Below are 72,089 nucleotides of genomic sequence, written 5' to 3' on the forward strand. Positions count from 1 at the left end.
CTCGTCACTCTCAAAACATACCAGACGTGGCCAAACACTTGCAATTCCAGAACACTGAATGCTGGCTCACAACTCCATGACTTTGAGTCAACTTTCCTTCTCCCCCATGTTGTCACCATTCAAAGTTCAAACCTCTAAGTTATTGATTCTCAAAAGTACGGACCCCAGACCAGCAGAATCAACATCATCTGGGAACCTCTTTGAAATAAAAATTCTCAGCAGCTAGCCCAGAATTACCTGAGTTAGGTTCTCTGGAAGTGGGACTCAGCAATCTGTGTCTTAACAAGCCTTCCAAGTAATTCTGAGCAAATATGGAAGTTCCAGGGAGTTAACACCCCAGGGGGTAAGCCTTGGTCCATTGAAAGACAGGAACCAGCGAGTGCAGTGAGTGCATACTCCCCTCCTCCACCTCTCAGGTGGATAATTTTGAGGCACGTTCTGCATTGCTCCTTAGAGGGTCCCCAGTGGGATCAAAGCTCAGCTGCCCACAGTAGTGATCAATTTCATGATATTTCTTGGACTGTTTTTCCCTCCTTCTCAATCCCCCACACCTGTCCTTTGGGATCATTTCCCAAAACAAGTCTCATGCAAATCCTTGTCTCAGGCTCTGCATTTGGAGGAACACAAGCTAAGAGAAAACCCATCTTTATGCATCATCCTCCTTCCTAAAACCCAGCCCACACCCTTCCTAACCACTAGCTCTTCCCCCACCACCATAGAAATGTGCCCAACTGTGTGGCATTAAAACCGTGGCATTAAAACCAAACCATAAAACCAATACACAATCGACTGCATGTTCCCCTTTTTTTTTTTTGGGGGGGTACACGGGCCTCTCACTGTTGTGGCCTCTCCTGTTGCAGAGCACAGGCTCCGGATGCGCAGTCTCAGCAGCCATGGCTCATGGGCCTAGCCGCTCCGCGGTGTGTGGGATCTTCCTGGACTGGGGCACGAACCCATGTCCCCTGCATCGGCAGGCGGACTCCCAACCACTGCGCCACCAGGGAAGCCCCATGTTCCCTTTTTAAATCGTTTTTTTTTTTTCTTTTTTGGCCACACTGCGAGGCCTGCAGGTTCCTAAATACCAGACCAGGGGTTGAACCCTGGTCCCTGTCAGTGAAAGCCCAGAGTCCCAACCGCTGGACTGCCAGGGAATTCCCCCTTTTGAAATCTTGAAAGCTGCTGAACTCCCAGATATCTCATGAAAATGAATAATGAAATGAATCAAAACTAATATGTAAGGTCTATTGAGCAAAGTGGTGGCTACCAGTGGGGAGAAGGAAGTGGGGAGAGGCAAAATAGGAGGACGGGATTAAGAGGTACAAACTACTGTGTATAAAATAGATAAGCTACAAGGACATATTATACAGCACAGGGAATAGAGCCAATATATTATAATAACTTTAGTTTTTCAAAGGTTTTTTATTTATTTAATTTATTTTTGGCTGCATTGGGTCTTAGTTGCGAGACGCAGGATCTTCATTGAGGCGTGCGGCATCTTTCATTGCAGCACGTGGGCTCTTCGTTGTGGTGTGGAGGTTCCTCTCTAGTTGTGGCCTGCATGCTCCAGGACACATGGGCTCAGCAGTTGTGGCGTGCGGGCTTAGTTGCCCTGCCGCCTGTAGGATCTTAGTTCCCCGACCAGGGATCAGACCTGTGTCCCCTGAATTGGAAGGCAGATTGTTTACCATTGGATCACCAGGGAAGTGCCTATAATAACTTTAAATGGAGTATAACCTGTAAAAATATTGAATAACAATGTTGTACACCTGAAACTGATATAGTGTTGTAAATCAATTATACTTCAAAAAATGTTTTAAACTAAGATGTAAGGTCTGAATGTTTGAATAACTTTTGTTTGAATAACTTTTATATTGCCTTGAAGCTCATTATCTGTCATTATAAACATAGGACAAATGTTTGGAATCTCACTTTATTGTTGACTTTGGTTTGCGAAATTGCCACTGCTCTTTAAACAGTTATAATATAGGACTGTTTAAGGACCAGGCACTACCAAACTTTGAAAATATGGAGACTTTTAGAATTTATGTAATTAAAAATGTGATTCTTTCCGTTTGGGGTTAGCCAGTTGGAGAGTTTAAATTGAAACGTGTCATGATTGAGGGTTTTTTTTTTCTCCCCCAAATGGTATTTAAGACAACAAACACCCTCCACCCCACCACTTCCTCCAGCTAACACCTGGTCTTTCTCCTCCCTTTCACGACAAAGTTCTTGAAAGTGTTATCTACACTCCTGGTCTCCATCCTCCTCACCCAACTTACTCTTCAACCCCGCACCTAAGATCTGGCTTCTGCTCCCAGCTCTCCCTTACATTTCACCCACAATGGTCACCAGTAGCCTCTTGGGTGCTTCTCAGACCTATATTCCTGAACTTATCGGAAGCATTAGGCAATGTGGACAACTATTTTAAGCTCTCTGGCTTAAACAGCCACCCTTGTAGACCTCCCCACTTCCCACTCCTCCTTGTATCTTCCTCCCTTTGTTAATAGTACCCTCCATCCATTACCCAGGTACCCAAGCCAGAGAGCTGATAGCCATCCTGTCTTTTCCCTCACCTCCTACCTGTAGTCACCAAGTCCTGTTCACCCTTCCCCCAAGGTAGACCTAGAATCCCATCCCTTCTCCAGCCAAGTCCGGGTCACCTTCCCTCTCACCTGGATCACTGTACAGTGTCCTGACACCTCTCCCTACATATCTACCCCTGCCCCCTGCAATCCATCCTCCCCACAGAAGCAGCCAGACCAATCTTTCCAGAATGGTCATTTCACCTCTGGTCGCTCCTCTGATCTGCCACTGCCCTCAGGACAAAGTCAGTGCAGATTCACCTCATATGTGACCCAGTGGATCACTTTCTCTTTCCTAGAACAATGTTTCCACTTGGCTATCAAAACACACTCCGGATTTTTCTTCCACCTCCCTGGCTCCTCCTTCGCATTCTTGTTTGCCGGATGCTTGCCTCTCCCCAATCACTTAATACTATTAAGTGTTTCAGGGCCCAGTCACTGGTCCTTTTCTTGCCTTGCTCTATACTCTCTCCCTTGGTGAACCCATCCAGCCTCATGGCTTTAAATATATCTATGCTGGTCATTTGTATCCCAACCCCAGACTTCGTCCCTGAAATCCAGACTCAAATATGCAACTCCCTAGCCAACTCGGATCTCACTAGACACTCAAGTTTGCTTCCAAAGCCGAGCTCCCGACCTTCATGCCTACACTGTGCCCTGGCCCAGTCTTTCTCTTCTCAGTTAAGGACAATTCTATCCTTCCAGTGCTAAGGCCAAAAGCCTTAGAGTGGTCCTTGACTCTAATTTTTCTCTCACATCACACTCTATCCTTTAGCAAGACCTGTTTATACTCAAAATATAGCCAGTGAAATGATATGAGGTCTGGGATTCACTTCCGAATAATACAGGAGGGGAGATGTGGATGGAGATATCATTGAAACAAGATTGTCTGTAGGTTGGGACTTCCCTGGTGGTCCAGTGGTTAGGACTCTGTGCTTCTACTGCAGGGGGCATGGGTTCAATCCCTGGTTGGGGAACTAAGATCCCGCGTGCCGGGTGGCCAATAAAAATTAAAATGGGCAGAAGACCTGAATAAACATTTAAAAAACTGTCTACAGGTTGATAATGGTTGAAGATGGGGGATGGTACGTGGAGGTTCATTGTATTATTCTACTTTTGTTCATGTTTGAAATTTTCCATAATAAGAAAATTGAATCATACCACTTCTCCCTACCTTTCACTGCTACCATTCTGATCCAAGGCGCCACATCTCTTGCCTGGACTGTTGTAGTAGCTTCTTAACTGAATTCCTGCTTCTGCTCTCACCTCCACTCCCCACCCTCTGCTTTTAATCCAATCTTCCCACGAACAGCCAGTGTGATACCGTTAAAATGAAAGTCCATCCATGTCCCTCTTCTGCTTGGAACTCCCCAGTGGCTCCCCATTTCAATCAGAGTAAAAGCCAAAGTCTTAGTAGTCTTCAAGATCCTACACAATTTGCCCCCTACCCTTGTACTCAAACCTCATCCCCTCCCACTCTCCCCCTTTGATCATTCCATTCCAGTCACACTGCTATTCCTCAATCCCACCAGGCATACTGCCGCCACAGGGCCTTTGCACTTGCTGTTCCTTCTCCCATTCTTCTTTAATTTTTTTTTATTTTTTTAAATTTTTGGCTGAGCCGGGTCTCAGTCACGGCACACGGGATCTTTCGTTGGGGCGTGTGGACTTCTTAGTTGCCGCATACAGACTCTTAGCTGCGGCATGCATGTGGAATTTAGTTCCCCGATCGGGGATCGAACCTGGGCCCCCTGCACTGGGAGAGTGGAGTCTTACCCACTGGACCACCAGGGAAGTCCCACTTTCTCTCATTCTTCCCTCTGACATACATACCGCTCACTCTTCGCCTCCTTCATGTCTTTGCTCAAATGTCTCCTTTTCAGACCTTCCCTAGGCGCCTTTCTTGAGACTGAACCCCTGAACATTGCCAATTCTCACCCCACCCCCACACACGTAGTCAGTACCTTTTAACCTCTTTCCCTGCTTTATTTTCCTGATTAGCGCTTATCACCGTCTTAATTATTATAATGTTACTTATTTATCCTGTTTATTATCTGTCTCCACCATTAGAGTGTTAGCTCTCTGCAGTCCGAGAATTTTGCCTATTCACTGCTGTATCCCCAGGACACCTGCCTGGCACATAGCGGGCACTCAACAAATGTTTGTTGAATGAATGAATGAATGGCATTCCGAGTTTCAATCCCTGCCCACCTGTCCAGGCACAGCTCTCCCCTCTCCCCTCCCTGCCCTCCATGCCAACGTGGATCTGACAGCCGAGTCCTGGCACATGGCAGGATGATTCACACTTCTCAGCCTTATCCTGTCTTGTGCCCTCTGTCTCGTGGCCGCATTCCCAGTCTTTTAAGACTCATCTCAAGCAGGTGTTCACTGACACCACAGGTGACCCCAAAGAAACTCTTCTGCCTGAATTTCCACCAAGTTTCTGTGCCCTCTTTTCTCCTAGTACACAGGACACTGGACTCTCTGTGTCTCCTCTGTCTCCCCCACTGCTCTGAGAGCCCCTGGGGCAGGAACCACGTCTTACATTGTCTTCTTCGCACAATGTCTGGCACCCAGCCAGCACTCAATAGATGTACAGTGAACGAATAACAATACTTGCATTTACTTAATGTTTTCTCTGCTAAATGTTCTCTTGCTTAATCCACACAACCTATGGGGTAGGTATTATTCTTAAACCCATTTTAAGGATTATTTCTGTGAGAGTCAGAGAGGTTAAGAGTCTGGCAAAGGGCAGACTGGAATTCCAGAGTTTGTTCTGCGGAACCCTAGAATTCCCACTGTTCAGTCCAACCTCCAGCGAGTGCCTGCTCTTACTGAGCCTGTTTTGGGTGACAAGGTTGTGGGGATGGGATTGGTGGATACCATCCAACTCCCATCTCCTGGGGGAGTTGCCTTTCCCAGGGCCATCCTCAAGCCAGTTTCAGTTTCCAAGTTGTAAAAGGGAAACTAAGAGGTGAGAAACGAAACCTACAGCAGAATGGGTGACTAAAAGCCCCACCTGTTAAGGTGGTTTCACCCAGTGTCCCTCGGTACCCCAGCTGCAGTGAATGGCCTCCAGGAAGAGGATCCCCTGGTCAGCCAGACACCCCTTGTTTCCTCTCCACTCTGGTCCTTTGTTCCACAGGGTGCTGGAGGTCAGCTGAGGAGGAGTCCCCTTAAAGAAGAGTGTGTGTGCCAGGAGCTGGGTAGGTGTGTGGGTATAGATCTAGCCACCAGTGGTACTCTCAAGACAGAGATGGCAGTGCCCCCGGAGCTCTTTGTCACCCCAGCTTCCAGGCTGAACTCCTTGGTGGCTCACTGCCTGCATCCCAGCCAGAAGTGGAAGAAAGAGGTGTTGGAGACTGTGCAGACCGTGGAGCAGTTCCTGAGGGAGCAGAGCTTCCAGGGGGAGCAAGGGCTGGACCAGGAATCGGGGGTGCTGAAGGTGGTCAAGGTGAGACTTGTTCCCTCCATCCCCAGGCCAGGGCTGGGCAAAATGCAGCTTGTGGGTCTACATCCCTGAGGATGCTGGGACCTGTTGCCTCATTATCTCTAGCCCATGCTACTGACATCTCAAGACACTCCATCCCAATGCACTGCTGCCTTGAGCAGAGCAAGTCCAGTAAGGAAGCTAATAATAATAGTGTACTTTTTAGGATGCACTAGCCTAACCCCTTAACATGTATTATGTCTAATTTGTGTACCCTGTGAGGTATGTACTATTCTTTTCCCATTTTACAGATGAGCAGAATGGAAACTCAGTGATTTAAGATCCATAATGACCAAATGCAATGCAAGGTCTCTGATTGGATCTTGGTGTGAATGGACCATCTGTAAAATATAATTTGGGAACAATTGGGGAAATTTCAATATGGCCAGAATATTAAATAATATATATATATAAGGGAATTTTTTTTTAATATTTATTTATTTTATTTATTTATTTTCTTGGCTGCGTCAGGTCTTAGTTGTGGCAATGCGGGATCTTTTGTTGCAGCGTGCGGGCTCGGGCTTCTCTCTAGCTGTGGCGTGCGGGTTTTCTCTCCCTAGTTGTGGCGCGTGGGTTCCAGGGTGTGTGGGCTTTGTAGTTTGCGGCACACGGGCTCTCTAGTTGAGGCGTGGGAGCTCAGTAGTTGTGGCACGTGGGCTTAGTTGCCCTGCAGCATGAGGGATCTTCGTTCCCTGACCAGGGATCGAACCCAAGTTCCCTGCATTGGAAGGTGGATTCTTTACCACCGGACCACCAGGGAAGTCCCAGGGAACTGTCTTTTTGAGGCATAATAGTTTTGTGGTTATGGGGGAAAATGTTCTCTTTTGTTGGACACAAATGCTAAAGTATTTAGAGACGATGGTACTTAGCGTTTGTAATTTACTTTAAAGTGGCTTAGTTGAAGCAAATATGGCAGAGTTTAGACTTGTTGAATCTGGGCGGATGTATAAGTGTTCATTGTATTCTCTTTCTATTTTTCTGTTTAAAATTTTTGATAATGGAAATTTTTTTTTAATGGAAGCTCAGAGAGGTGAGGTCACTTGCCCAAGGTCACACAGCTATTGGTGAAGCTGGGATTTCACCCAGGATCTATCTTACTCTGCTCCAGGCTGCCCTCACTGAGCTTTTTTCCCCCAAACCCTTCTTGCAGCTGCATCATGTCACCTCCTGTCCTAGCTAGGATAATAATGCAAGAGGGTCAAAACTAGAAAGGTGTGATGAGAAAAACAACTTTGAGGAAAAAATTTTGTTTTTCTGAGTGGCTACCTAGGCATTTTACAGTATGGTGACCCTACTAACACCAAAAGTTCAGAGTCTGGACTTTTAGATAGGTTTAGGGTATCCCCACAGGTTCCTGCTTTGCCTTCCCCGGTGGAACCTTTTAATATAACCACTGAGTGGGCTTCCCTGGTGGTCCAGTGGTTAAGACTCTGAGCTTCCACTGCAGCGGGCATGGGTTCGACCCCTGGTCAGGGAAGTGCTGCATGCCACACTGTGTGGCCAAAAAACATAAATAAATAAAATTTTTTAAAAATTTAGAGCTAAGTGGGTTTTAAATAAAATTTTTTAATGTAAATTGATACAGCCACTATGGAGAACAGTATGGAGGTTCCTTAAAAAACTACAGATAGAACTACCATACGACCCAGCAATCCCACTACTGGGCATATACCCTGAGAAAACCATAATTCAAAAAGAGTCATGTACCAAAATGTTCATTGCAGCTCTATTTACAATAGCCAAGACATGGAAGCAACCTAAGTGTCCATCAACAGATGAATGGATAAAGAAGATGTGGCACATATATACAATGGAATATTACTCAGCCATAAAAAGAAACGTAATTGAGTCATTTGTAGTGAGGTGGATGAACCTAGAGTCTGTCATACAGAGTGAAGTAAGTCAGAAAGAGAAAAACAAATACCATATGCTAACACATATATATGGAATCTAAGGGAAAAAAAAAAGAAGGTCATGAAGAACGTAGGGGTAAGACAGGAATAAAGACACAAACCTACTAGAGAATGGACTTGAGGATATGGGGAGGGGGAAGGGTAAGCTGTGACAAAGTGAGAGAGTGGCTTGGACGTATATACACTACCAAATGTAAAATAGCTAGTGGGAAGCAGCCGCATAGCACAGGGAGATCAGCTCGGGGCTTTGTGACCATCTAGAGGGGTGGGATAGGGAGGGTGGGAGTGAGACGCAAGAGAGAAGAGATATGGGAACATATGTATATGTGTAACTGATTCATTTTGTTATTAAGCAGAAACTAACACACGACTGTAAAGCAATAATACTCCAATAAAGATGTTAAAAAAAAATAACCACTTAGAGTTAAGCCTGTGAAAAGTTAGTAGCCTCTGCCCCAATCACCTTGTAAGGACTAGGTGCTTGCTACCCCGCTCTAGCTCCTGCTGGCTTGTGACCTGGGGTGGAAGACTGCCCTTCCCCCGGCTCACTGTGTCCCCTTGCTTTTGGGATCTGTAAGTAATAAATCATTTATTTTATTTTTTAAATTAATTTTTGTTGGAGCATAGCTGCTTTACAATGTTGTGCTGGTCTCTGCTGTACAGCAAAGAGAATCAGTTACACGTATACATATACCCCTCCTTTTTAGATTTCTTTCTCACTTAGGTCACCACAGAGCACTGAGTAGAGTTCCCTGTGCTATACAGTAGGTTCTCATTAGTTATCTATTTCTGAAAGTAATGAATCTTATGACGCTACTCCCTTTGTGTGGGTGTATTGAAACAGCACCTTTCCTCCAAATGACCCCGGGGGTTTCATTTCCCCACAGAGGGAGTTTGGGTGCTGAGGGAGCTACCTGCCCACCCTGTGTGGGCGGCTTGTGCCCCCGGCCAACGAGAAATGAACACTTTATTTGGGCTTTAAACCCTCCCCCAACCCCTGAAAATCTGGTAAGCTGTGCTGGTCCACAAGAGTGAATGCTTGTCCTTGGGTTTGAATAGGTTTGAACTGAAGCAAGTCATGAAGCCTGTTCTAGAACGCTCTTCCCTCTCTGCCTATATCTTACCACTGGAAAAGGTGGGAAGGGCAGCACAGGCACAGCCTTCAGCGGGATGGGCTCTGTGCCATTCCCAGCCCTCTCACATAGGGCAGAAACGCCCCGCCCCTGCCAATTCCTGAGTTAAAGCCCTCACCTCTAATGTGACTGTATGAGGAAATAGGGTCTGTAAGGAGGTAATTAAGGTTAAATAAAGTCATAATGGTGAAGCCCTAATCAGACTGGACTCGTGTCCTTATAAGAAGATAGAGACATCAGCGGCCTCTCTCTGTCCATGCACACACACAGGTAAGACCATGTGAGGACTCAGTGAGAAGGCAGCTGTCTGCAAGCCAGGAAGAGAGGCCTCAGAAGAAAGCAACTCTGCTGGCATCTTGATTTTAGACTGCAGAATTCCAGAACTGCGAGAAAGGAAATTTCTGTTGTTTAAGCCTCCGGTCTCTAGTATTCTATTATGGCAGCCCAAACAGACTAATGCACCATTTTATGTTGGCTTTTTTCCCCTATAACAGTAGACTAGCATCCTGGTCCCCAGGCCATTTTGGTGCAGTTAAATTCTTAAAGTAGCACTTACATCTCACCTCACACTGAAATAAATGCTTTTGTAGCACGTGAGTGGCACAGAGTGGAGCTTAAAAGATTTGGTGGGCCATCAGGCTCTCTCTAACCCACCCCTCGAACCTGCCTTATACCATCTTCTTTGCTTCCCAGTCTAAACCCTGTGTTCCAGTCTTTTCCCTGTCCCCCATTTATAGTGCCCACTCCTTCCTTGCCCAGTTGGAATTTTCTCTAGCTTCCATACCGACTGCCCAAACCCCATCTCTTCTTCAGGGTCATGCTAAGCCCTACATCTTTGGGGCCTCTTCTCAACCTTCCAGCCAACCTCTGCATCACTCTGGTACTTCCTGCCTTTGCAGAAATTTAACAGAAAGAGAGGAGGGGATTGGAGGCACTGTGCCTAAGATCTCAGGTGGATGAGATTCTTCCCTGCAAGCCAAGTGTCCGGCTGTAAACAATACCTTCAGGGCCTAAACAGTGAATAGAGGGATAGAAAGTGACTTGACTTTGGTGTATGTATGTGTTTATACCCATATATGTGAAGTCTGTGCTCTTGGAGTAGAGCCCCATTCATTTAGAGAAAAAAGAGCCTGCTCCAAATTCCCCATCTGGAACTAGCAATTTGTCCTTAATGAGGCACATGTATAACACAGGTTATAGATTAAGACTGACCTGAAGAGAGCACACTGACTTTCGTCTAAGCACGTCACACGTCAAAGACAGCTAGACGTGGAAGAAACCAAGAAATCAAGTGTAGGATTTCCCAAACTGCAGTCAGTTACTAGCCACATTAATAACTGTTTTAAACCTTATTCACATTGCATCAAAGGGATGCTTTGATACACTGCTGAGGTCTTCTCAGCAAAGCTCATGGGAATTTGGTATATGAGGATCCACAACAGCGATCCATTTCATGGGTGTCAATCTTTCTGGACAGTTTGGGTGGAAAGGACAATTCCTGAAGGTGCGATACCTTCGCCGCATGTACTAGCATTGGGCCTTGCTTGTGTGTGTGTCACCGACTTCAGCCTTGCTGTAGCAATAATAGCTAAGATACTGTAGAGCTGAGAGGCTATTTAAGTATTTATAGATATATACATAAGGTAAAAGCACCTAACTTTTTTCTACCTATTGCTTACTTTCCACAGCGGTGTACACACCACACTTTAGGAAACAGTGATGTTGTCCAATTTGTCTTCTCATTTGAAGATGAGAAATGAAGGTCTGGAGACCTTTCATTGCTCAAGGTCATTCGAGTGTTTAAGGGCAGGATGCTGGGGTTCCTGACTTCCAGGGAACCTAACTTTTCTCTGAAATTATACTGCCCCTTAATCTCTTAGCAGTACATAAAACAAATATTGGTGACCTCGTGACATGCCAGCCCTTGGGTGAAATGGAGATCTGTGACTGGCTCTCAAACTTTTAAGAAATGGGAGTCTAGGAAATAAAACCCAAAACAGTCATGCAAAGACTCATTGGGCTGGAAGGGGAGCCTGTGGTCGTCTAGCTCAGTGCTGGGCTGAACCCTGGATCGTCCAAGGAGGGTCTTGGAGACCTCTCTGGAGGCCAAGAGGTCAAGGCATAAGGGGAAATAAGGCAGGTTTGCTTCTGTGTCTTCATGTTATTTTCATGTAAGATAGCACTGAAAATTTCAAAAGTAACACTGGAAATGTGCTGTGCTTGTCCATTTTCATCGTATAGATAATGACATGAAGGCTGAAAGGGGGATCGTGTTTTGCTAGTTAATAACAGACAACATTCCTCATCCAGCATTCCTATAGCTTAGAAAAGCAATAGAGGCAAGTGTGTCCATGAACGTGGGTTTGTGGTCATGCAGATTTGAACTTGCATCCCAGCAGGGCTTGAATGGAGTTTTTCTCTCCAAATTAGGCAAATTGTTTCTCCAAGGCTCATGGAGTGGTCAGTGTTGTTATAGGGGAGTGAGGTAAAAGCATTTTCTTCACCATATGCTGCCCCAGACATGTTATCTGAAAGGAAGGAAAGAAGGAAAAATGGGAGGGATATATGGAGAAAGAGGGAGGAAACTAAGGTGGCAGAGAACATTCCTAAAAGTCCTCCATGATACTTCTGCTGTGCTTCCACACGCTCCTTGGGACCTTGCTTGCCAACAGAAATGTTGATTAAGCACTCTCGTTCTTATGTACGTTCTGCATTGGGAACACTTATAGTTAGATTTCAGGGCTCTGAACTCCCCAAACTGAGGAACTTGTCATTAAAAGGTCCTTTTAAAAAGCACAAGTGCCCCCAATTTAATGGCATTAGATTTTGGCAATGATTTCTTGAATATGACACCGAAGGCACAGGCAGCAAAAGGAAAATAGAGAAATTGACTTCAAGAAAATTTTTAAAAATCTGTGCATCCAGACCCTATCAACAGAGGAAAAGGGCAATTGCAGAATGAGAGGAGATGTTTGGAAATCACATATCTGATAAGGGATTAATATCTAGAGTGTACAGAGAACTCCTAAAACTCAACCACAAAGCAAACAACCTGGCTAAAAAATGGGCAAAGGACTTGATTAGACATTTCTGCTAAGAAGATACATAAATGGCCCATAAACACCTCAAAAGATGCTCAGCATCAGCGATCGTTAGGAAAATGCAAGTCAAGACTACAGTGAGACACCACCTTACACACATTAGGGTGGCTACTGTGAAAACAAAAAATAACAAGGGTTAATGAGGATGTAGGAAATTGGAGCCCTGTGCACTACTGGTGAGAATGTAAAATGGTACAGCCATTGTGCAAAATATTATGGTGGTTCCTCAAAATTAAAAGTAGGATTACCATATGGTCCAATTCCACTTCTGGGTATATACCCAACATAACTGAAAGCAGGTTTTGCAAGATACTTTGTATACCTATGTTCATAGCAGCATTGTTCACAATAACTAAAATGTGGAAGGAACCCAACTGCCCACTGACAGATGAATAGATAAGCAAAACGGGATGTATACACAACAGAATATTATTCAGCCTTAAAGAGGAAGTTCTGACACAGGCTACAACATGGATGAATCTTGAGGACATGATGCTAACCTACCAGTCACAGAAAGACAAATGCTGTCAATTCCACTTGTATGAGGCACCTAGAGTGGTCAAGTTCATACAGACAGAATGTCGAATGGTGGGTGCCAGGGGCTGGGGGTAGCGGTTGCTGGAGGGCAGAGAGTTCCAGTTTTTCCAGAAGAAAAGAGTTCTGGAGATTGGCTACCGCACAACGTGAATCGCCTGAACGTTTCTAAACTCTACACTCATAAGTGATACGATGATACAATTTTATGTGCATTTCACTACAAATAAAAACAAAACATGGACTTCCCTGGTGGCGTAGTGGTTAAGAACCCGCCTGCCAATGCAGGGGACACGGGTTCAAGCCCTGGTCCGGGAAGATCCCACATGTCGCGGAACAACTAAGCCCGTATGCCACAACTACTGAGCCTGCACTCTAGAGCCTGCGAGCCACAGCTACTGAAGCCCGTGTGCCACAACTACTGAAGTGCATGCACCTAGAGCCCGTGCTCCTCAACAAGAGAAGCCACCACTGTGAGAACCCCGCACACCGCAACGAGGAGTAGCCCCCGCTCGCCGCAACTGGAGAAAGCCTGCGCACAGCAACAAAGACCCAACGCAGCCAAAAATAAATTAAAAAATAAATTTTAAAATTAATTTAAAAAATTATTTAAAAAATTAAATATCAAACACAAGTGCCCCTCGGAGACACAGTAAATATTTTTGTCGTTCACAGTTTAGAGCTGCCTCATTGTCAGGGTGCTAGTCTTCAGTCAACTAGCTGAGAACTGGTACGGAGGGGATGGGAACTTCCATGAAAGAGCTTCTGAAGCTAAGTAGCCTGGTCCATTTCCTAATTTCTTTAGCGAATATCTGAGTGCTTGCTGGAGCCGGGCACTGTACTTGGTCCTCGAGATAGACAGCTGTGAAAAAATTATACAGAGATCCTTGCAATCTGGGAGTGAGAGGTGGGATAGGGAAGGACCCGCAAATAAAAGCATGGAAGTTTTTAGCATGTTACCAGATGATGTAGGTTACGGGAACAATAAAGCATCAAAGGGAAAGAGGGCTACCCTAATTTGAAGGGGACATGTGGACAGACCGGAGAGAGCAGCCCCTGTAGTTATGGAGAGAAAGAACATTCTAGGCAGAGAGAATAGCAAGTGCAGGAGGCTATGGGGAGGGAGCTGCTAGGAACAGCCAGGGACAGCTCACCAGTGTGTCTGGAAGGGCTTGAGGGAAGGGGAGGGACGGGGTGTGTGTGTGTGTGTGTGTGTGTGTCAGAGAGAGAGAGAGACAGAGAGACAGAGAGAGACAGAGACAGAGAGGAATGGGGAGGGGGAGAGGGGGAGAAGACTGCTTTTGTTCGAATCCAGATGGGAGCCTCTGAAGGGATTTGAGCTCCGAGCAACACGATCTGACTTGGGACTTACCAGGATCACCGTGACTGCTGTACCTAGAACGGATTGAATGGGAGGGGGCAAAGCAGAAAAACGCATTTGAAAGGGGTGCACAGAAGGGGAGAGCAGGGCTGGTGGGACCTGAGGGGAGAGGTTTTCTGTCCCTTGCGGGGTGCCGGGTAGGGTTTAGTCTGGGTGTGGCCGCCCCGCTCCCCGTCTGCAGCACTCTGCCCTCCTCACCTCCTGTAAACGGAGGCTAAGTACATCCTTGAGGCTCTCCCAGCGAGTTGATGGCCTGCCTGGGACAGTCCTGAGTCACAGCCCCTTGGCTGTCGCCAGCTCCAGGGATGCTCCTGTCCTGAGCATTAACCTCCCTCAGCGGGAGTCCTCATTCTCCAGGGAGGAAATGGATATCTCACTGCTGCGGGCTCTTAACTCCTGTAAAGCTGCAGGACAAATGACTTCCCTGAACATGCTTCATGCAGGGATGAGTGGGTAATCTCAGAGAAGGGAATAAAACTTCTCAAAACTCCGAACCAGGGGATTGCAGAGAAGCTCGCTGTCTTCTCTCTTGGGTGCCTGTGTGTGAATCGGGGAAGGAGAGGGCGGGCACCGACTTGGGTCTCGGTTCGCCGCCGCAGACCATCCTTCCAGGGCAAGTTTTTCTTAGTGTCACTCGATTTCCTGAAGTGGGAGAATGAATACCCAGTGTAGAAAAGGGGGAAGAAAAGCGTGTTAGTTAGCATGAAATATGGTCATCTGATGACTTGTCCATTATGTATTTGAGGAAGCGGAGATTCTGAAGACCTTCACCTACTCAAGGAGAGGAAATTGCCTCTGTCTAGACCAGGACCTCTTACTTTTGCCACTGGTGACATTTTGTGTCCGATAATTCTTCGCTGTGGGCTGTCCTGGGCATTGTGGGATACTCCTACAGTATCCCTGGCCTCCGCCCAGCGGACGCCAGCAGTCCTTCCCCAGCTGTGACAGCAGAAATGCCTCCTGAACTTGTCAATTGTCCCGGGGGCGGGGAGCTGGGGGGAGGGCGGCAGAGTTGCTCTGGGTTGAAAGCCCCTGACCCAGGCTCAGCAGGCACATGGGTGAAGTCAGGACTGTGTATGTCATGTCCTCTCTGGCTAACAATAATTGATGGAGTTAAAACTAATAGTGGCTTCTGCTTGGTCACTGGGACAGCAGAGCATTCACTGCTCTGTCTTGAGAGAACAATTTTCCTGTGTTTTAACTAATAAGGCCCTTGTGACGGCTGGATTCTGGGCACCCCAACTAATAAGCGTGCCGATAAGGCAAAGAAACCAAAACCAACGTCCTTCCTGATTGCCAGGGAGGGGGCATGTTTTCTTTCCCCTCCCTCTCCTGGATCCATGCAGTAATTAGCCAAAGTAAAATGAATTTTAGCTCATGCTTAATTGCCTTTACAGCGTACTCGCCAGCACGGATGCAGTAGTGCTAAACTAATTTTTAAAATAAATTTTTAAAAATTTATTTATTTTTAGTTTTGCCTGCCTTAGGTCTTTGTTACTGCGCGCGGGCTTTCTCTAGTTGCGGTGAGCAGGGGCTACTCTTCGTTGCGGTTCGCGGGCTTCTCATTGGGTGGTTCCTCTTGTTGCAGAGTACGGGCTTTAGGCGCGTGGGCTTCAGTAGTTGTGGCACTTGGGCTCAGTAGTTGTAACTCGCGGGCTCTAGAGTGCAGGCTCCGTAGTTGTGGCGCACGGGCTTAGTTGCTCCGTGGCATGTGGGATCTTCCCGGACCAGGGCTCGAACCCATGTCCCCTGCACTGGCAGATGGATTCTTAACCACTACCAGGGGAGTCCCTAAACCAGTTATTTTTTTAACTTTATGGCTTTAAATAATCCTTGGCTCTGAAATTCCCTGTACCCCTCAGCTAGGCAACCACAGGCCCCTCTGTCCTAAATCCTTTTCTTATACTTTTGTAGCTTTGTAAGCAAGGCCCCTCTTTAGGAAGACATAATCCCTTCTCTGTAGAAAACATGAAAGACCTGAACAAATCAAGATTTCTCCATGGAGAATTCAGCTAGTCCTGTGCTTAACTCCAAACAAGGAAATCCATCTCTCTAGCAAGCATGCCATTACCCGGACTAATGCCTGACTTGAATAACAAGCAAATTGTTGTGCTTTTAATTGTACCCTGCTGGGTCACAAAGCTTGTGAGAGAGGAATGTGCCCAGCTTCTGCAGGAGAAACAGGTCAGGCCTCTAATCCTCCTTTTCTGTCACCTTCCCCTCCCCCTTTCCAATTCTTTCTCTTCCCAGCAGAGCAGAGGGACAAAAAAGAGACAGCTAAATTATGTTTAAAATGGAAGAGTCTAAAAGAAGAAAAACGGTGGTCAGTACTGACTTGGGAGAGGATGCATTATCTATCCACAGCCTCTGCAGTGTGGCCCATTTGAGGACAATCAGTGTTCTCACCGGCTTGCTGGAGGGCGATATCTGAGAGCCTAAACCAGGCTTTCTCAGCCTCAGCACGACTGCTGGGTGGGGTTGGGTGCTTCTTTGCTGTGGGCCTGTCCTGTGATGGAAGGACATTTAGCCTCGCGTAAGCTGTGACCATCCAAAGTGTCCCAAGACACTTTCAAATGTCTCCTGGGTGCAAAATTGCCCCTGGTGGAGAACCACGACCCCAAGCCCTTCCATATTGGGATGTACTTGCTCTCTCTCTCAATCTCTGCCCCCCCGCCCAGTACACAAAACCCAAGAAAATCATGGTTCCTGTGTTAAAACTGGGGAGATCAACGTGCTCTTCATGTAGGTAGAATGAGTGGAAAGGAAAAAGACGCTGACTTGTGTGTAGGCAGGGGACAGAGTGGGAACCCCCTCAACACCAAGACTGAAAAGAGTCTTAGGATGTGGGTGTGTTTGTGGCTCCCGCTGGGAAGTGGCAATGCCCCTGGTTGAACAAGCCAACTTTCGAACGCCTCTACCCTGTGCACTTTGGAATAGGGCTTGCTGTGGGCGAGATGAGCAGTGATGGCGAGGCTGCAGAGATGAAGGCGCCTCTGAAGGTGCTGACTGTCTCCTCCCACACTACTTGGGACAGGGGAGAACTACCCAGCTTCACAGAGATACCCATTGCTCAGACAATGACAATCCTGTCTTGGACCTAAACATCGGGATGAAAGAGGGCTACTGACAAGACAGACGTTGTGCAAACATGTGGTTGCACTTTCATTACAGACATCGAGGCAAACATTTCACTCCTGGTGATATAATGAGACCTCCCTATTTTTAGGAATTTACAAGAAGCATTATTGCTTGTCCTTACCGACCAGAAGGAAAGGCGGGAGAGCGAGCACACTGCAGTGAGCCCCCATATCCACTAGATGGCGGTGTACATCTTCCTCAGAAGCCAGGCGGGCAGCGCTCCGGGCAGCTCGTTGGCCTAAGCAAGACAAGGGCCACTCTTCTTTTGGGAGACAGGCGTCTCCTCTCATTGTCGGCACAAACAGCCCCAAACAATTGCACTGACCACACAGCTCTAAGCCATGTTCCAGGGCACTGCCGTCTGTTCAGGAGTGAATGCTGGGGAAATGAACCACGCTGCTAATTTGCTTGATTGGGGGCAAAAATAAGATCTCAAGTGACAGTGGGTGTGATTTATTTTTCCAACAAGAATAGGGGCAAAGCCATTTCATCCCACCCCCCCACCCCCGCCCCAACTGCTACCATAAATGAAAGCAATCACCTAATTAGTCCTGAATTACTAATTGGCAGGGTAAAGATCTGCTGGAATTCAAGCTGAAGTGGGGAGTCTGGAGAAAGGGATGTGATTTCTGCAGGGGAGGAGGGGAGGGGTAGGGCGAGGTGGGAGGGGCGGGAGGGGAGGGGAAGGCCGGAAGCCCATTGTGAGGTCCTGCGCCCCTGTGGTCTGGGGGCCGTGCTGGCCCTGACCCTGGGAGGAAAAGAGGCTCAGTGATGTCTTCAGGCCATTTATTTTGTGCAGGAGAATGACTTTATAAACTGAAGGAAAAAGAACCTGTTGGAGAAAACCTATCCGAGAGTTTCTCTGAAAATGCTACAGATGGAGATGAACTGGCTTGGGAAGGAGAGCACAGCCCTGTGGCGCCTGGCCACCCCGCTGCTGGTGGACCCCCCAGGAAGGTTCTGTCATGGAAACGACAGGCAGATCTGAAACCAAGTTGGGCTTTACGTCATTAAGAAATCCCCCAAAGGAATGGAATAAAGGCCTCCTTTCACACTTTGGGTTTTGCATGTGTCCTGAGGAAGCGCCTCTTCCCCAGCTGAGACAGCGCGCTGTCCCCGCGACCCAGTGAGCGGCCCTCGTCCTGCGGGGAAAGCAAAACAGCAGCGGGGTGGGTGCGCGCCCAGAGCTGCCCCTCTCGCAATTGATTTGTTCAGGGGTGACTTCTTGCGTTCTATTTAGATGTGACTTTAATCGAAGTGCTTTCCTAAGGCGATTTATCACAACTGTGAACGGTCAGTTTGCACAGCTGCTGCTCTTTTAGGGAAACGCACAGGCTCGGGAGGCGGAGGGGCCGGCGCGGGCTCCCCTCTTTCCCACGGACCGGCCCGCGTGCCCCTCTCCCACCAGAAATATGTGCGCCGCGTCCACAGAGGCCGCCGCTTCTGTGCTCGGGCTCCTCTGCTGTTTTTGGCTGCTGAACAGCCATTTCCTCTCTCCTGGGAGGGGCAGCTGGTTTCCTTTTGGGGCGCTCCCCTTCTCCCCGTCTCAGCTCCTGCAGCGGAGACGAGGCTGCCCCTCTCTCCCTGCACGCTGTGGGCTGGGTGTGCAACCCGGCTCAGGCCACAGTCCCCCCCACCCCCCCACCCCACCCCCTACCCCCCACCCCGCACCCCCCCACCCCACCCCCACCCGTCCCCGCCGACCCCGCTCGGCGCCCACCACAGCCGGCAAAGCCCACACGGGGCGCTCAGTTAAAGCTGAACCTTAGGTGAAAACCACGACTTTTTAGGGTGTCTTCAACATTGCATGCAACATACTTCTACTAAAACAATTACTGTTTATCTGAAGTTCAGCTTTAACGAGGCGGGCATCCTGTATTTTGTCTGGCAGCCTTCTAGGTTCTAAAGAAAATGTTTGTCCAGAGCAGATCAAATTGGAATCAGCCTAGGACTTTTAACTGGAGCTTTGGGGAAAAAATACTTAAAAGGTATCTGTTGGGACTGCTATGCTGGTAGGATTCATGCTTGCAACCGCTGGGAGCCAGCTTTGCTATCATGTGGGGAGAGCTGCTTGAACTAGAAGCCAACACCACAGAGAGCAGACCTGTTTCATTTGAACAGGTGGATCCAGCTGTTCTTGAAGCTGGCCCGGTGGGTGGTAGAGGTCAGGGTGCTGATGGCCAGGAGGGATAATAATTTCCTACCCCTCAAATCTGGGAAGTGAAAACAGCAGGGCTGAATGTGCCCACGGGGCATGGCTTCTGTTCAACTGGAAGAGTGGTGAATGGCTATTGGGTGACCAAAACAGTCGGTCTACTATATTCTTACTTTGTTTGCTAATTGTTTTGCTGCATGTAAACTCTTTGTTGCATTAGCTCTTGTTCGTGACATCATGTCTGGAGGCAGGGTCTGATAGACTTACATGTGGAATTGGAGACTTAAATTTCAAATCTGCCTCTGTCTGGTTGAGTGGCTTTAGGGTTCTCGTAACCTCTACAAAGTTGAGTTTCTGGATCTGAGACCTAAGGACAGAGGTTATCGTAACCCATTTGGACTGCTATAACAAAATACCAGAGTCTGGGTAGCTTATGAACAACAGAAATTTATTTCTCATAGTTCTGGAGGTTGGAAGTCTAAGATCAGGGTGCGAGCAGATTCACAGTCCGGTGAGTCTCCTCTTCCTGGGTCACAGTTGGCGTGTTTTCTCTGTAACCTCCCATGGCAGAAAAGTCGAAGGACCTCTGCGGGGTCTCTTTTATGAGGGCACTAATTTTGTTCATGAGGGCTCTACCCTCATGACCTTATCACCTCCCAAATGCCACGCCTCCTGATACCATCACTTTGGGGGTTAGGATTTCAACATATGAATTTTGGGGGAGGCAAATGTTAAATCTATAGCAGAGGTACTTTCCCCATAGGATGGGGGAGAGGGAAAGTATGTAAACACCTGTCATAGGGCCTGGTGTGGAGCAGGTGCCCCATACAGATGTTATTACCAAATATTGAGTATAGTTCCCTGTGCCATAGAGGAGATCCTTCTATCTATTCTATGCCTTCTTTGAATGACCGTAGCACTTGTTGTATCATTTTTATGTCTGTTGTTGCTTTGTGACTGAAAACGAAAAATTTCTATTTGTCCATGTCCTGGCCCTTACATAAAAATGTGTTCATTTATCTATTTCATATTTATTGACTACATCTTAGACACCCTGTTAACTGCTGGTTCTAGATGTTAGTAAAATATAGACCTTCCTGCTCAAAGGGTCACAGTATTTGTGGGAAAACAAAAAAATGAACAACCTATGTCTCAAAGAGCTTTGTACTTCCCAAAGAGAACACACCTCGTAGGTACAATAAATACATGTATCATATGTAAATGTATAAATAGTTAAAGGGATTATACACCTGAGACAACTGCTTTTCGATTCTGACGAAATGATGATTATATTTCACCAGGAGCTCAATACCACTCTGAGAATGAGGGCTTAACCCCCGACTTGACTCACTGCATCGCTTTCCTATATAAAAATACACAAGTCTGTACATACGCTCTAGAAAAAGGCTTATCTGGCATGAATTTCAGATAGCAAGAAGAAAACTTCAAGAGGTTCAGAGAAGCATCCAGAAGCTCAGATGATTGTCTGGCACTAATACAACTTGCTTGACAGGAAAATAGAGCTGTAAATCTCACAAAATCAGATGATTTTTTAAGAATTTCAAAACCTCCTGCTATTAATTGGAAATCCTAGAAGAATAGCTTCTTTTAAAATGTACTGATAATATACTTTACAGCTTAATATTCAGAAGCCTATGTTTTGGCTAAGTGAGCTTCAGGAAGGAAGGAAATTTGTGGTTTACCTCCACTTACTTTGGAACCGCTGGTTCCAAACATCTACTTCTATGCACAGTCATCTTATCATCTGTCAAATGGAGGCAACTCTAAGACAACAGAGTTACAGAGATGTTGCACAGCTCCATGTGTCATTGTCTTCATTTGTTTCAGAATACCAATAACATCTAAGCGACTACTGAAAAAGTGCTATATTATTTGGGGTCATCTAGTGAAGCTCTGTCAAAGTAAAGAAAAGGGACCTAGAATGACTATAATTTTCCCAAGAGGACACAATTATTTTATGGTAAATCTGGGACAAGAACCCTGATCTCTTGGATCCCATTCCATTGTTCTTTCATTGGGTTCTGAACAACCCAGAGAAATAAAGAGAAATAAAACTCCTGTGTGCTGTGTCACTGGTACAGGACATGGCAAGATTGGAATTGGAGCACTACATATTAAGAGGTATCTGAGAAATTCTTCAAACTAATTGAGATATATACCAGGTACATAGAAAACAGTATGTTTTATGAAGATGATTCTGTGCAATGAACAGAACTGGTAACACACACTGGAAGGTGAATTCTCATTTTCTGGCACCTTGAAAATGCCACCTCAACATACACATTAAAATAAACATTTGAACTGGGTCATATTTAATTCTGCATGCTCTTGTAAGTCAGCAAAATATTCCATATATCATTTAAGTTGTCACTCACTTTTTAACTTGACTTTCAATTTCTAAAAGTCTTTCCAAACATAAAACAGAGGTGGGAAAATGGTATATGGGAAGCTGCAGAGATGAAATGAGCTTATTTCATTAGGCATAAGGATGAATATCCAAACAACTTCTTCATGGCTGAAAGTGTGCAAATCTACTGTCTTCATTTTGTAGTCAAGGCTTCCGGAAAAATATGCTAATGGATTCCTTATTACCCAAATGCCCCATATCAGTTTCAGTAGGTATCATTATATATTATGGAAATTTTTCTCAGTGACAGTGAAAGACATCCTGGCTGAACATCCCCCTGCCCATGACACAGAGATGATGGTCTCAAGCTATCTTGAAGCCATTGGAGCCCACACTATCCGTTACTAATATTAATGGAGGATAAAACTTCATCTTCTGTTTGCTCTATATTTGTTCAATCACTTCTTCCCTTCATTAAACTGGATGGCCCATAATTGAGTCTGTAGTGTGTCTATCATTGGAAACTGAACAAAGTTTTGTTGGTTTTATTAATGTCATACGTTCCTAGGGAGGGTCTATTCAATAACTAAGTCTAGTTTCACAGTTACAAATAAATTATGATGTAACTTTGAATAAATTAAGCTCATCATAAAGGAAGGATACTGAGAGTTGCTACTACCCCTTCCTTGAGGGGCTCTCGTAAAGCGCTAAGTAAAGTAACAGAGGTGTATATGTATGCATATATTTTCAATGATATTTGTACAGACTTAAAAAGAACTCTACAGAATGCATTATAGAAACCTTAATGCTGTGTGTCCCTAGTTCCCAGTTCTCTCATTAGAACTACTTAAATGAACACAATCTTATCTGTTAGGATAGCTATCAGAGTACTCCAAATACTACTTCTTGCAGTACCCTGTCCCAACCATTTGCCATCCTCTTCCCATTAGTCCTCAAGTCAGAAGCCCTGAAGATCTGTTCATTAATTTATGAACACATTTCTTCATCCAGCCAAGAAAATTGATTGATCCCTTACCAAATTTCAGGCACCATTCTTCAGTATGATTTATAGGCATGTTCAGGAAACACAGCAGTGATTAACACAGATGAATATAGTCTCTCTTGAGCTGAGGGGGGGAGACAAAAGTAAATAAGCAAATATAAAATCATAAGTATAGGCCTTCTCTGGTGGCGCAGTGGTTGAAAGTCCCCCTGCCGATGCAGGGGACATGGGTTTGTGCCCCAGTCCGGGAAGATGCCACATGCCGCGGAGCAGCTGGGCCCGTGAGCCATGGCCGCTGAGCCTGCGCGTCCGGAGCCTGTGCTCCGCATTGGGAGAGGCCACAACAGTGAGAGGCCCACGTACTGCCAAAAAAAAAAAAGCTATGAAAACAAAACCTATGGATGGAGACCTACATGAAAGATGGAAGAGTATAATAATGGCCAGAGTACATTACTGTGGCAGAAGCAGCAGCCCTTCAGGAGGACAACTTTATAAATTACAAATTGGATTTAAATAGACAGGGAATTGAAAGTGGAGACATTATTTTCTGCAGAAGATGATGGACAGGGGAGAACAAAGAAAATAAAACTGAGATTGTTAGCAAAATACAATGCTAAGCATGTAAGTTAGGACTGAGTCCTTAACTTTCATTTTTATTAATGAGTGGGTGAGTATAGATTACTGACTACACAGAACCAAGCCTGGGAACACATTTTATATTTATGATCTTTGTGCCTAAAACTAGATTCACCTGCAATTTAATATGACACTAGGACAATGACTGGCCAAGTTTTAGATTAATCACTCTTACACAAAGATTTTTGATTCATATAATCTCAAACAAATACTGCGTCACCAATTAAGTTCCAGATCCTATGCACTCTGGCTGAAGATAGAAATATCTTGCAAGCCCAGCGTCACTTTCCTCTTTCTCTGGTAACGAATCACACTTTCTATTATGACAATGGCCCCAGTTATCGGCCCAGGAATAAACACTTGACTCAGGAAGAGCCAATTAAAGCCCTCCTTTAGAGTTGATCGAGAGCTTGAAGGTTACAGTATTTCAATCTTATGAAATTTTTGTAAAACAAAATTATTTCAAAATCTAATTATTCTTTAAGTTCTAGAAACTGCATTCTGTGACTAAGAGGACAATTTATTTGCCATCGGTTCTGCTCTGCCCACTTTATGTTTCTGTTATTGTGAGATAAAGGCAGTGGGGAATGGCAAACCAATTCTGATTCATTCAACACATGAGTGCTTCTTAGGTACAAAACACCATTCTGAACATTGTCCGAGGTAAAAAGATAAATAATACCTAGCCCCTTACCCTCAAGGATCTTCCAGCTTAGCAAGGGAAATAAAACATGCACACAGATGACTGCAACAAAAAAAAAAGAAGATAATGATTGCTGCCAGACGTTTGGGGAGAATGAGTAGAGCAAAGAGAGAACACAGAATAAGGCAACATTCAACAGTCAGCCAAGAACTATTTGTTGAGCAATTGCAAGCTGTGACCTGGAAATGGAAGAGGAGAACATAGATCTTCACATGGGCAGGTGAAAAATCAAGTGTTATTACTTGTAACACAGCTCTTCAAATATATTTTTTGGCACCAAGTGCCTACTAAATAGCCTTAAATTAAAAACTAAATAAGGATACAGTCTCTATCAAATATAGCCTCAGGTACTGATGCCTAAATACTAGGATCACAGTATTTGTGTTCCCAAGGATGCCTTTCTATTGCTTTGCTTCTTTCCCCCTTTCCAAATTAGCTAATGCTGCCTTACCAGGATATCTATTTCACTTGTTCCAGCCTTTTTGATCCAATGTATTGAATAGCAGAATAGGTGAGTTACAAGAGGATATTTTGACTTCAAACAACAGAAATAAAATACTATATAATTGAAAAAAAGAGGCAATCTTTCAGGCACATGTGGATCCAGGAGTTCACATGTTTTAACCAGGTCCCTTTCTCTCTTCCCCACCCCTTCTTCTCTCTGTCTTTTCTCCTCTCTGGTAGTTCTCATTATGGGATTCAAATATTTCCCTGTTTATGTGGGAGCTTCTGGCACAGCTGCGGGCTTATACGCTCGCAGCTCCAGGGCTGGCTGGAAGGGGCGGGCGCATCACAGCATAAGGTTGCACAAGGTGTGCACTTATATCGCAGGGCATCACATCTATGAGGGATTGATGATCACATTGTATACAGGGGTAGCTTCGCATAGTTTTTACATCACTTTTCTTGAAGATGGCAGTAAAATGGTATGTTTTTACAAAATCAAATAGTGTAACGTTGTCCAAAAGATATACATAAAGCATTTAGAGGAAGGAGGCTCCTTTTTCTTTTAACTCTGGCACGGATTGTCTATTGGACAGTGGTAACCCTATGTCATCAACCTCGTTACTCCAGCAGAAGTCCAGGGATTAGCCCTGCATAACTCTTGTTAGCCTCTATTCCCTTCCTTGAACACTGTAGCCAGAAGGTTTTTTTCCTCCTCAAACCTTAAGTATTGAAACCTGGAGGAGGGGCATGTCTGAAAAGAAAATGATGGACTGGACTCTCCCTAGAAGGAAGATAAATGGGTGGTCAAGAAGAAAAAAAATAAAATCCTCTGTACCAGGAAATGTTTGGAGTGTTGTTTGGGTATCAAAAAACGGGTGCCCTACACATAAAGCAACAAAGGATTTTGGTCTAAAAAGAACACCATGGCCCAAGGTGCATGACCTATTTCAACAGAGGATTTGAAAGTTAAAAGTTAACCTGTAAAACATTCAATTCAATGTCATCATTTTACAGATGGGCAAAGTAAAACTCAGGCACAGGAACAGAAGTGCCAAGGTCATACAGGTGGTTGGTGGAAGAGACAACCAACTTCCCAACTTCTGACTTTTTAGGTGTGTGTGTGTGTGTTGTTTTGTTTATGTGCAAGGACATTTTTCTGTAGTACACTAACATTACAACAGAAAGTATAGTCTTGTTTTGGTTTTCTCTGCGCCCTCAATTCTGTATAAGACAGTTTCGCTGCCCTCCAACAGAAAGGCTCAGCAAGAGTAGAGACCACCATAAGCAGTACACGTGGGCACCAAGGGCAGATACATTGCCCTTCCTTGTGTAGGAACTAGGGCCACTTGTTGCTTTAATGGGCCAAGTTTGGGCTGGACCTGCAGGAGGGGACACCTTTGAAAAACAGCTTCCTAACTGCACTACAACCTGCTCTGGCATCCTGGTTCCACTCCCCAAACCCCCCAAATCTTCAGCCAGAAAAAAAAAAAAGGAGAATGGATCACTGGATCGATGGGGAGACTTCTGTCTGCTCCTCCTACTGCCACCTCTTTCTTGCTATTTCCTGCCCGAGGAAACCTGACATCAGCCCAAAAGCATCTCTGGAAATGGGTAGGAGGGAGCCTTACACCTGTCAGCGCCAGAGAAGAAAGTGCGCTCTGCAGAGTTCTCAGTTGTTCCATCTCTTGCGATGAAAGGAAGAAAAGGAGCGAATCCGCCACAGATTTACTGGAGACCAGGGTTACTTCATCCGGCTCCGGCCACAGTAACCCCTGAAGACCAAAGATGCATTTCCATTCCCAGCAGTTCTTGTTGGCGTCTTTCCCTACAGGCTAGCCCAGTGCCTGGCCCCGGAGAAGTCTCTGCGTAAAGGTTCTTTAGGTCATAAATCAGGCTCCTGTGTGTATGTGTGTTTTTCTTAGGAAAAACTGGCACAGACGAATTAGCAGTACAGACTGGGGTCTCCCTACTACCCTTCATGCTTGGCGGCATCACCTTCGACTACCTCGCATTCTCCCGGCGCTGACAGTCCCGGCTCCGGACCTCAGGGTTGGAAGCAGTCAGCCCCAGCTAGAACCGCCCTGTCCGGGGCTGATGCCACCTTGTGCCTAGAATGTGCGTGTGGGTGCAGGCGGGCGAGCGAGCGGCTTCTACAGTGAGACCGAAGCAGGAGCTCAGCCTTCGCCTGCGACCTGCAATCCCCAGATTCCCTGGGGACCTCGAAACTCCCAATCGGAGGTACTCCCCCACACACACACAGCCGCCCACCTATTCCCTCCCCCCTTACCTCAGCACGCAGCCCCTCCCTGCGTGATGATGCAAAACCGTGGGGAGGGTGGGCGCTGGGAAGGGTGGGGAGAGCCTGAGAGCGAGCGAGGGTGGGAGGGAGTGGGCGGAGGAGGAGAGGGAGCCGAACGCGCATTTAAAGCGATAGCCATGCTCGCTCTCTCCCCAGTGCTGGGCTGTTGGAGAGCTCGAGCTGCAAGCCACCGAGCGCGAGCTCGAGCGCGGCGCGCTGGCCGGGGAACCCAAGAGCGCACGGCGCCCCAAGATGGCAGGCGCCGCGGGACCCCCCACCCTCGCCGGCTGCCCTTTCCCGGGCGCCCCTACCCTCCTCGCCCGCAGGAGACCCTGGGCTTCCCCGGAGGAGCTCACCCCAAGGGGCCAGGACGCCAGCGAGCCCGCCACCGTCCCCTCGAGTGCCGCCGCCACCACCGCAGCCGCGGGAGCAGCATGGTCCAGCTGGGGAAGCTGCTCCGCGCCCTGACTTTGATGAAGTTTCCCTGCTGCGTGCTGGAGGTGCTTCTGTGCGCGCTGGCGGCGGCGGCGCGCGGCCAGGAGATGTACGCCCCGCACTCCATTCGGATCGAAGGGGACGTCACCCTCGGGGGGCTGTTCCCGGTGCACGCGAAGGATCCCAGCGGAGTGCCCTGCGGCGACATCAAGAGGGAGAACGGGATCCACAGGCTGGAAGCGATGCTCTACGCCCTGGACCAGATCAACAGCGATCCCAACCTGCTGCCCAACGTGAGGCTGGGAGCGCGGATCCTGGACACTTGTTCCAGGGACACTTATGCGCTCGAACAGTCGCTCACTTTCGTCCAGGCGCTCATCCAGAAGGACACCTCCGAAGTGCGCTGCACCAACGGCGAGCCTCCGGTTTTCGTCAAGCCCGAGAAAGGAGTTGCAGTGATTGGGGCTTCGGGGAGTTCGGTCTCCATCATGGTAGCCAACATCCTGAGGCTTTTCCAGGTAGGGGGGCGCTCCCTCCGGGGCAGAGCGCGCCGTAGCTCCCCGCGCTCTTTATCCTGAAGGCTGGCTTGGACTCCAGGGGTGCGGGGTCTGGTCAGCCTTCGCTCATTTCCACCCTGGAGATCCTGCCGAATCCCTCCCACCTCACCCGAGGAGGTACTTTCCCTGCTTGATTCATTTCCCTTCCATCTCTCCCCTGTCCGCGCTCCACTCCATCCGGCTTGACATTCTGGATTTATGGCCCCATTGACAAGAAACAGTCTCCGAAAAACAAGGCGATGATTTAAATGGGTTTGCATTCGAATGAAATATGGTTCCAAAACAGGCTTGTAAAAGTGCCGGGCTCCTGTGAGAGCCACTTAGGCGCAAGGAATATGAAAGATGAGAAGACGCCTAGAAACTAGGCATTTCTCAGCTCCTCAGCTTCCCTGCCCCAAGCCGCCCGACAAGCTGCAGCTCCCTTGGAAAATTTCGAGAAGAGCTTAGAGAGGCAGTTCTTAAACCGAAGGGTAGGTCTTCACCTACATTTGGACGTGAATTGCCCATTTCGCTCGGGTTGGATTTCCCGACCTGTAACCTGTCTCTGCGAGGGCATGGGGCGGAAGGCGTGGGGACTGTCCTCAAGCGGGGAGAAGCCACCCGCAGACGTGCCCCCAGGTGATTTGCTCTGGGCAGTTGTTTGCACCGTCTAAACTGCCTTTGCGATCCGGCCACTGGCAGGAGCCGGGCGATCAGCTTTCTACTCCTGCCAGCTCAGAGCCCGGAGGTGAGCTCATGCTAACTGCGAAACACAGTCGTTTTGTCTGCACCCACCCTGTGCCCATCCTTTCCCACGACCTCTCTAACGCAGCCCCCAACCCCAGTCCTGGGTTTTGAGGACGATTCTCAGAGCCAGACAAGAAGGCGCCTGGAGGGAGGCAGTAGGGTGCGCTGAGCAAGGCCGGGCGGTCGGTCCTCTAGCTCCGGGTGCAGGCGGGCAACGGCGGAAGATGCGAGGACGGCGGATCGGGCCCGCTGAGCGGTGGGCGGTGCTGCAGTGCTCTCTCACCGCCTGCTCCCGCAGCCTCGGCCCCAAGGCTCCTGTGCCGCCCTGGGTATAGATGGATGGCTTCTGGATGAAGAAATTGAGTTTCAGGGTCTGCGTGACTATGGGTTCTCTTGTTTCTCTGTCTTTCTTCCTGTGTGTCTCTCTCCTTGTGTCTCTTTCTCCCTGCTTTTTTTTTTTTTTTTGTCTGTTTTTATGTTCTCCCTTTCAATTTCTGCCTCTCTTTTCCTTCTCTACCCCTATCTCCAAGTTTTTTGTTCATCTCTGTCTTGAAGTGATCCTTTCCTAATGCACAGCTCTCTCCCTGCCTGGTAGGACCCAAGCTCAGTTAGTCCCTTCTCCAGATGTTCTGGCTGACCCTTATGCTCCCCGTAGCTAAAAAGTCGGCTCCCTCTCAAGTGCCTTTCCTGAAGCATGTTGGGTTTCTGGAGGGGACTCCTTGTGAGATTCAAGCTGTCACTACATCAGCACCCAGGGGTATGAAGTTTGTGTTTGTGCCAGAAGGAGGGGTGCCTGTCTAAAGCTGCAGCCTGGTATGGCCCCTCTGAGCCTCTGAGCATCCCTAGCACCTGTTGAGTATGCCACCTCTAGATGTTTGCAAGGCCAAAAGTGCTTCTGGGCAGCCTTCACTTTGAGGTAATGCTTTCAGGAAGAGCCTGGGTTGTTGGAAGCAAAACCCAGAAGCACTTCCTTTACCTCTGAGCTTAAACTAGAGAACCTGAGGAGGCAGCGCTGCAGGGAGGATGAGGCCAGAGGTCACCTGAGAACCACAGGGGCAACTCACAGTATTTTTACTGGAGCTCTGGGGGTTGAAGGCACATTTGCTGTTTGACATTTTAAAAATTATTTTGGTGCCTCCACTTGGAGCTTGGGAGCTTGCAGATGGGCCTGCCTGTCGAAAAAAGAGTGAAATCTTAAAGTCAAGAGAGAGCTTGCAGACTAGGTGAAGGATTGTGTTTGCTGAAAAAGATTCCAGGGGGAGCTGATTCCTTCTCTGGTGTGTGGATCTGAGGCACTTGCAAGAAAAGAGAACGCTTGCCTTATGCTTAGTTCCCCCGTTCCCTGGGCTGGGAAGGAAAGGAACTGAATGCCAGCATTAGCAGTGTGCGTTGGGACCAAAACCATTCAGAGAAAACACTGTCATTTTCCTCTAATTTGCAAATTGCAGCTATTCATGTTGGATTGAACAGCTGAGGGAAAAGAGCCCCCAGTTTTCACCTGCATTTATTGAGAAGAGGCTGGTAGTAGGAGGGATGCACCAACTTGTGGCTTGTGCTGCAAGCTGGATATAAGCTTGGTGTGAGCATCCTGGTTAACCACTGCCCATGTTCAAATATACAGAGATAGATTCCAACAGTCTCTTCCAGTAGCCTTATTTTTGCGTGTGATCTTAGAAGCTTCTGGCATGTAAGTCCAGTCCCCAGTTTCCCAGCCTCTGTAAAACCTGCAAAATGAATAGAGAGAATAGTGGAACACAGACCCCTTGTTCAAAGACACAGTCACTTTAGGGAAAGAGGAAAAGAACGGGTAGGTGAATCTTCTCTGGGATTGCAGAGTTCAGCTCAATGAAGACTGTCCTGTATAAAAGAAACTCCTCTAAATGGTTGAATTCTTAGCTCTCCAGAGATTTGAGTTTTCTTTTCCCCAGTCCCTGTGGGTTGCTGTGGGGAATGTGTCAAACCTATCATTTGAGATAAAAAGTTATGGTGAGGTAAGCTTCTAGGCTGGGGGAAGGAAGACTTAGTGACTGAAATGGGGGATGCTAAGCACTGGGGGGCAGGAAGGAACAAGGAGCTAGTAATGGATGTAACAAATGCTGCAGCTGCCAGCAAAGCCTGGATTGAACTTCCTTCCTGAAAATGAGGACCCGGGCAAGAATGACCACTCAGATGTAAACAGTGTCTCTGACTGGGAATTCTCATCTGCCTGCCGGTGGGCCAGAGCTGAGCAAGTCCTTTCTCTCCTCTGTATGCACACTGAATTGGCTAGTAAGTGACATGTCAGAGGACAGGAATCATATTCAGTGGATCTTTCAAATCCAGGAGTTTGAGGCTAATGAAATTAGTGTGAGGCCAGGGCTCTGCCAACTAGAATTAAGTCACTGCAGCCACCCTGCAATGCATTTTCAGCCTGAAGGGAGCATCAGGGAGGAATTTCGGGAGATTTGTTTCGGAGCCTGTTTGTTTCAGATTAAATGTAAATTAATATTGACTACGAGTAACATATTTAAAAAATAATCGCCGAGTGGGGGATGGCTTAAAGTGGAGAGATTATATAATATGGTGGCCAAAGAATAAATCTCCTCTGACCACTGTTTCATGGGCTATAAGTAAGATCTATTACAATGGAAAGTAATGGGAACGTTTTTATTCAAGGCTTCTCTGCTATTGACTTGAGAGCAAACACTCTGAGAGTATAAATTACTCTTGCTATGTGCTGACTCTGAATGAACAATATTTCATGTGCAGTGACATGGTCTAAGCTATAGACTTGGAATTGAATGGCATCTGTTTCAATTGTTTTGTTCTCTCAAGAGCAACTAGATAGAAAAAAGTGGTCAATTTGACCCTTGTGGGAGCGTGTTGCAAATCTAAACCTGTGTCCCTCATACCATAAATGAAATACATTTGTAAATTTGTAAGTGTTTTCCTTCTGTTCATTGATGCTTGAGTATAATCTCAAACTTTGGCAGCAACATTTTATACATAAGTACTTGGTTTTCTTCCTTTCTTCTTTCTCTTCCTCCTCTCTCTCTCTCTCTCTCTCTCTCCATCTTATGTAATTGGATAGAACTGGGCACCTAGGATGATGTAGTGTTACTATAGTGGGATTTTTTTTTAAAAAAAAAAACAACTCTAACTTACCCTTTTAAACATTTCATAAATACAGGTGTCAGTGCCATTTGGAATAGTCTCTATAACAATTTCTGTCTCCACATTTACTGTGTTTCAGCAAATTTACCTAACAGATGGTGAGTGGGCAATTTTTAAAGGGGCATTTTTTAAAGAGCGGAGGGGGAAGGAATAGAGACAGGCACATACTATATTTGAAGTTACCTCCACGTGTATTTTATGTATGTATACCCATACAATTAAGAAGTCTTTGGATGTTTTATCTTCAAGAATAATTCAGATACTGGATTACTTGAATATCATAAACATTTAGGGTTTAACAGATTCGTTACCTATAGACGTTGTATCATGGATTGAAAAGACCATAGCCAGCGGGCAGCAGCGGGCGGAGCGACCGAGCGGCGGCGAGGGCTGGACGGCGGGTGCGGGGGTCCGTGCTCCCTCGCGGTGGAAGGCTGGGGTTCGCCAGAGACGCCGGGTTGCTCCGCGTTGCCAGGTTACCGAGCGCGTGCCCCCCGCCCGCTCTTCCGCCCGGGCCGCCCTCGGCGCCGCCTGAGCCGCGGTGCGGGCTGCGCGGGGCCCCGGGTCCGCGGAAGCCTGGGTCGGGGGCTGCGTGAGGGACTCTCGTCGCGCGTGGACGCTGCGCGAGCGCGCGGGGGACGTAGGGCGCCTACCTGGGGCTCCCCGGCGCTCCGGCTCCGCTCAGGGCGCCCTCTCAGGGGCCTCCGGCGCGAGGCCCCCTTCGTGGTCAAGATGGCGGCGCCCAGGCGGGCCGCGCCGAGGTGAGCTGGAGCTGGGCCCGGAGAGGGGTGAGTCAGCCACGCCCAGGACTTGGACCCCGGGCTCGTCTCCCGTCTCCCGGGGAGCGGCGGGTGAGTGGGCGCGGCCGCGCGTAGGTTCCTCTCGTGGGGTGGTCAGCTCTTCGTGCGTCCGCAGACTTCTGTCGTCTGATAGTCAGATCTGGGGTGGCCCAGGTTGGAGGCGAGGGTGCTTGATTGGGGAAACCTGAGGGGTTTAAGGACTCTGTTGGGATCGTTTCAGACCCCAGCAAGAAGCTGAGCAAGTTTTCTCCTCTCTTCCCAGCTAAGTGTTCTCCCCTCTCTGAAGACGCCAGCTTTTCTGAATCACCTTGTTCCCCGGGGGGATACAGTTGGTGGTTCTGACCGTGGAACGTAGGACCGGGCGCGGGGAAGCCTGAGCTGGTTCTAGTTACTTTGTTTGCAAAGCACTTGTCTTGTCTTTGGAATCTTTGTGTATATAACCAACGTTGGGAAGAGCCAGCGTTTTCTCCTCCAAAACACTGCGAGGGGTAACTTTATACGTAAGAAACAAGTGGGCGTTCACATCCATCTCTTTTCCAACCACTGAGTTTTGGTTGTGTTTCCTTTCTTTAAGTTTGTCTCGTTTTGAACTGATAACAAAACAAACAAACAAACAAAAAAACCATAGCCAGTTACACAAAGTATATACTCTAGTCTCAGTCCTGCCATTAATTAGCTATGTTACCTTAAGTCATTTAATTTTTCTAGGCCTCATTTTTCTCATGTGATGTTTTTTCTTTGGAAAAGTATAGTTTCTCGAAGTCGCTAATCTCTGTGTCATAGTTCAGCTTGGAGAAAACCTGTTCTTATCCAAACTCCATGACATTGTATTTCCAGCTCCAACTTTGGACTTTGAGTGAGTTGGGGGCAACTTTTTAAGGATATTTTCACACAGCTTTTTTAGTTAATATCAGTCTAGCTGACTTGTCATACTCAGACTTTCTCTCATATTCTTTTACCAGTGTTCCTTAGTCATATATATAAAGACTGTTGTGGGAAAAATGACCTCCTGGGTCAGCTTACTGCATGGTCATCGACACAGGACAGGGAGTAAGATTCTGTGGATTTTACAGAAGCAGATACAGGTTTCATTAACCATGTCCTCTCCCCTTTCATCTTACAAAAAAACAGCAGGCTTTTCTTGGAGAACTGCCAGATAATGCCATCCTGCCTCCTCACGGGCCCCGGGGATGAGTCGCCCAGGGACTGAACTCCAGTAAAGCAGGTGATTGGCTCATGGGTAGGCATCTGACCTCGGCTAAGTCTATCAGACTGCTCTCCAGAACTTTTCTCTCAGAGCAAAATGGAAGAATTGTCTTTTCTCTCTGGAATTTCTAAGCTGGGGAGATATGACTCTGGGACTCCCAGTGACCATCCAGCACAAGGAGAGACTTTCTGTAAAATAAAGTCTTGCAGAGGTAAGCAGCGCTGAGGGATGGAGAGAGAGCTGGAACCCTGCTGATACTCTGGAACGTCCAAATCCAACTGTATCTGAATATGGCTGCATCCCTGAATTTCTAGTACTTGTTTGTTGAGCTGGTTGTTGTTGTTTGGTTTTTGTTTTTAAATTTCCTTTGACTATTTTGAATTTGTTTTCAGCCATGTGCATTTGAAAGCATCATAGCTAAAAGAGCTAATTTCCTACATTAATGTCAGGTTTGCTGACTGGCATTCCTTAAGTGAAAAATCATAACCGCTATTTTCTTTAAATAAAATCCTTCTAGCTCAAGTTTGAGATATTCAAAACTCTGCCTCCTACCCCCCTCTTTTCCAACATTTACTATATCACCTTGAAGAACTTGTGACCACATCTTTCCCATCTAGACGCAGTTGAGAGAGAGAGCAAAGACTTCTGATATAAACTGCAACCTATACGCCTCCTACCTGGAAGCTTTAGAACATACTTGATTCTTGTCATTAAAGCTAATCTTTTGTTGTTGTCTCCAGGGCACAGAAGCATTTTCATGGCATAATGGAGTACAAAGTACATTAAGCCTAACTCTACTTCTCATCCTCTTTTACTTTAAATAGGCAGAAAAGAACAATCTCAAACACATTTTCCCAACAAATAAAATACATATACGATTATGTTTAGAAGACGTTTATGCAACATATAGTTAGACTGATGAATTAATGGACCTTTCGCCAATTGGCACAGTCAATATATATGTTCGATGTGCTCAATTAAAAAGAAGACAATAACATATTTTTACAGGTTAATTATCTGAGAAGAGTATTGTGCCAGCACACTTGATACTACAGTATTTCATGTTTGACAGGTAATCTTCTTTCAATTATATTTACTGCTAAATGTTTCTTGGATCAAGCTATTAAATTATAAGGTCAAAAGTAAAATGATATGAAATTACAATGATAAAGGGTCACATATCCCACTTTATGAGAATAGAAGTTCTAATTTCTTTTCAATACTACTAGTAGTGACCACAGTACTAATTTGAGCCCTTACTATGAGCCACTGTGCCCATACACATTTAGTTCTTACAGTAGTTCTGCAAAGGGCATATAATAATCCACCCTGTAAAGCTGAAGAAAGTGATTCTCATAGCTGAAAGTCACATAGCTGGTGAGTGGCAAAGTCTAGATTCAAACTTAGAGTCGTCTGACAATGCCCAGGTTGTTGACCACTATGTACACTGCTCAATTGTTGCACCAATAAAGAAGTGCTTGAAATAATTATAGATTTGCCCACCCCGAAACTGCAGTGATTTAAAGACATCAAAGTTGCCAGTTGCTTAACCACATCTACTTACAGTAAGAAATTACATTTTATTTCATTTCTAAAACAAGATTAATTCTGCAGGCCCATCGAAACTTGAGCACACAAATCCTACCTCCAAATGAAAGATGCTTGTTTTCCATTATTCAACACATGGCCCTGTACAGAGGCAATAAATATATAGTAGAATTTTTACTCAAATAAATGAGAAGAGAGGTTTCTTCTTGTCCTGATTCAGTGCCCATGATTATGGATTATGATGGCTCTTCCCAAACTTTACTTCATTCACTCCACTCTTTCTACAAAACTCCAGTAATGGAATCCATCATTCAGATATATGTGCAAAACGAAAGGACTGTATTAATACAGTTGCTGAAAGTCAAGTTGATAGAGCACAGGAAATACATCCTAATAAATGCAGCATTAATGTTTGTGTGGGCCTTGGAGTGAGGGGTAGAAGAATTTTCAGTTTAATGGAACATTTTGCCTCTTGCTATGAAAGTGCGGCTTAATAGTCTTGTAATCGGTCATTTACAGAATCCTCCATCTCTGGGTTTCATGCTTTCTTTACTCTGCAGCTGTTGATTCCTTCTCTTGTTCTGGATGGAAGATAGCAACGAAGCCACTTCAAAGGGCTCAGCCTGCCTTTTTGTGTTATTGTTTAGATGAAGATATTTCCATTTATTAAAGCACACTATTTAAACATTTTTATCATGTTTCAAACTTGACTGTGTCCTGAAGGTATGAGCACAGGCAGACATAATGGGGGATGTTTTCCAGGAGAGAACATACCCTTATCAAAGGAATTATCAGAATTTTCATGTATGGATTGAGAATCAAATTCTGGAGTTAGACCTGAATTTAAATTCATACTCACAACTTATTACCAGTCTCATCTTGATCAAACGGTTACCACACTTCTCATCAATTTCCTTATCTTTGAAAGCGGAATAAGAGAAGTATGCCTGGTGAAGTTACACATCAAGCTCATCTGATAGGATATTCATAAGGATTTTGCACAAAATATACATGGAAATATTTTAGCACCGAGTTTAGCATGCGAATCGTCTTCAATACATTTAAGAGCTATTATTTTATTATTATTATGCTATCATTAAATATCACTATTACTTAAATGTCATTATTGCTAAAATTGCTGTAAAGCTACCGCAATAACCCATGATGAATTCCCCTCTTCTGTTTCCTTTGTTTAAATGGAAAATATATATATAAATCTAGACAGAGAACACTTTAGTGATCCTATTCAGTGGAGTGAGAATTTCCATGGCACTGATTAAAACAAATCCTGAATTGCATGGACTTAAGATAGCAGAGAGGGGCTTCCCTGGTGGCGCAGTGGTTGAGAGTTCGTGACCCGATCCGGGAAGATCCCACATGCTGTGGAGCAGCTGGGCCTGTGAGCCATGGCTGCTGAGCCTGCGTGTCCGGAGCCTGTGCTCCGAAACGGGAGAGGCTGCAACAGTGAGAGGCCCGCGTACCGCAAAGAAGAAAAAAAAAAAAAAAAAAGATAGCAGAGAGGCTAAGAGATTTGAAGTTAGACATCCCCAAGTGTGAATTCTACTGTGACCCTCTTCTAGCTCTAGAACCTTGAGGAAGTTACTTAAACTTTCTGAGCTTTACTACTAGTTTCCTCATCTGTATCTTTTTCAGGACTATTTATTAAGCATCTTCCTGGTCTCTATGCTTGGACATATCAATGAATAAATTAGACAAGAGCCTTTGCCTGCGTGCTCCTTCTTGCATGCTTTCTCCCTCCTTACACTCTCGTGTGGAAACGGATGTTATAAATAAATTCTATGCTTTGTCACAGGTTGATGGGCGCTACGGGATAAGGCAAAGGATGTGAAGGTCACTGAAGAGGCTTGGGTTGGGAGTGCTGGAGGAGTGTACAGGTAGGTTCTGATTTTAAATAGGGTAGTCAGGGTGGATTTTATAAGTTGACATTTGAGCAAAGACTTGAAGTGAGGATGTCAGAATGTATGATGGGGAGACCACTCCCTGGGAGCAAGAATAACCAGTCCCAACACTCTAAGGCAGAAATATGCCGGGCAGCTTGGAGGAATATCAAGGAGGCCACCCTGGCTGACTTAGTCAGTGGGGAGGAAGAGACAGCAGGAGGGCTGGAGGTTGGATATGTGATGGGATGGATTGGATAAGTCCTGGGAGGCCATCACATGCATTGTGTCTTTTACTCTAAGTGTAGGCAGCCAGGGGCAGGATTTTAGCCGAGGTGTGGCATGAACTGTCTCTTGTTTGAAAAGCATAACTGTATCTGTGGTCTTGAGGATGTGGGGAGAGAGTGGAGTCAGGGAGAATCTCGGGAGGCGACTACAGGATCCTCAAGGTCTATGTTGTTGGCCTGCACCAGACTGCTAGCGGCTGGTAATTTTCAGAAGTGGCACATTGGGAAGGTTGTGACAGCATTTCGTGGTAGATTGAATGCAAGAATGGAAAGGAAGAGGGGGTCAAGGGTGAATTTGAGATTTAGGGCCTGGGGAACTGGAAAGGTGTGGTTACTGTCACCTAAGACGGAAAAAGTTTGGGGTAGAGCATGTTTGGGGGATTAAAGACCAGTTTTGGAGGTATAAGATTTGCGATGTTTTCGTGACGTCCAAGTAGAGATGCTGAGTACACAGTTGGATACACAAGTCTGCAGTTCTGAAGAAAGGTCTAAACTAGAGATACCCTTTAATACCATGGAGATATTAAGAATAATTACACGGAAGCGCTATTTTAAAGATAAAATGAAGTAATGCAATTAGCACTCTGTCTTCTCAAAACATTTAATAACTGTTAGCTAAAATAATTACCTGAAATGAAAAAATACCTATAGTTTGTTTTGTTGTTTGCAGTAAAAGTGAATAAAATGTCACAATTATTTTAATAGTATTTGTGACACAGTAGTTTTAGTTAAGACACCATGACTACAAACATTTACAATAAACCTTTCAGTCTCCTGCTTTTCACTCTGATAGGGTACTTGGAACCATATTTTGTAAGGTTTAAGTTAGTTGTCACAGGGTACCTCTTTAATTAGAAGTAATTCTGAACTGCCTAGTTCCATGCAGTTTTATATACATATATGTATAATTATTATTTTATGATTTATCAAACTCAGTTGAAAATTTGCATCACTGATATACATTAGAATTTAAGCATTTACCCAGGTACTCAAGGAAAAAAATGTACTTGTCTTGTAATTTCCATAGGGGTACTTCCTTTCACATCTTCCCTTCACTTTGCAATTGCAAACATGGCAGGGGAAATATTATCTTACTGGTCTTTGAGTTCCCCTTAGCTATCTGCAAGTCCTTAAACAGCCTTTGTGGCTTAACCAAAATTCTCTTCCATCTTCATTCCGCTAACAGATATTGGTCTAAGCATGTACTTATACTAAAAAATGCATGACCACGTTGTCTCTACACATCTATAATTTTATGTTAACACTAACATTATGTAAGCTATACTTTAATTGCAATTATAACAGATTTTATGTCAACACACATCCATTTCTAGTGTTCATCTGGTGTTCAAGGGGAGAGCAGCATGTCGTAAATTTTATCAAAATATAACATCTGAAGAATAGAACAGAGGGTAATTGTGTAATTCTGTATTCACTCTAATTAAGTTCAGTGGAGTTGGCATAATAGAATTAAGATGAAAGAAAAAGACATCGAGGTACCACGGCTCCCTCTCCTAACACACCCTGTTCGTATCCGAGAGCAGAGACTCAGCACCTTTCTGTACAGAAATGGAGACAGGAAGAGGCCAGAGGATGAATGACAGGCACGAATGAGGTGGAACTTTGAAGAGCAACATGGAAATGAAATACTTCTTTTGTATTTGGTAGGTGGGGAAAATGTACCAGCGTGTATGCCTACTGGGACCACGTTTTCCAGAACAGTTAAGCCCAGTGTCCACTATGCTGTCCCACCTTCCTCGTAAGTAGGAACATCCTGTTACTTGAATCTTTGCTTCCTGTTTCTTGATAGCTGGTTGAGAAGATTATCACAGGAACTGCATCTTGTTAGCAAACACACTGTTTTGAAATGATTGACACTCACTGAAGAGTGGCAACTCCAAGCTTGCTCTCTCTTGATCTTGGACTATTTAAGTCTGGAGTGCAGGAGTGGGTTATGGGGAAAGACCATTGGAATTCTTATGTCTTCAGCATAATGGTTATAGCATAATGGTTAGGAGTGTAGGTGCTGGTTCAAATCTCTGCTTTCCACTTGCTAACCATATGAGCTTGGGCAATTTACCTGATTACCTGAACCTCAATACTCCTGCCTATAAAATGATGTTAATAATATTTCATCCCCATAGACTTGTTTTCAATGTTAAAATGAAGTCACTTACACCAAGCACTTAATACAATGCCTAGAGCATAGTAAAGTCTATTATTATTACTATTACTACTATTCCTATTACTATTACTACTACTACTTCTATTATTATTATTACTATCACGATGCCAGTTGCTATTTTTCTATGCCTTATTCCATTATCTTCTGCCCTGTCCCCCCATTTCTGTCTATTTTCTGTACAAGGGTAGGTTTGTCACAGAGCAGTTTCTTTCCGTAATGTCTGACTCTTAGTCATCAAGGTGACTGGTCCACGACCCGGCATTCATTGCTGCTCGTTGAAGCAACACATTTTGAGAAGGGGAGTTGGATATTGATGCCAAGTTGGGTCAAGGAGAGAGAATTTTCTCTCTTCTGCACTCAGAGAGCTAAGTGAAATATTCAGGCCTCAGAAGGAGAATCAGGCAAAGGGCAACATGCTTAATTTCATACCTTAGTGATTAAGAACAAGTCAGACAGGCTGGATTTGAACTCATTTCCGTCATGTACTGACAACGGGATCTTAGGTGCTTTTGTAACCCGTCTGAGGCTCAGTCAACATCTGAAAGAGACGAATAACATTATCAGGACCTAGCATATAGCCTCGTTGTAATAAGTGAGTAAATCCTTTTAAAACGTTCAGCACGTTGTTTGGCATATAAACACGTAATAAAATTTAGCTTCTTTGACTACTACCGCTGCTAATATTATTAAGTAGCTGAGCAGATCCGAGGCCCATTTTTTTCTTAGATTGCACATAATCATTTGGACAACCAGCTCACATTGATCAACCGTTGCTTATATATAAACCCCCATGAACCCAAAGGTGCTTTAACTGTCTCCCAGTCAGAGCCTGTTCTGGGGGCAGAAGCAACACTGGCACTACCCCCGTCATCTTTGCCTTTATTGTCACTACACTCGCCTGCTGTACTGAGCACTTTCTGTTTGCCAGGCGCCAAATTTAGCCCTGCGTATGCACTATATCATGTAGTTCTCGCACTCAGGTGGGAGACATTATCATCATCCCTAATTTTCAGATAAAGACGCCGAGCTGCTGGAAAGGTAAGAAACTTGACCCACAGCAAGAGATGGAGCCGGAGTATTCAAACCCTTCTCTCTGACCTCAAGAACCCTTAAATATTAGCATACTACTACATCCTGGTAAGAAAATCTGCTTCCAACCACTCTGGTGAGAGTAGAAATGATTCTCAGTCCCCACATTCCTCTATTGCCCATGCCACCCTAGCCTCAGGACTAGGTGGGAAAGGAAGTGATCTCTTCAAAGAGCAGCCAAAGGGAACCTACTCCCTTCTGCCTTTTCATAATCAACTAACCAATATTTTATTTCCTTCTTAAGAGTCCCCATGTGTTCCTTTGGGTACTTAGCTTGGCCTTTTAGAATTCTGACATTCTGTACATGACTCATCCACTGTATTTCATGTTAATTTATTGAGGTCAAGTATAGGGTCTTACTCATCCTGAAGTCCAGCTATCCCCTGTCACATCTAACTCTGTTCTTTTCTTCTTGTAGTACATCTGCAGATATTTATTTGAATTTTGTTGAATTGTTCTCATCAATAGTACATTAAAAGTTATACAGAAAGTGCTTTCTTATAAGGAAAACCATCTAAATAGATTTCTAGCTCTTTACTTTTTATAGCACTATTGTAGAGATTATAGATCTCCAGTAATATTTTTTAGATTGAGTTCTTCATATCATCTTATTTTTACATATAATGATAAATCTGAATTTTCTCTATCAAAGCTCTGTGACTTCACTGGCTTGTAACTTAGCTTGTTGATTATGTGTTGTTGACTTTTCCATTTACAATGATGTTTGATCCTGGTAAGGATGGGGCTGGGTGGGAAGGTACATGTTAGGGCCATCAATTGGTTTTGTAGAGAACTAACATAAAGATCTAAAGTCTCATCATATTTCTGCAGAACTCATGAATCATTTTATTATAATTCCATTCATTCAGGGAGTATAAAACCATTTTCAAATTGTTATTCCTAATTTGTTCATCTTCTCTTCCTTAGTCTTAGTGAGAAGAGAGCAGGCTGAATGGAAGACAGTCATTATGACCACTTGGGCCACTAAGGTAGGCATCAGTCCCAGAGTTTTGTTTTCATCTCTCCACTATTAATATTGGGTAATGTCTTGAGTGCTTACTTGGTGCAAATTACTTAGCCGACCATGGCAAATGGATTGTGTCATTTCATCCTCTGATAGTCATACAATTAATGTATGTGTTATTATGATATCCCATAATGCATACATGGAACAGAGCCTCAGAAGTAGTTATTTGCTCACCAAAATATGGTAGATGTGGAATGTGGACTCAGGTCTGATAGACTCCTAAATCACTCCTAGTGATTTTTACCACTAAATTAAAGTTGTATACCTTTGGAGAGTAGATAGTTTCTAAAATTTCCTCAGCTCTAACGTTTTATAATTAAATTTTTGTCTGATGGCAAGCTTAACAGTTAAGATGGGTAGGAAGGAATGCCAACCTGTTGAATGGAATTTCCCTGAAATAATCCTGTTTTATGACACGAGTTCACTGATTCATTCACTCAGCATGTATTGAATGTTTGCTCTGTGCAAAGGCATTTTAGGCATCACAGTGGAGTGAGCGCCCCTTCCATAGACTCTCCTGCAGCACTCAGAGAAGTCTTGGACTGGTTTGCCTGTTATGGAATGGGGCTTGGTGATAGAAGCCTGGTTTGTCCTCCACTGATAAAACTTAGACATACTTATATGAGTTTAGAGGCATCTTGAAGCCGTGGGATAGTAACACACATGAATCTTACCATTTTTGCCTGGGATTAATGATATAAAGGCTTTGGATTTGGGTATGGAAAACGGGTGCAATTATGGCGTGTTGGTTCTACATATATACGGACATCACGTGTCATCAGCCTGCAGCTACCTGCCATTCCTCACTACTCCTTCTTTTCACAAACCAAACAAGTACCTTCTTATCTCTCCTGTGGATAAGCTCTTGACAGTGGCACTAGGGCCTCCCTCAATAAGTACATCATTGGCTAAAGCAGTGGTTTCTCAGATATGCATTGAATAACCCTTAAGGTGGATTGACATTCCACTGCCTAGAATAGAATATGGTGTTTTTTAGAAATCGGGGGGAAAAAATAGGCCACCAGATGTACTTTTTTTAATTTAAATTGTTTATATATATATATATATATATATGAACAATTGATATATATGTGTATGTATACTTGTTCATATATATGAATGACTTAAAATTGAAGAGATATATATATATACACACACATATATATATGTATATTTAAATTTTGGCTTCTGTTAGCAAGTAGTAAATTAAATTATTAGCAGATCCATACTGCAGGGAAATAACCAATCAGATTTCATTCAATAGCTTGCTTTTTTGTAGATTTATGGTTGTGATTTTATATCTGCAGGTATGTTTGCTGAAGAAAATATTTCTGCCACTTTACACAAAATTAAATTCATTTAATACCAATGCGGCATGTCTCAAATGTCTTAATACAGTTTTAATCTTTAATCGCATCAGAAGTATGAAATTAGAAACGTACCCCAAAATCATTTGAAGATATAATTACTTTCATTTCCCTTATACTTTTGAGACTTTTGAAAAATAAGTATTTAGTTGTACTTATCTGTTTCTGTCTCTCTAAGGATAGCAAACACTGAAGCACAATTCTTTTTAAAAGTCAGTATTAAAAATATATTGTCCAAGATGATCAAAACTAAGGAAGTGGCAAAGAAATTCAAAAATTTAAACTTTCAGACTTCCGGGAAGATGGCGGAAGAGTAAGACGCGGAGATCACGTTCCTCCCCACAGATACACCAGAAATACATCTACGCGTGGAACAACTCCTACAGAGCATCTACTGAACGCTGGCAGAAGACCTCAGACCTCCCAAAAGGCAAGAAACCCCCCACGTACCTGGGTAGGGCAAAAGAAAAAACTAAACAGAGACAAAAGGATAGGGACGGGTCCTGCACCAGCGGGAGAGAGCTGTGAAGGAGGAAAAGTGTCCACACACTAGGAAGCCCCTTCGCGGGTGGAGGCTTCGGGAGGCGGAGTGGGGGAGCTTGGGAGCCGCGGAGGAGAGCACAGCAACAGGGGTGCGGAGGGCAAAGCGGACAGATTCCAGCGCAGAGGATCGGGCCGACCGGAACTCGCCAGCCGAGAGGCTTGTCTGCTCGCACGCCGGGGCGGGCGGGACTGGGAGCTGAGGCTCCGGCTTTTGTCGGAGCGCCGGGAGAGGACTGAGGTTGGCGGCGTGAACACAGCCTGCAGGGCGTTAGTGCACCGCGGCTGGCCGGGAGAGAGTCCGGGGAGAAGTCTGGAACTGCCGAAGAGGCAAGAGACTTTTACGTCCCTCTTTGTTTCCTGGTGCACGAGGAGAGGGGATTAAGAACGCTGCTTGAGAGAGCTCCAGGGACGGGCGCGAGCCGCGGCTAAAAGTGCGGAGCCCAGAGACAGACATGAGACGCTAGGGCCGCTGCTGCCGCCACTGGGAGGCCTGTGTGCGAACACAGGTCACTAGCCACACGCCCTTCCGGGGACCCTGTGCAGCCCGCCACTGCCAGGGTCCCGGGATCCAGGGACAACTCCCCCGGGAGAACGCACAGGCGCGCCTCAGGCTGCAACTTCTCGCCGGCCTCTGCCGCCGCAGGCCCGCCCCACACTCCGTGCCCCTCCCTACCCCCGGGCCTGAGTGAGCCAGAGCCTCCGAATCAGCGGCTCCTTTAACCCCGTCCTGTCTGAGCAAAGAACAGACGCCCTCCGGTGACCTACACGCACAGGCGGGGCTAAATCCAAAGCTGAGCCCCTGGGAGCTGTGAGAACAAAGAAGAGAAAGGGAAATCTCTCCCAGCAGCCTCAGAAGCAGCGGATTAAAGCTCCACAATCAACTTGATATACCCTGCATCTGTGGAATACCTGAATAGACAACCAATCGTCCCAAATTAAGGAGCCCTGTGGATGAAAGGCTCTTGGTGCTGCAGCCAGGAGTCAGTGCTGTGCCTCTGAGGTGGGAGAGCCAACTTCAGGACACTGATCCACAAGAGACCTCCCAGCTGCACATAATATCAAACAGCAAAAATTTCCGAGAGATCTCCATCTCAACGCCAGCACCCAGCTTCACTCAACGACCAGCAAGCTACAGTGCTGGACATCCTATGCCAAACAACTAGCAAGACAGGAACACAACCCCACCCATTAGCAGAGAGGCGGCCCAAAATCATAATAAGTCTACAGACACCCCAAAACACACCACCAGACGTGGACCTGCACACCAGAAAGACAAGATCTAGCCTCATCCACCAGAACACAGGCACTAGTACCCTCCACCAGGAAGCCTACACAACCCACTGAACCAACCTTAGCCACTGGGGACAGACACAAAAAACAACAGGAACTACGAACCTTCAGCCTGCAAAAAAGGAGACCCCAAACACAGTAAGATAAGCAAAATGAAAAGAAAAACACACAGCAGATGAAGGAGCAAGATAAAAACCCATGAGACCTAACAAATGAAGAGGAAATAGGCAGTCTACCTGAAAAAGAATTCAGAATAATGATAGTAAGGTTGATCCGAAATCTTGGAGATAGAATGGACAATAGAATGGACAAAATGCAAGAATCAGTTAACAAGGACCTAGAAGAACTAAAGATGAAACAAGCAACGATGAACAACACAATAAATGAAATTAAAAGTACTCTAGATGGGATCAATAGCAGAATAACTGAGGCAGAAGAACGGATAAGTGACCTGGAAGATAAAATAGTGGAAATAACTACTGCAGAGCAGAATAAAGAAAAAAGAATGAAAAGAACTGAGGACAGTCTCAGAGACCTCTGGGACAACATTAAACGTACCAACATTCGAATTATAGGGGTTCCAGAAGAAGAAGAGAAAAAGAAAGGGACTGAGAAAATATTTGAAGAGATTATAGTTGAAAACTTCCCTAATATGGGAAAGGAAATAGTTAATCAAGTCCAGGAAGCACAGAGAGTCCCATACAGGATAAATCCAAGGAGAAATACGCCAAGACACATATTAATCAAACTGTCAAAAATTAAATACAAAGAAAACATATTAAAAGCAGCAAGGGAAAAACAACAAATAACACACAAGGGAATCCCCATAAGGTTAACAGCTGATCTTTCAGCAGAAACTCTGCAAGCCAGAAGGGAGTGGCAGGACATATTGAAAGTGTTGAAGGAGAAAAACCTGCAACCAAGATTACTCTACCCAGCAAGGATCTCATTCAGATTTGATGGAGAAATTAAAACCTTTAGAGACAAGCAAAAGCTGAGAGAGTTCAGCACCACCAAACCAGCTCTACAACAACTGCTAAAGGAACTTCTCTAGGCAAGAAACACAAAAGAAGGAAAAGACCTACAATAACAAACCCAAAACAATTAAGAAAATGGGAATGGGAACACACATATCGATAATTACCTTAAATGTAAATGGACTAAATGCTCCCACCAAAAGACACAGATTGGCTGAATGGATACAAAAACAAGACCCATATATTTGCTGTCTACAAGAGACCCACTTCAGACCTAGAGACACATACACACTGAAAGTAAGGGGATGGAAAAAGGTATTTCATGCAAATGGAAACCAAAAGAAAGCTGGAGTAGCAATTCTCATATCAGACAAAATAGACTTTAAAACAAAGACTATTAGAAGAGACAAAGAAGGACACTACATAATGATCAAGGGATCGATCCAAGAGGAAGATATAACAATTGTAAATATTTATGCACCCAACATAGGTGCACCTCAATACATAAGGCAAATACTGACAACCATAAAAGGGGAAATCAACAGTAACACATTCATAGTAGGGGACTTTAACACCCCACTTTCACCAATGGACAGATCATCCAAAATGAAAATAAATAAGGAAACACAAGCTTTAAATGATACATTAAATGAGATGGAGTTAATTGATATTTATAGGACATTCCATCCAAAAACAACAGAATACACATTTTTCTCAAGTGCTCATGGAACATTCTCCAGGATAGATCATATCTTGGGTCACAAATCAAGCCTTGGTAAATTTAAGAAAATTGAAATTGTATCAAGTATCTTTTCCGACCACAACGCTATGAGACTCGATATCAATCACAGGAGAAGATCTGTAAAAAATACAAACACATGGAGGCTAAACAATACACTACTTAATAATGAAGTGATCACTGAAGAAATCAAAGGGGAAATCAAAAAATACCTAGAAACAAATGACAATGGAGACACGACGACTCAAAATCTATGGGATGCAGCAAAAGCAGTTCTAAGAGGGAAGTTTATAGCAATACAATCTTACCTTAAGAAACAGGAAACATCTCGAATAAACAACCTAACCTTGCACCTAAAGCAATTAGAGAAAGAAGAACAAAAAAACCCCAAAGTTAGCAGGAGGAAAGAAATCATAAAAATCAGATCAGAAATAAATGAAAAAGAAATGAAGGAAACGATAGCAAAGATCAGTAAAACTAAAAGCTGGTTCTTTGAAAGGATAAACAAAATTGATAAACCATTAGCCAGACTCATCAAGAAAAAAAGGGAGAAGACTCAAATCAATAGAATTAGAAATGAAAAAGGAGAAGTAACGACTGACACTGCAGAAATACAAAAGATCATGAGAGATTACTACAAGCAACTCTATGCCAATAAAATGGACAACCTGGAAGAAATGGACAAATTCTTAGAAAGGCACAACCTGCCAAGACTGAATCAGGAAGAAATAGAAAATATGAACAGACCAATCACAAGCACTGAAATTGAAACTGTGATTAAAAATCTTCCAACAAGCAAAAGCCCAGGACCAGATGGCTTCACAGGCGAATTCTATCAAACATTTAGAGAAGAGCTATCACCTATCCTTCTCAGACTCTTCCAAAATATAGCAGAGGGAGGAACACTCCCCAACTCATTCTACGAGGCCACCATCACCCTGATACCAAAACCAGACAAGGCTGTCACAAAGAAAGAAAACTACAGGCCAATATCACTGATGAACATAGATGCAAAGATCCTCAACAAAATACTAGCAAACAGAATCCAACAGCACATTAAACGGATCATACACCATGATCAAGTGGGGTTTATTCCAGGAATGCAAGGATTCTTCAATATACGCAAATCAATCAACGTGATACACCATATTAACAAATTGAAGGAGAAAAACCATATGATCATCTCAATAGATGCAGAGAAAGCTTTTGACAAAATTCAACACCGATTTATGATAAAAACCCTGCAGAAAGTAGGCATAGAGGGAACTTTCCTCAACATAATAAAGGCCATATATGACAAACCCACAGCCAACATCGTCCTCAATGGTGAAAAACTGAAAGCATTTCCACTAAGATCAGGAACAAGACAAGGTTGCCCACTCTCACCACTCTTATTCAACATAGTTTTGGAAGTTTTAGCCACAGCAATCAGAGAAGAAAAGGAAATAAAAGAATCCAAATCGGAAAAGAAGAAGTAAAGCTGTCACTGTTTGCAGATGACATGATACTATACATAGAGAATCCTAAAGATGCTACCAGAAAACTACTAGAGCTAATCAATGAATTTGGTAAAGTAGCAGGATACAAAATTAATGCACAGAAATCTCTGGCATTCCTATACACTAAGGATGAAAAATCTGAAAGTGAAATCAAGAAAACACTCCCATTTACCATTGCAACAAAAAGAATAAAATACCTAGGAATAAACCTACCTAAGGAGACAAAAGACCTGTATGCAGAAAATTATAAGACACTGATGAAAGAAATTAAAAATGATACAAATAGATGGAGAGATATACCATGTTCTTGGATTGGAAGAATCAACATTGTGAAAATGACTCTACTACCCAAAGCAATCTACAGATTCAATGCAATCCCTATCAAACTACCACTGGCATTTTTCACAGAACTAGAACAAAAAATCTCACAATTTGTATGGAAACACAAAAGACCCCGAATAGCCAAAGCAATTTTGAGAACGAAAAATGGAGCTGGAGGAATCAGGCTTCCTGACTTCAGACTATACTACAAAGCTACAGTAATCAAGACAGTATGGTACTGGCACAAAAACAGAAATATAGATCAATGGAACAGGATAGAAAGCCCAGAGATAAACCCACGCACATATGGTCACCTTATCTTTGACAAAGGAGGCAGAAATGTACAGTGGAGAAAGGACAGCCTATTCAATAAGTGGTGCTGGGAAAACTGGACAGCTACATGTAAAAGTATGAGATTAGATCACTCCCTAACACCATACACAAAAATAAGCTCAAAATGGATTAAAGACCTAAATGTAAGGCCAGAAACTATCAAACTCTTAGAGGAAAACATAGGCAGAACACTCTATGACATAAATCACAGCAAGATCCTTTTTGACCCACCTCCTAGAGAAATGGAAATAAAAACAAAAGTAAACAAATGGGACCTAATGAAACTTAAAAGCTTTTGCGCAGCAAAGGAAACCATAAAGAAGACCAAAAGACAACCCTCAGAATGGGAGAAAATATTTGCAAATGAAGCAACTGATAAAGGATTAATCTCCAAAATTTATAAGCAGCTCATGCAGCTTAATAACAAAAGAACAAACAACCCAATCCAAAAATGGGCAGAAGACCTAAATAGACATTTCTCCAAAGAAGATATACAGAGTGCCAACAAACACATGAAAGAATGCTCAACATCACTAATCATTAGAGAAATGCAAATCAAAACTACAATGAGATATCATCTCACACCAGTCAGAATGGCCATCATCAAAAAATCTAGAAACAATAAATGCTGGAGAGGGTGTGGAGAAAAGGGAACCCTCTTACACTGTTGGTGGGAATGTAAATTGATACAGCCACTGTGGAGAACAGTATGGAGGTTCCTTAAAAAGCTACAAATAGAACTACCATATGACCCAGCAATCCCACTACTGGGCATATACCCTGAGAAAACCATAATTCAAAAAGAGTCATGTACCAAAATGTTCATTGCAGCTCTATTTACAATAGCCCAGAGATGGAAACAACCTAAGTGTCCATCATCGGATGAATGGATAAAGAAGATGTGGCACATATATACAATGGAGTATTACTCAGCCATAAAAAGAGACGAAATTGAGCTATTTGTAATGAGGTGGATAGACCTAGAGTCTGTCATACAGAGTGAAGTAAGTCAGAAAGAGAGAGACAAATACCGTATGCTAACACATATATATGGAATTTAAGAAAAAGTCATGAAAAACCTAGGGGTGAAACAGGAATAAAGACACAGACTTACTAGAGAATGGACTTGAGGCTATGGGGAGGGGGAAGGGTAAACGGTGACAAAGCAATAAAGAGGCATGGACATGTATACACTACCAAACGTAAGGTAGATAGCTAGTGGGAAGCAGCCGCATAGCACAGGGAGATCAGCTCGGTGCTGTGTGACCGCCTGGAGGGGTGGGATAGGGAGGGTGGGAGGGAGGGTGACGCAAGCGGGAAGAGATATGGGAACATATGTATAAAAAAAAAAAAAAAAAAAAAAGCAATCAGGGGGAATCAAATTACATAATTGAGGTATACTATGTAACACAGAGCCTAGCATATGGTAAGTATATGCTATAATTAATAGTTATCATTGTTGTAACAATAAAACTGGATTCAAGTTAAAAAAAAAAATTTAAACTTTCAAAGGGTGCTTTTTCTGTGAATGTGTAGTACTTGTTCTTCTGAAGGAATTAATCTTTTTAAAAATTTAATTAACTTATTTTTTATTGAAGTATACTTGGTTTACAGCGTTGTGTTAATTACTGCTGTACAGCAAAGTGACTCTGTTACACATATGTGTATACATTCTTTTTCATATTCTTTTCCATTATGGTTTATCACAGGATATTGAATATAGTTCCCTGTGCTACAGTAGGACCTTGTTGTTTAGCCAATCTATATATACCAGTTTGCATCTGCTAATCCCAAACTCCCAGTTCATCCCTCTCCCACCTGCTTCCCCCTTGGCAGCCACCAGTCTATTCTCTATTTCTCTGATTCTGTTTCTGTTTCATAGATAGGTTCATTTGTGTCATATTTTAGATTCCACATATAAGTGGTATCATGGTATTTGTCTTTCTCTTTCTGACTTACTTTGCTTAGTATGATAATCTCTAGTTGCATCCATGTTGCTGCTGCAAATGGCATTATTTCATTCTTTGTTTTATGGCTGAGTAGTATTTCACTGTATATATGTACCAGATCGTCTTTATCCATTCATCTGTTGATGGACATTTAGGTTGTTTCCATGTCTTGGCTATTGTGAATATTGCTGCTGTGAAGATCAGGGTGAATGTGTCTTTTTGAATTCTAGTTTGGTCTGGATATACGCCCAGGAGTGGGATTGCTGGATCATATGGTAGGTCTATTTTTAGTTTTCTGAGGAACCTCCATGCTGTTTTCCACAGTGGCGGCACCAACTTACATTCCCACCAACAGTGTTGTAGGAGGGTTCCCTTTTCTCCACACCCTCTCCAGCATATGTTATTTGTAGACTTTTTAATGATGGCCATTCTGACTGGTGTGAGGTGGTACCTCATGGTAGTTTTGATTTGCATTTCTTTAATAATTGGCAGTGTTGAGCCTCTTTTCATGTGCCTATTGGCCGTCTGTATTTCTTCCTTGGAGAAATGTCTCTTTAAGTCTTCTGCCTATTTTTTTGATTGGGTTGTTTGCTTTTATTGTCATCAAGTTGTATGAGCTGTTTGTATATTTTGGAAATTAAGCCCTTGCTGGTCGCATCATTTGCAAATATTTTCTCCCATTCTGTAGGTTGTCTTTTCATTTTGTTTATGGTTTCCTTTGCTGTGCAAAAGCGTGTAAGTTTGATTCGGTCCCCTTTGTTTATTTTCATTTTTATTTCTATTGTCTTGGGAGACTGACCTAAGAAAACATTGGTATGATTTATGTCAGAGAATATTTTGCCTGTGTTCTCTTCTAGAAGTTTTATGGTGTCATGTCTTATGTTTAAGTCTTTAAGACATTTTGAGTTTATTTTCGTGTATGGTGAAAGGATGTGTTCTAACTTCACTGGTTTATATAAGGCTGTCCAACTTTACCAACACCACTTGCGGAAGAGACTGTCTCTTTCCCATTATATATTCTTGCCTCCTTTGTCAAAGATTAATTGTCAAAGATTAACTGAGATGTGTGGGTTTATTTCTGGGCTCTGTATTCTGTTCCATTGATCCATATGTCTGTTTTTGTGCCAATACCACGCTGTTTTGATTACTGTGACTTTGGAGTGCTGTCTGAGTCTGGGGTGGCTATGCCTCCAACGTTGTTCTTTTTCTTCAGGATTGCTTCGGCAATTCTGGGTCTTTTATGGTTCTGTATGAATTTTAGGATTATTTATTCTAATTGCGTGAAAAATGTCATGGGTAATTTGATAGGGATCGCATTAAATCTGTAGATTGCTTTGGGTAGTATGAGCATTTTAACAATGTTAATTCCTCCAACCCAAGAACATGAGATGTCTTTCCATTTCTTTGAATCATCTTCACTTTCCTTTATTAATGTCTTACAGTTCTCAGCATTTAAGTCTTTTGCCTTCTTGGTGAGGTTTATTCCTAAGTATTTTATTTTTGGGGTTGTGATTTTAAAAGGCATTGTTTTTTTACATTCCCTTTCCGATATTTCATTGTTGGTGTAAAGAAATGCAACCAATTTCTGTATGTTAATCTTGTATTCTGCTACCTTGCTGAATTCGTTTATCAGTTGTAGTAGTTTTCATGTAGAGTCTCTAGGGTTTTCTATATATAGTATCATATCATCTGCATCTAATGACAATTTTACCTCTTCCTGAAGGAATTAATCTTGAAGTTCTACTAAGACTTTTGGGATACCTGTTTTAATGAGCCACTACTTCCTGCCTGAGATTGCACTATGCACCAGAGATTCTAGAATTAGCATAATAAAACTAATAATGCAAACAACAGCAACAAATCTTCACAAACCTTCCTTGCAAGGAAGTAAAGTCCACTGGAAACACAGACAAGTGAAACACACATTCAAAATGGCAGTGATTCTCAAACATTTATGTGCTGAAGAATCATGACAAGCCTGATAACCAGGGCAATTACTAGACCCCTTCTCCAGCTGGTCAGGTGTAAGGTCCTGTAACTCTATTTTTGGTGAATGCCTCCAGGAGAGTGTGAGACAGATGTTCTCAGTTGTCGTCAACCTTTAGTGTGCATCAGATATGCCTGAGAATATTGTTAAAACACAGATTGCTGGGCTCCAGTGCCAGAGTTCTAACCAGTTCCCAGGTGTGGCTGATATTGCTGGCCCAGGGACCACATTTTGAGAACCACCTTTCAAAACTCTGCAGTATGCGGTTGTGTGTGTTGTGAATGAGACGGGCCCAGAGAACCAAAGGAGGGCAAAGGGACTCTGCCCTAAATTAGCCAAAGGTAACAATAGCAGCTAGAATTGATTGACCCAAGAAAAAATTATAAGAACTTTACCTGCATTTGCTCATTTAATCCTTTCAGTAAGGAACGTAGGTGCTACTTAGTGTTCTTCTTTTACAGGGGTGTCCAGAGAAGGTAACTACTTTGCCCACATCCTAAACTGGTAAGTAACAGATTAAGAATTCAAGTCTAGGAAGTCTGATTCCAGAGCCCACACCTCTACTCTTTCTGTATGTAGAGAGGAGTAAAGGGTTGTCAGTGAAGCCTTCCTGGGGCCCCTGGCCTCTGAGTGTAGTTAGAAGGATGAGTGGACATAAAGATCATTATTTGTGTGTGGTGGGGGTAGGGGAGGAGGTATGAGGGCTTCCAGAAGAGCCTGCCCTCCCCATACATCTGCTATAAGCAAGTCTGATGATCAGGAGTCCGGAACATGAGTATGACTATGGGATACTGAGAAGGGTTCTAGAACGCTGAGGTTAAGAGTTCTGGATCAGTTAGTAGTAACAGAAAGTGAATGAGTGATTTACCTTACTTTCCACGGGTAGCAGGAAGTTTGGAGATAGTCCCTCTAGCGTTAGTCCAGCTGCTGAAGGGCATCACCAGGGGACTGGGTTGCTTCACTCTTCCAGCTTCCACATCTCTAGCACGTCCACATAGCTTCAAAGTGACCCCAGAATCTCCAATAGTGTTCCAACAATTGGGGCAGGAAGAAAGAAAAGGAAAAAAAAAAAAGAAATTAAGTAAGAAAAAAAAGGCAGTGTCTAACTCAGAGAGCAAATTTTTTACCACAGATGGTCAGCAGACTTGCACTTAGATCTCATCCGCTCGGATTTTAAACTGGCCACCTTAGCCTTAAGGATAATGGGGTCTCCTAAACCAGGGCTCTGATAGTAAGGAATAAGGAGAGAGTGGTACTGATTAGCAGTGCCTGCTGTCCCAAACAAATATTATCCCCAAACTATTTTTTTTATCCTATATTTTACTTTAAAGAATGGAGGGGAAACATTATGTATCTGTAAATAGCCTTTTAGAAAGGGTACAATTATATAGTTATACAACCCCCTGGAGGGCTCCTTTCTTCTAAAATCTCTTTAAAAAACTGTTCAAGGTTAAGGACATTTTTATCTTAATTTAGTCACTTGCAGTCGATTATCTTGGAATGACATCCTCTCTCTGCAGATGTTCTGTCAGGCTTTAGAAGATTCTAGAAGTGGACAGAGAAGTGTTATGGTACATGTATTTGCAATATGCACGTCTTTGAAATGAAATCCATTTAGGGACCAAAAAGCATTTCATGTCTTTGCTATACATTTTCACATATTTGCCTTTCCAGAATTCCTTTGAGCAAATCTGTTAGATGTAACCCATCCGTTTCTCCCATCTGAATTCTTTATTACTAAACGTTCTTCAGTATGCTCTCACTCCCCTCTGTCAAAGGCGTTTCTCTGGGTCCTCACCCTTCTCATCTCATATGTGAATGCGTATCTTAAACTGAAGCAACAGTCTGCTATGACTTCTCCATAACTTGAAGAACCCGTCTTTGTGGGAAGAAAAGTAGACTTACTAACTTAAAAGGTAGAATGTGCGCAATGTTTCTGAGAATTAAAAACTAAGGTAAAAACATAAGCAAGGGAAAAAACTTACAGTGGATCCTTTTCAAAGACTTTATTTTACAGAGAAGGCAACTGAGGTTTAAAGAAAAAATGCGTTAGTTAAACACTAAATATACCTTAAACCTCAGTGGAGCAACACATGGACAGTTCATTTCTCACTCACTCAGGAGTGTAGTATGGACTTTGGTGGTCTGAGGGTCAGTTTTCTGCTCAGTTATTCAGGGACCCACCACCTTCATCAAGTGGCTCTATGTTTGTCCTAAAAAGGAAAGGAGAGAGGAAGCTGCAAGCTACAATTATCAACTCGTTATCCTTCAGACATAAACTCTTCAGGTCACCTCTGGTCACATTCTTTGGTATAGAACCATACCCAGATGTAAGCGGAGATGGAGAATGTTGTTCCTATCTTGGTCCTAGTGATGCCTCTACAGGCTGGAGGAGCTAATTAAAGTGTAGTCAACAGCGGGTTGTTTCTGCCACAATGAGTGATTAGCCTAAGGCTGTGGATTAATTACGTGTGTGTGTCACATATACATATAATACACACAAACATATATATGTGTGTGTATATATACATTTTTTAGCATGAGTTGACACATGGGGCTTCTGCCGTATCAAAAGAGTACAAACTGCCTCTTGTTGCTTTTTCTTAATTGAAGTTGACTACTACTATCTATTTCCCTTCATTTTGCTACCTCCCCCCCCACCTTTCAGTATTATATGAAAATTCTGAAAGAAATAATTTCAAAGTTTCCAGTGCTTTTAAAGGTAATAGAATACTCAGACCTTAACAATTTTCCTATGTGAAACTTTTGCCAGACTAAAATAGTTAACTTACGAAAAGTAAATTTAGATTGATACAAAAGAGAAAATAAGCTGATTTTTTTTTTTTTACACAAATACCCTGAGCCAGGGTGGAAAATAAATGGAAAACTGGAGGAATTTAGATCCTTTTATTGTAAATTTAAATATTTTTAATTGTAAAAATAATACGGGCTCATTGCAGAAACTCCAAAATTGAAAGGATTTAAAGAAAAAAGGAAAAATAACTCAAAATCCCATTTCTGATAAATCATCTCTGTAACATTTTTGAGGGTATCTTTGGAAACTTTTTTGTGACGGGGTGCATATAAATACAATGCAAGTATAAAATACCTTTAATTATTATATCAAACTACAAAACAGTTCTATAACATTTTTATTTAGTAGTATAAGTATGATTACTCATCACCTAATAAAAATCTGCAGCAGCATTTTTAATGGTTGAACAGCATTCTGTTATTTATTAAACCAGTCCCTACTGTTCAACATTTAGATTATTCCTGTTTTGCTTTGCTAAACAATGAGACAAGCATCCTTGTTCATATGTCTTTGAGCATTTGTTTATTTCCTTAGAATGGACTTCTAGAACTTGAATGGCTGGTTGTCAGTTCTGGTACATACTGACATATTGTCTTCCAGAAAGGTTACCGTGCTTTTTATTTCTACCAAGAATTTAACATCCAATGTGGTTTCTTACACACACTCATCAGTACCAGTATTATCAATATCAATACCAGTATTATCAAGTTTTTTAAAACTTTGTCATTCTAGTCAGTAAAATATGACACCTGAATTATTTTATTTGTATTTCTTTGATTAATAATAGCAAGGTTGAACATATTTTCATATATTTATTGGCTGTTAATACTTTTTAGTTTGTGACTTTATGGCATCCATTTTTCATTGATGTATAACAACCTTTTATATATCAATGTGTTTATTTTGTTGTTTGTTGTAAATGCAATTTTTTTCTCTTCATTTTTTAATTTTTATTTTGTGTGTGTTGAACTTCTTTAATACTGTCAAGTCTATTCAAAAACCCTTTAATGAACACAACAAATGTGGAAAATCAGTCATTCTCCTGCATTTTGTAATCAGTGTATTTCCTTTTGGGCAGTATGGAAATGTAGGTTCTTCTTTCATCTTATGGTTGGAAAGAATCTATTCCCTCGGAAAGGGAGTATAGTCTCCATGATGCAGTAATGGGAGATTTTATAGGGTAGGCAGGGTCTACAGAAGAAAAAACCCTAAATCACACTCCACTGGTGGTTGCCTTATTTATAAAAATGGCATTTGAGGTTGTGTGACTGCCATCAGGTAAGCAAAATTAATTTTTAGCATGAAGTACTCCTATCAGCAAGAACAGCCTAGGATAGGCTAGCAGTAAGAAGTGAGGGGTTATGGGATTGGGGCATAGCCTCTGTTTCCTCCAATGCAGCTGGAAATTTAAACTCTGGGGCTCCTGCTTGATCCAATCAGCCCAGCTAGTATGTGTTGCCAGGTAGGGTGAATAGACTCAGAAGTACAAGAGCTCATCCTTGGTCCCCTCTGGAAATGAGCAGAGAATACTGTGTCAAGCAGAGGTGATCAGTCCATGGTCTGGAGACTTGGATCTCCCCACATAGTCCTTAAAGTCAGGGTGAGACAAAATGCCAATACAAATTATATTGATGACAGTATCAATGAGGTGACATTGAGTCCTTTGACCCAACGTGTGTCTGCAGTGTGCCATCCATTAGTAAATGGGCAAAGCCATTTGACAGATCTATCTGATACAGTGAATGAATCTGACACTCATAGTTTGAAAAACTGAAACTGTATCCATTTGTCAAGAACAGTGGCTACTTGTTCTGCTTTATTCCCCCTGGTAGAACTAGGTAACATTGCAGGCAGTAAGACGTTCCGGCATTTCACCCTGGAGTAGCCCCCAAACTGAAGAAGCTGTCTTATCAGTAGTTAGCTCCTTGTCACCAAGAATATAGTAGATTTGTATGATTAGCAAATTAAAGAGACTGTAGTGCCTACCACTACTGTATTCACTAAGGCACCCAAGTTGTTCTAAAGAAATCCTAATAATACATTAGGACCGTTTTGAATATTTTTATTTGATTATCCATAATCTTCTAGTTATAACATCCATCACCATTTTGACCACTGAAACTTGGCCTTCTTTTCTTACAGCCTAGCCCTGTGGTCTTGGGCTAATCACTAACCTGCTTAGATACAACTTTCTTCTCTATGAAATAGAAACAATATTATATGCTATGAAGGACTGCAGGAAGATGAGCTGTAATGTTTATCAAGTGCCTGGTAAGTAGCCTGGCCCATAATAAATACTTGGCTAATTGTAGATGTTAGTTTCATTTTTAGATTTTTTTCCAAACATTGCTCTTTACTTTTGGAACTCTAAAATTTGTTTTGAGAGTGGAGGACTTGTTGTTTGGATTCCTCCAACACTCTCTGTATATTCTGTACTTCTATCCCTAGATCATTTATATTAATGGAATAAATGATCTTTGGTCTGGTGATTCCAAGGTGACGAGGAGCTAAGTGGAGGTTCAGTATACACCTGGAAGTATGGATTTTCATGCCCATCGCAAATGTGGGAAAGGCACTATTCCCACATTATAAAGGGAGTAAAGACCTCCAACTTGAGGAGACTCTGGGTTGAGAGATGAGAGATTTACAGGTACTGTGTTTATCGTACAGGGTACCACAGGGGCTTTTGTGTTCTGTAGCAAGAATTTGCACCTTATACCCTTGTAGTTAGAAGTAAAACATACCACATAACTAATATCTAGTAAGCATGAGAGTTAGAATAAATACCATTTATTTAACGTTTCCTTTGTGTTAAGCATTTTACAGTTACAACATATGGATGGATACTATATTGTAATGGTTAAGAGTGTAGTTTTTTGAGCTGGATAATCCTGGATTGGTGTCTCTTCTTTATTACCTCTCTTTTTTTTCTGTTTTACAGAAAAAAAAATTTGACAAAATTGTAAGATAGTCAAAGAGTATATCATGATGATTTGATATACATATGCGTTGTAAAAGGATCCTTCCCATCACGTTAATTAATACATCTAACAGCTCATGACACCTTTTTCCTTTTTTTCTTTTTTTGGTGAGAACACTTAAGTTTTATTCTCTCAGAAAATGTTAGTTATACAATACAGTATTATTGACTGTAGTAACTATGTTATACAGTAGATCCTCAGACCTTATTCATCCTGCAGCTGAAAGTTTGTACCCTTTTACCAGTCTTCCCCTCTTTTCCCCACCCACACCCCAGCCCCTGGCAACCAGTTTTCTACTCTGTTTCTATGAGTGTGGCTTTTTTTCTTTTTAGATTCCATATATAAATGATATTCATATTTATCCTGTCTGGCTTATTTCATCAGCATAATGCACTCCTGTTTCATCTATATTGTCACAAATGAAAGGATCTCCTTCATTTTTTTAAGGCTGAATAATATTCCATTACCTCTTAAATGAGTGACTTTTGGTACATTGTTTACACTTTCTAAGCCTCAGGGTTTCTTTTCTTCTGTAAAAATATATATATAGATATACTAACAGGTTATTTTCTGATATGTGGAATGTTTGTTGAATCAACAAATAATTAGCTGAGATCATAAATGTGACACTTAGCACTGTATTAACATTTATTAATACTCTCCCTGTTAATTTCTACAATAAATTGTATAATAAGTAACAATAATAATAGTACTAGTAGTAGTTTTAGAAAATGCATAGGATGTGCCAGGCATCATATACTGTACTACCCTCCTTCATGTGTACCACAAGTTACATGTGGACATCATCTTCCACGTTGTTTCCTTTAAAGAAAATTGAAGCTCAGCAAGATTGAGTAGCTTGCTCCAGATGTGAACTCAGGTCTGAATCACTCCACATACAGGTTCTTAATGACTCCATGTCTTTAATTCCACATCTGCATTTGTTTGTTGTTGTTGTTTTTAACTTTCCAAGCATCTGATCTGAAATTCCTTTCTCTTTGGGGAATTTTCCACTTTGTGGGTCTTGGTGAGAAACAGAGCCTTCCTCTTGTTATACAAGCTGAACATGTCAGATACACTGTTTACTCACATGCTCAGTCTCCCTTACAGATGGAAAACAGTCGGGCGACCTCGGGTTGGCCAACTGCACCCCTCTCTTGGATTTTGGATTACAAATAAATGATGTAAAGAAGCAAGGCCAGCAGTGCTGGGTCAACCTCCTGTTTCCTGTTCCTGCTTGGTAGCAAGGCCAGCTAGGACTTATAACATCACTTTGGCCTGATCCTATAATTGCAATAGCATAGCCTTGGCTTTCGGTTGTTTAGTCTGCTTGTAGTTACTGAGACCTAACCATAAACTTCCAAAAGTTTCCTTTTCTGCTCAAATTAGCCGTATCCGGTTCCTGATGATTACAAATAAGACCTTTCCTGATATACAGTGGTGACCTACTTATCCAGGCAGATGTAACATCGTCCTGGCAGGGACAGAGGGCAGGCAAGTTCCTTGAACAGCTGAACAAGAAGAAAAAGACCTAAGAAGGAAGAATTGAAGCCAGTTCTGCTTGTGTTATAATTCTACCAGCAGCTGCCTCTGTTTCACAGAGCACATGCTAAGGACCATGTCCATTCCCCTGTAACAGACAAGCAAAGTAGACCCAGGCCTTCCAACCCAGAGACCAGCTGAGCTGTACCGTGGACAATCTAGGATGTGAAAGACTTCACTCAATGTGTTTGTCACTTGACACATTGTTCCTCTCTTTGGGAAGTAGCTTCTTTGTGTGACAAGAATATGCTAAACCAACACTTAAGTGGACAGAGGTGAAAGATGCCAAAATTAGCTACAGAAAAAAAGGCGTAAAGACTTGTATTTTCTGTTATTTGAAGGTGTTAAGACCCCACATAGAATATGAGTCCTTTACAGGAAAGTTGTGAATGGCCCAGGGAATGTTGAATTTCCATGTGGCAATATGTTCTTGATCGGTCATGATGATGATGATGGTAGCATCAGTAGCATTTATCAATGTTTCCTGGGTGAGAGGCACTTTATCCTAATGACCTTTTATCCCCATGACGACCCTGTGAAGTAGGAAATACTGTTTCAGCATCTTCAGGGTTTTTGGTTTTTTTTTTAATCAGGAATTTACCCTAGATCACAGTTGGGTGGTAGAACGACCAGAACTGGACACTAGCCTTTCCTGAATTCCCAGGGTGTGATCTTAGCAGTTGTATTGCCTGATGCAGAGCCATGTAAATGTTGCCAAAGCAATGAAACGTGTACCTATTTCTAACAGATTCTAACTCAGAAGCTCTGGGGTTAAGTGCAGAGCAGTTGAGTGTGATTGTCTTTACAGACAGTAGATAACTTAAGAGAAGTTGTTTAAAAGTATATTTGCATATTGCACTACACTGTCATATCTGTGATTGGTTAGCTATTGAGTAACTAACACAAATCCCAATCCCATCTCTAATCTCATTCATCTCTTGTATGATATTTGACCTAACTGAGGCAGTTTTTTTTTTTGTTCTTTCCCACAAACACACATCGAACATCCAAAACATGCTTACCATTTGTGAGCATATTCTCTTAGTTATTTAGGAGTTGAGTAAGAGTGAGAGAGAAGGGCTTCCCTGGTGGCGCAGTGGTTGAGTGTTCTGCCAGCCGATGCAGGGGACGGGGGTTCGTGCCCCGGTCCGGGAAGATCCCACATGCCGCGGAGCGGCTGGGCCCGTGAGCCATGGCCGCTGAGCCTTTGCGTCCGGAGACTGTGCTCCGCAACGGGAGAGACCACAACAGTGAGAGGCCCGCGTACCGCAAAAAAAAAAAAAAAAAAAGACAAAAAAAAAAAGAGTGAGAGAGAAAAAGACACATAAATATGAAATACGGTCATCATTTTTTTAATATCCTTTATGTTGTTAATCCCTCTTAGCATTTACTGCCATTCACTCATTTGTATTATTTGGGGTATAGCAGTTTATTCACACAGCATTTTTACATATGGCTTATCATTTGTATTCTATTTTAATAACACTAATAATTATAGACTATTGACAAACTCATCAGACCCTACATGTTCATTTCAAAATCATGAAAATAACGTGGAAAATGAGGTGTAAAGTGGAAAATCTATGTGTATGTTTTTATTGGTGGAATGAGGAGCTACCTGAATATCACTCCTTTAGCTTTTCCTTCAAATGGTGCACTTTTTCCTCCATGCATAGGAGTCACTTCCATTAGGTAAACAGTAGTCTTGAGGGCAAACCTCAGAAGTAGAAACAGGAGAACTTTTCAGTTATGGTAAAATCAAACATAGTTTTCTTCAGTAGTGAAAAAAAAATTCTTCATGAGAAGTTCAACCACCGTGAGTTCCATGGTGAAAAACTTCCCGCTTATAGATGCAACTTCCCCCAGAATTCTGAGAAATGTCGGTAGTAGAGAGGGGTGTTGCATACACCTGTTTCATTTCTCTCTGACTTTTCCTTCTCCTTTCTCTATTGACATTAAAATCTATAGTGAAAGCACATAGTAAGCAGTCTAGGACAATTGATATGACATTTGATCTAAATCTCCAAAGTCTATTTTAGATGGGGATGCTATGAGAGTCACAGGAGGGGAAAAAATCTAGAATTATTCTTATGTGATCAAATGTACTAAAATAACAAAAGCAAATCTTATTTCTAGCTAATAACATAGCATTCCTTATATGATGTCATATTATGGCAGAAAAGAAATATGTGCGTCTATTTTCTTCTATATTAAAACTGCTAAGGAGCGGGGACCAATGAACTAAATCAATTGTTTTGGGTTCAAGTTGTAGTTTTTAGTAGCCATCCTTCTTAGCAAGTTTTCAGAAGCAAATGTAGTTTGTTTACTATCACCACTTAATGTGCAATTGTGTAGATTTGTGGAAAAAAGTATTATCAAATATATATACTTTAAGATGATTTGTGTAAATTTATCTATTCATATTATTATTCTCCCCAAGTAAATCAAAATCTACTATATACTATGTTTTTCTTCTATAGCTTAAAAAGGGAATGTATGTTGAAACTTATTCAAATATTTATTAGGTGTCTACTAAGTGCCAGGCACTCTACTAGGCAGTAGAGATGTTGTATTAGAGGTGGAAAATGTCCTTGACCTCCAGAACTGATACTCTTGTAAGAGAAATACTGGGTCAAACTAAGTCAACAGTTTCTTTGCTACAGAGCTTTTTACGAGTCTTGTGAATTATGAGTCTCTGATAAGGAGATGTAGTGGACAACAGATCCCAAATTTATTTGAAATCTTTTCCTTCATGGACTGTCTCATAGGATTTATGATCCACTGAACACACCTTGAGAGACACTAGTATTCTGCAGTGGTTAGTTAATTGTTTTCTGTTAAACAACTATATACTGAATCCATGATATTATTCTGGATGTTTTGGAGGATACAATGATGTACATGGCCACTGTGATGATAAGGGGGTCCACTTTAGTTACGAAGAGAAACCACAGGAGTTATAACTTAATAAGGAAATACAGACACATATACATATATTTATATGTAAATTACTATTTATATAGTATACAATGTCTTCTGAAGAAGATAAAGTTGTTTGTAACTTGGGATCTCACAGGAGGTTTCACAGAGAAGGTAGACACTGAGCTGGGCAGAATTTCAGTAAGTTAATTTGGTTCTGACCGTACGATAAAATCAGGTGTTTGCACTGGTCAATCTGACCTTGATGGAACAGCATTCCATTTGCAGGGAACAGTGTGATCAAACATGCAGTGGTGGAGATGGCCAGATTGTAATATTCCAGTACCTGGAAAGTGTTGGAACATCTGCTTTCTCCATGGTCTAGAAAAGTGAACCTCAAGTGAAATGCACGTATAATGGAGGCCAGTGCTCTTTGCTTTGTGCACTGCTTTGATTCTACAGCATGCAACAATGTAGTGATCTGTTTCAGATTGTCATTATTCGAGAGGGTTCTTAGTAACAGGAGTGGAAAAGGAAGACCTCTCTTCCTGTGTTTCTGCCCTATGCTCTTAAGCCAGAAAAGGTACCAACATCACTGACCTGACCTTGTCTCAGGTATCTATCAGGATCTCCTAGAATCATTCTAGTGAAAGGTAACTAGACGTCCAAAGGACTCAAAAGATACACTATAACCTTTGTATACTTTATATACCTGGTGAAACAAAAATGTCACCTGAGTGGTCCCCTTCCCTAGAAATACCAGTATGTTTTTCCAGTGCATGGCAGAACTTTGCAGGTAAAACTGGGATAAAGGTGAAGAACAGTCTTAAAATTCTAGTCCTTGAACAGCACCTAACACACAACAGGTTTTCAATAATCTTAGCAACAGTATTCACAAATAATGACCATCAGCGTAACTGCTCTTTTGTGCCAAAATATATTACCATATTACTTTTTTTCCTTCAGCTTTACAACTTGGGTTCTATTATTGTTTCCATTTTACAGATTAGGAAAGTGAGGCTCAGAGATGCTAGGTCACAGAGCTTGTAGGAGATAAACCTGCACCCTTACTGTTGGATCCTACAAACCAGACCATAATTTAAGTCCTTCAAAATATACTTCAGAACATTTGAGTAAATTAATGAATAAATCCTCCTAGTCAGACTGACCAGATCATTATATTAGGTTCAGCTATAAGTGGAGGAAAGTCATAATCATAGTTGGACAGTTAATACAGTAATTTACTTGCTTTGAATTTTCTAAATGACATTTAGCTGCTAATTTCATGATGATAACCATCGAATAAAAACAGGTATATTTTGATGTTTGGAATAAGATCTGATATTGAGTAAAATACATATTGATTCCTAGACCTATATGATGTGAGTAACAGATGACATTGAGATGCCATCTAGAAGTACTCCTGTGCAGTTCATCATGTCAACCCAGCTAATAATTTTAGAATCTTCAGAGTGAATAATATATGCAGCCATAAAGCATATTTCTAATCAATCCAAATAATATTTTTCCTATGCTAAACCCAGAGTGAAGTTATAACACGCATCATAAGATTAATGGGCCATTTTTTCTTCATCACTTTGCTAAATTACTTAGTCTGGAAACCATTCAGAAGGTTGCGAATTGGAGCTGAGCAGTAGTAGTGAGACTGTGCCTCTGATGATGAAACTATTTCCACCCCGACCCCTACTGCTCCCTTCTTGGGAAAGAAGGCAACATTTCTCCTAGAAAAAGTCACAGGTTCATAAGCTGGCTTGTATAATACGTTTGGAGGAATAGTGTGTCTTTTAAGCAGAGCCTATCTCGGCATATAAAATAATTTTTACCTACCATTTAATGAAATTAACACTCACTTTGAGGCTAGGTCTTTTGCCATTTGACTCCTGGATCACGTCTATGGATATATTTTTTTCTTGAGACGAAGTGTGAACCCAATATAGTATCCATCATTCAGTCTATCTAGCTGAGGTACATCCTCTGAAGCACAAGCTCCCTGAGGCCAGGCACTTTATCTGCTCTATCAGTGTAGCCCTGATGCCTAGTGTCTAGCTTTTGGAGATTCTTAATAAACATTTGTACTGAATAAGGTATGTATATGGTGAGCAAAAGTTGGCTTCCCATTTTACAGTCAAGGGTATCCCACTCATGTTCTGTGAACACTGGATAGCAGAATCTTACTATGTTATTTTTCTTTTCCCTTTGCAAGTTTCCTGAAAGGGCATTCCTGTCCTTAGAATGTCCATCTCCTCCCATCTTCCTGGAGAATAACTCTTCTTTCTTAAATACTTAGCCCCATTATTGACTCTTTAAGATTGCATGTATTACCTCCTTACAAACAGGAAAATGCAGTGCTTTTTTTTTTTTTTCCGACAATTTATCACCAGAAAATTATTCTAACACCTGAAATTCTGGACCTAAAATGCCTGGACTAGTGGTTCTCAAAGTCTGGTACCGAGACCAGCACATCAGCTGCACGTAGGAATTTTTAGAAGTGAAAGTCTTGGGCCCTGGTCCAGACCTACAGACTCGGACACTCTGGGGGTGGGGCCCACTGCCTGTTTCAGCAAGCTCTCTTGGTGATGCTGATGCATACTCAAGTTTGAGAGCCACTGCTTAGACCTAGAACTTAAGGTTTAGGCTTTGGACAGATCTGAGTCCTAAACACTACTGAGACACTGGGGTGACCATGAGCAAGTTACTTCTGGGAACCTCTTAGCATCTGTGTGCCTTGCTTAGCTAATAGTGATATTAATTAATTAGAAGAATGCACACGGTGTACTCAAGAGAGTAACCAAAGCATACTTTATGTTCCATAAATTCTAGCTGTTTACCATTATCATCAATCAGAGCTTACTGACACATCCTGAAGACATTCTTCTAATAAGTGTAATAATGTGGTTTGTAAAATTAACAGCTTAGAAGAGCATGTTACGAATTTCATCAGACAGGGTCTCAGCAGGAAATCAGGGGTACATCAATAAGGATAAATTGAGCCCAATGTAGAGAATCAAGAGATAGTGTAGTGCCCTGGGTTCAGTAAAAGTGTGGCTACCTTTATAGGAGATGAAAGAGAAAGGAAGCCTTGCTGGAGAGAGAGTCCTCCCCAAAAATGGTGTGATGCTCCACGGAGAAGCACTATACGTTAGTTGGGGGGTGCAATTTGGCAAGAATTAATACCCTAACTTCACTCCCCTCCTTCATTCCCTACAGTCTTCTATTGGTACTCTTCATTGGTGAGCCAAACAGAAGCTAGAGCAAGGACACTTACTAAGATAGGCCATGCAAGCCATCCATATAGAGTTGGATGGAGAAAGGATGTGGAAGGGCAAAGAGGACATATTTCCTGCAGGTGGTGAGCGAGCTGTAAAATCACTCGCCCTTCTAACATCATTGCCATTGCAGGAGCACGGAGGAGCAAGTGGTTAGTTCTGACTTGGCAGATCCAGGCGACTGCAGGACAGAACTGGTATATGAGTTGGGCTTTAAAGGTAGATTTGAATTTTAATGGAGAGTATGGAGTAAGAAATGGTGAAGAACCAAGGGAAAGAGAGATTCATTGCAAATGGAGAAAAGAAAAGTGGCATAAAGACAAGAAAAGTCAAGAGTTATGGAAGAGATAGCAAATACTCTGCGTGTGACTGGAGCAGAGAACGGGTAGACGAAGGCTGGAAGTTAAGATGAAGTCATCCTTGAATAACATTAAAGTTTCCTCCTTTAACCTCAATTTCCACCTTCTACTTCCTTCATTAACATTGGAAAATTAAAAGTGAGTTTGACTGGGCTGGTGACAATGGCAGTATGAAGCAAAGAGAGGAGAATAAGAGTAAAAAATTTAGTAGTACCTTGGTGAAGCTGGGTAAATGATGGGTGGTGGTGTCACGTCAAAGCATGGGCAAGTGATTGTGACAAATATAGGCTTATTTTTTGACTATATGACTTCAGTTAAGGTACTTAAGCCCTCTAGGCTGCAGTCTCCCAACCTGTAAAATGGGGATAAAACCTCGCTTCCTCCAAGGTTTCTGTGAGGATCTAATGAGCAATGGAAGTAAGAGTTGAGTCCAGTAATCAGTTTTTAATACATATAAACTAATGTGAGGATAAGGGTAAGAATACTTGCTGTCATTTATTGAATACTTATTATGTGTCCAATATTGTGCTAGTCTATTTACATATCTTTTCTCACTTAGCTTTCTTTTCTCTTATCTGCCTGTCTATAGGCAAGAGATAACTGATGGCTCAGTTATGAGGAAACGCAGTTGTGAGGAAAATGTCAGAGGGAAAATGTACCAGAAAGTTAATTCCTAATGGATCTGTCAGCCTTAAACAGAGAATGTCTGTGCTAAACTGTGTAAAATATCTGTGCTAAAACTACTCAATTGGACAAGTTTTGATAAAGTATTAACTTAATGAATAGGCATAAACAGCTTGGAGGTTTTTGGAGGGTATGTGGTAATATTAGTATTGGTGTGATGACTTTTGAAAGTTCTATGGCGTATAGAAGTCAAAAAGAAGACCCGGAAAGGGGGAAAACTCTCTCTGAAAGTTATTGGGGAAGTCTGGCTAGTAAGACTCCAAAAGGGAGAATCAGTAAGAGGCCAGGTTATTCGTAGGCCTTCTAAGAATGTGTCCATGAGAAATATTTACAATGATTGGATGCCGGAATAAAGGAGAACACTGGCTCCATAAATGGTAACTTATTTTACACAAACAGGCTAATGATAAAAATAATGAAAATCTGATGGATTTTTGAGAGTTTCATTGACCAAACTGAGACAAAAGTGCATAACAGCTAGATGCTCATAGTTTTAATCAGTTCCCTTTGGAGTCAAGCAAAGATAGCACCTGAAATGGTAAGGGACGTTTATGCAAGGTCACAAAGATTTTTGGTGGTGCATTTGGGATATAAACCCATTTCCATAAGATTTCCTTCAGAGGTCAAATGTTTGCTTGTCAAAAGTAGCATGAACTTACTTCCAGGAAAAGTTCTTAAGAAAAAATAATTTGAGTAATGAAGAACACTGATGTAACAGTTAATTTAAGAACCCAGAAATAGAGGTAAAGAGTAAAGCAATTATGGGTTAAGAGTCTGCATAAATTCCCCTGGAAGGGGGATATGGTCAGAGATGGCAGTTTGAAAACAGTGAGTCACCAAAAGTAAAAGTTTAAATTACAAGCTGCTTTGGGGGTCTTCAAGAGAGATTTTATAGATTGAACAACAACAGCAGCAAGGATAAGGTATAACGCTGTCATGTAGACTGCAGCCTGAAAAGAAAGCATTGCAGAAAAGCCGCATCATCCTGAATTTATATTTCCGTGCATTTGAACAGATTGGAGAGCAGTAAAGTTGCTTGAAGAGCGAGTGCTTTAAGTCAGCCAGCTTGTGAATAATACGAGATATTTTTGCATTTACATTAACTTATGTCCATAAATAACGAACTTTAACAATGAACAAAATCCGTAATCCTGATAATGCTAAGAAAACTGGAAAGATACCTTTACCTTGAAAAGGCAGGATAAAGAAGACAGCATAGAAATTTAGGGAGATTGCAGTTTTGGAAAAATCATATTAACATTTATTAGCTGCTACAGCTTTGAAATGTGATGATTTAAAGAAAGAAGTAGACTGTTGATTTCTAAAAGGTAATGTGTTGGCTGAAAGAGAAGAGAATCTTGTTGAGACCTAAAGTGCTCTTTTAAGGATATATTTCAATGTCATTTCAAAAAATAAACACATTTCCCATAACAAAACAGTGAGGTTAATGGAATAATGCAGGTGAAAGCTTTTTGGCCCGAAGGAGTTCCATCCTTTGGAACAAAGTTTTATTGTTGAACACACCATGACCCAGGCCTGTGAGTGCCAGCACAGTGGCTGTTTTTACAAGATCTGGTACAATATGCACAGTAGTTCTGGCCTTAGCACTAGGCAAGGATCATTCTTTTTGTATCTTCCTGATTGCTTCCTCTACAGAAATGGGATAATCCCTCCTCTTCTAAACTGGAAAGTAGTTTCTTCCCTCAATAAAACTAGTTTCTTCTCCAGGTTGAGCTTTTCCAACTCTTAGAGGTCTAAAATGAATGATATGAAACATACTATATTTGCATCTATTTTTATTTAAGAGTTATCTAAGGAGATTTATCTAATTAAATAGGAATTTCCTAAGAGATGCCAAAATAAACAACCAACAAGTTTTCTTTAAAGATCATATATATTATATAACAAGATCCACCTAAGAGTTAAAATATAAGTAGGTATACAATTTAACTATTTGAAGATAATTTTTCTTCTTACCACTGAAGCAATAAGCAGGTAGTAGTACAATTTGGGGAAAACAATATTTCTGGCTTTTGTTTGTTTTATTTTAATTTGTGATATTCATGAGATCTTTTGTGAAGCCTTTGGGTATATAGTAAAATTCATGGGTTTTTAACTTTGTATTGACTCGTATTTTTGTAGGTTTAAAATTTTTCTTCTGGCTTTAATTTATACTATCTCCTTTTACTTTTTCATTTAGAAATAATGTATTTTTCTCAGGATTGCAATCTCAGTGCAGTCCTCTACTTTTCTATTTGTTGGACGTTCTCTTAGACGTCTACATTTTTGTCTAGTTAGTACATTTCTAGTTTTTTATACAATTGATAAGAACTCTTTAATCTTATGAATTCTTTATATTTTCTCTTTGGAGACGAGATTTATAGGGATTTCCTTGGGCTTAAACTAGAAAGAAAAACGAATTTGCATATGAAATGTTGAAGGCTTTGTTACAAAGTGGGTTAACATTATATGTATGTTTGAAATAAACTACTTCAACCAGAGCATCTAGCTGTTAACCTCCAGATTAGTATCTATCATAAAATATGTGCATGCTTCCAACACATGGCATTGCCTCCTATTACTGCATGTCCAGGAGAAATTGTTTTGTCTTGTAGCAAAAGGCATTAGCTCTTTGCACTTTTTTTTTTTTTTTTTTTTTTTTTTTTTACTGACAGCTATCCAGAAATCAAGCTGAACCCTTGTATGTGAGGACAGAAAAGGACAATTTTTAGACAGGTCTAATATCCAGTTGTACCTTTCAGTCACTTAGAGAGAAGGCTTAGACCCCTGAAGCCCAAAGTCACAGGTTTTTTAGGATTATGGTGGTATATACCTCCAGTTTATAGGAAAAAAATGCGTTGTAGAAAATCCAAGTTAAATTAGGACTAAAATCCAAGTTAAATCTAGAACTAAAGTTTTACTGCCCCAAATACGTGTAAACTCTAGGTTACTGCTCTGTTGTCCATTTCATCAGTTGCAGAATATTCAAGTTAGTCTTTCAATACTAACAAGAACATAAAAATGCATTATGTCTAAAAGCAGAACATGATTGCCAAGCCAGATCTGCACATTACCTGAGAGTTTGGGGGGCCACCCAAGCGGCATCTACTTGTTTGCTACTGACCTTCAGTTAGACTTGCTCAAGAATTGTTACAAGGTAATAACATACACCCTTATGTACTCTTGAGTTTATTGAAAACACACAGCAAATGTGCACACACACACACACACACCAGCACACCAGCACGCACCTACTCTAGAGCCTAGAATTTTAAGAGTCAGAACTTTTTATTTGCTTCTGGATTAAGATGGAGCCTGTATTTCCTCAGCATGCTAATTAGAAACTCTATAAACAATTCAAAACCAGCTTCTTAAAATTCTGTTTTACAAAAATTGATGTTAAATATTGTCCTTAGAGAGTTCTACTCTGACTTTTCAAATTGTTTTTTTCTCCCTTCATGGGATAAACAGTTAGGGTTTCTTTTTGTTTGTTTTTTATCTCTCATTGTAAAAAATTCTATCTTAAAAGCTGATTTATTATTTCTTCCTTAGCATGGATGACACGGGAACAAAGATGATATTTCATCAGTCTTGTTTTTATTTAAGTTGAAAGGTTATATATTTCTACTATCTACTGCAATAATGCTAAATATTTTTATAGTGCTTGTAAATCTTATGACATTATTTTTTTAGTTTGTATTTAAGGCGTTTACTCAAAAGGGACCATATGCCTCAGTTCATGTCACTCTATCATCAGTGTGTATGGTCACTCTATTTTCTAATACTTTTAAGATTGGTTTTGGCCCCGACGTTCCTCTGCCAGATTTATTTCCTTTATTTTCCCCTATATAGCACCATTTGGGCCATTTAATATGTAATTTCCCAACTCACCTTTCATAGTTATTTTAAACATATGTATATATTTGAAATATCGAATTGTTTTGTATTTTCTAATTTTTGCAAAAGTAGTATCGACTAAAAATCACATCCTATTCTTTTATTTTTTCTACACAAAATTATTGTTTTAAAATTTGTCTGTGTTGCTCCATAGAAATTATTGCTTCTGGCCACTGTCTAATATTCCACTATGTTAATACCATGTTTTGCTTATCCATTACCCTGGTGATACATACTTAGGCTATTTTCAACACTTTATGTCCACCATAAAGCATTAATACACTCTTTCCACATGTCCCCTTGAGTAACAGTGCAGAGTAACAGTGCAGCAGTGAAATAGCTGAGGTAGAAGTCATATATATGCCTTATTTCACAGATTCCTCCCCAGAATAGCTGTACCATTTTCCCCTCACCAGCAATACTTGGAATTTCTCTCTTGCCATATCCTTTGTCACCACATGCTGTTAATCTGCATTTTTAAAAATTAATTAATTTATTTATTTTTGGCTGCATTGGGTCTTCGTTGCTACACTCAGGCTCTCTCTAGTTGCAGCGAGTGGGGTCTACTCTTCGTTGCGGTACGCAGGCTTCTCATTGCAGTGGCTTCTCTTGTTGCGGAGCACAGGCTCTAGGCGCGCGGGCTCAGTAGTTGTGGCTCCCAGGCTCTAGAGCGCAGGCTCAGTAGTTGTGATGCGCAGGCGTAGTTGCTCCACGGCATAATTTGCATTTTAACTTCTGGAAATTTGGCATGTGTGGATTCATATGAAGTAAGGTGTTTTAATTCTGCATTGCTCTGATTCTAGAA

General features: G+C 42.6%; 1 long non-coding RNA gene across 2 annotated transcripts; it reads left to right on the forward strand.

The window, feature by feature from the left end:
• Window positions 1-32,486: 32,486 nt before the first annotated feature.
• Window positions 32,487-53,292, forward strand: LOC309817834. 2 transcript variants are annotated; one of them, XR_014296269.1, is made up of 6 exons: window positions 32,487-32,605; window positions 33,686-33,794; window positions 37,123-37,204; window positions 39,163-39,253; window positions 41,696-41,757; window positions 53,262-53,292. It is a non-coding gene; the product is annotated as an uncharacterized lncRNA (long non-coding RNA). The 2 variants fall into 2 exon arrangements; XR_014296270.1 differs by lacking the exon at window positions 33,686-33,794.
• The last annotated feature ends 18,797 nt before the right edge of the window (window positions 53,293-72,089 follow it).

This window comes from Grampus griseus, assembly GCF_964374135.1.
Source record: "Grampus griseus genome assembly, contig: HAP1_SCAFFOLD_656, whole genome shotgun sequence".
Lineage (NCBI taxonomy): Eukaryota > Metazoa > Chordata > Mammalia > Artiodactyla > Delphinidae > Grampus > Grampus griseus.